This window comes from Poecilia mexicana, unplaced genomic scaffold (genome assembly GCF_051168715.1).
Source record: "Poecilia mexicana isolate PSO_F unplaced genomic scaffold, ASM5116871v1 scaffold_3, whole genome shotgun sequence".
In the NCBI taxonomy this organism is placed as follows: Eukaryota; Metazoa; Chordata; class Actinopteri; order Cyprinodontiformes; family Poeciliidae; genus Poecilia; species Poecilia mexicana.
In genome coordinates, this window is record NW_028263372.1 from 24,786,780 (window position 1) to 24,847,039 (window position 60,260).

Sequence of the window (60,260 nt, forward strand, 5' to 3'; positions counted from 1 at the left end):
ACTACTTGAATCTAGGAAATAAATTTTTGATTTTTCATACCTAATTCAATTTGTAATTTTCAATAATTTTTTTCTCGCTTTTTCTTCTTTAAAAGAAATTACAAATGGCAGAAAATATTTTTAAAAACTGGCTTTTATCTCAATCATCTCTTCTGGGAGTTGACCTGAATTCAAAGTCCAAATAAACAGAAGCTGTAAACCAAACCAGATGGTAGGCCTTGGGTTTACTCTCTCGTGTGAAAACAGATGTGCAATTACACAACCGTACATCTTGGAAAAGCAGAAGTAGAGCCTCCCACACAACCAATAAAAATGCAGAAAGAGGTTTCTAAATGGAAAGTAAACAACAAAACTGTTATCTCTTCCAGCAGCCATTGTACAGCACATACAGCGGTAAAACCAGATGCCATACATGCTGGAGCTCAGCTTGAGTTGTTAGGTAACAGGCAGGGTTTGCTGGGGTTGCTAGGTGAAGGGAAGTGCTTCTCACTGACCATCAACAAAAAACATTGACGTATTGCCAACAAACAGCTGGGTGTGTTTTTCAAGCACTTGGGTTATTTTTAGAAACAGAAGAGCCCAAAATGAAAGTACAAGTTCGTAACAGGTCCCCTGTAAAACTAAACAAAGTGTACAAAAATATATTTTTGTTGCCTGATATGTGAGAAATAAGATGATGAAAACAGAGCTGAGCCTATATGATCACCTTCAGACTCTGATGAGCTTCACTGGACGGGAGTGGCAGCGAGAAAGTTTTGTCGTCCGCTAATAAATCTCAAAATTAGCTCAAACTTCATCATCTGTTTCTTCATTCTCTCCCTGCTTCTCATTACTTTATTCCTTTCAAATCATTGCCTCTGTCAGTGTGTGTGTGTCCAACTCCACTGACCACACGGCATTAGGGCAGCAGCGTGTAGTGTGTTTGAACTGGTTACTGGCTCACACACACTCTCTCTCTGTGTTGGCCTCAGCTAAAGAAAGCAGTTTGTATTTATAGACTTTTGTAAATACACGCGGGTTATATTCGTTCACCATGGCTCTGTGTATTTCTGGATGCCTGTGTCCCTCTGGTGCGTGCCTTTGTGAAATCGACAACAACAAAATAACAGTCATTTCTGCCCCCGGGATTCTTTTGTGTGTGAAGTATGAGGGCACAGATGCTTTGGGACAAACCAGCAATTCAGGATGAAGTCTTAAAAGTATCTGGGGGTAAAATGGCAGCACTGCTGGGGGATCACAAGGAAAGTTAAATTATCAGCACCAAATATGAGTAACTACAGCCCCAATAACATCGCATTGAGCTTTTTATTAGTCTAGTAACTAGGAATATTAACTTTTTGGTAATTTTAAGGATTTTTAATTGTAAAATTTAAGCAATAATCAAGTCAATGATTGTTTTCACTGCATATTAGATTGATTAAGCTGAGTTTCACTACGCTGCATGCCATGATAGGTGATTGTTTTGGTAGTGTATTGTTTCACCTGCTAGTAGGTGACTGCAGAAGTAGAGGAAGTTAAATCCTGGACTTGGTACCTAGAGTAACATGTTTTTCCTGGTACAGTTGGATCAAGCTTCTTGTGGCTTCTCCTTTATGCCATTTAAAACAAATTTATGGGAAGGAGTGAAGTTATGCGTTTTTCTCTTTTTTTACAAATAAAAATCTGACAATTCAGAATTTGTGGCAAAACTTAAAAATAGCTGGTCACAGTGATCTGACTTAGCCTAAGCTGTGATGCAAAGAAAAAATGGGCAAAAAAGTAAACATTTATGTCTTTAAAATGGTAGCTTAGGGCTAGATAATTAATCAATAACAATATGTATTGCGATAGACGTGTGATCAGTACCAGCAGATAATATGTCTGTAAATTTAAAAAATTCACTGAACTCAGAACTAACTCACTCTCTGGTTACCTAGCAACAACTAGCTCACTCATTCTTTGGTTACTTAGCAACCATCTGCTGAGTAACTGATGCAGCAGCAGTTTAAAGTTTTCCCTCTGTGCCTCATAACTGCTTAAAAATAAAAACACTATGGCGTGGAGTAAAAACTGTGGATAAAAGAGGAACCGTCACTCCGCCAGTTTGAAAAAAAAAAACTAATCAATAATTATCAATGTCGACTTGTATTTTGATATGTTTTTCAGCCATATCGTCCAGGCTGAATATTAATAACAGTAAACTTTTAGGAGGAAGTGGCTGTGTTTGGAAAAAATAAAATACAATCATGTATCCTTTTTTTCCACACAACGCCCCCCCTCCCCCCCAAAAAATATTTCCTCTTTCAGTTTTTTAACCACCTCATAATGATTTTTCAAATAAAATCTCAATTAAATTTGTGGTTGTGACAAAAGGTGGGAAACGTTCCATAAACAGTCGGCCTTCAGAGTGTTTTCAATGACCTCAGCTGGAGAAAAGTCTGAGCGCGGTTCGATAAGACTGCCATCACAAAGGAAGGAGGTCTGAGGCGGTCCCAGGGAGGAGGCCTCTGGAGAAAGTGTGCCTGTCTGTGTCGTTGCTACTGGAGGGACCACGCCCAGACCTCCACCACACACACAGGAAGCTGATCTGTCAGACTGCCAATTGGGTTTCCTCTGGCTGACGGCAGACTCCCTGCAGCTCATCTTCCTTTCTCCTGATCCAGAACGCTGCTGCTTGCATTCTCACTAAAACCAGGAAGATGGAGCACATCGACCCAGTTCTAAAGTCCCTACACTGGCTCCTTGTAGCTAAGAGAATAGACTTTAAAATTCTGTTAGTTTATGAATCACTGACTGACTCAGCACCACAATACATTAAAGATCTGCTGCTGTAGTATCAACCTTCCAGGTCTTCTGGTTTTATTCTGCTCTTATTCCCCAGAACTAGAACCAGAATCCATCATGGAGAAGCAGCATTCAGCTTCTATGCATCACAAATCTGGAACAAACTTCCAGAAAACTGTAAAACAGCCGAAACACTGAGTTCCTTTAAATTTAGACTGGTTAGAGCTGCTTTTGAAACCTAATAAATGAAACACTGACCAACATTTGATGTATGATTTCACCTGGCAAAATGTAATGCCTCAATTATTTGTGTTTTTATCATGTAAAGCACTTTGAACAGCCTTGTTGCTGAAATGTGACCCTTTGTAGGTGACGTCACAATCTTCAGAACACCGCCATGATGGACGTTAAAACAACCAATTCACTCCTGTAAGCCCGTCAGAAAACGGATATCTGGTAGCAAAATATCGCTTTTATTTAGTTGATTTCACTTTAAAGATGGTCATAGGATGCTACACAGACAAGGGTGAAAACCAAACTTGTCGTTTTATTGTATAACTTTTCATGAGGAAATACGGCGGTGACGGACAGCAGAAGTCAATCATAATGACCGTCAGCCCTCGGTGTAACCTCGGATCCGCAATGAACACTTTTTACAAGGTAAGATTAACGTTCATATTCTTTATGAGTATGATTAGAAAGATATTAAATATCGCATTATGGAGAAGGTACGTGTACATTGGTAACCATGGAAACTACGCCGCACTGTCATGTAGCCTAGCATGTACGGAAAAAAAACTGGTTAGCCTCTCGTGTTTTGTACGCTTTGAATGTTGCTCTGGTGTGAAGGGAAATGATATAAATCACGTGGTGTGAATTCAGGCAAAATCTGTAATTTGATCAAAACGTCAGGAGGGAGGAGGTTCGGATTCCGTCTATGAGCCTCAACCAGGCGTGTTACGTTCAGACAAATTAGCTCGACTTGAACAAGTAGAAGCCATGAATAAACTGGCAAAAACATATTCAGTTGATCTGTTCAATACAACTGATCCTCATTTCCGACGTCCATCATGGCGCCTCCAAGCTGACGGTTGCAAAGGGTACATTGACTTCCTCTCTTCTCTCCCACCTTACGTCATCACACATTAACCCGTCTCCTCCAGTTTTTAAAATCAATCATTTTCCTCCTCCAATTCGCCTTTTATTTCACCCTCCATCCTTTCGCCACAGAAATCTTCCTTCCTGCTGTTATTATCTAGAAGGGGTTGTGTGCGTGCAGAGCGCCCCACCCAGGTGCCTCCTTCTCTCGCTCACAAACACACACACACACCCACGCACACACACACACACACACCCACTGCACTCACCGCAGTTACAAACCCCACAACACCCACACGCTCTGTTGATTCTTCTGCTGCCACTGGCCCGGGAAGAAAGACAGGGAGTGGAGTGTGTGGTTACATCCCATTAAAAAAGGTTTTATGAGTAAATCAGTCACTTTCTGTCGAGGTTCAGACAACTGCCCTGCATCCTTTTATAACTCAAGCAAACACAGTAAATACGCAGACTTTTTACTGCTTCTTTAAAACCATATTTGATTTCGCAGATCGCCAACAAAGCTGGGAAAACAGCAAAAGCACAAAGTATTTTTGGTCTAGTTTTGAGTGCAAATATCTTAGGACAGTTGAAATAACACAAAACCAACTTTTCAGGAAGAAATCCTTCATATTGATGAAAACATAATTCCAGTAGCAGATTATTTCACTTGTATTACTTCTTCAATATTAAGGAGTTATTTACTTAAAACAAGCTCTTATTTCTGTTTGAAAAGTTTCTTGTAAGTTGGCTTTGTCCTATTTCAAGTTTACTAAGATATTTGCACTGGAAACTGGACCAAAAATACTTAGTAAGATTTTGTAAAACTATAACCCTGATTATAATTTGTTTCTGATTGTTTTGGTATCACTGTGTCTTATTTGAGACACAATCAGGCAAATGGAAATTTTCCTTTTGAGCCACACAAAGATCACAAAATTAGTTAAGTTAATTTCCCTTTGGAATCAATAAAGTATCTTTGAATATCCTCAAAAGGAGAATATTCTGTCTGTTGTGGCAGGATGTATTTATAAAGCTACCGATTGACTGTTAAAAATAATAAATACTTGTCACTGGATTCGATGAGAACGTCTTGAAATTAAATAATATACATTTTTTTCCACATTGTATAAATAAAAACTGCTTTGATTTGATCAATAAAGTAATATTTAAGAACACGACTTTTATAGTGAAAGTTTTATTTATGTGGAGGCCCACATAAGTACTTACTGCGGGCCGGATTTGGCCCCGGGGCCTTTAGTTTGACTACTGAGACTCATTCAAATTGTTATCAAATTTAGAAATACATTGTAATTTAAAACACTCCTGGATAAAATTTGGCATGTTGTCATTTATTTTCAGAGTATGTACAAGTAATTTGTTTCTGTTGGCATTAAAGACACTTTTGTTTGGCCAAATATCAGCTGTGGTGGATTTGATATCTGACACCAGCATTATGTTTCCTCTAAACCCCATTACTGTAGGAAGGATTATTTCCCTGAATACACAGATTTTCCTTTTGTAAAAGATAAGAGACAGAGCCAAACTCTGAGTAAAACCGTAGACCTGTGTGCTAAAGCTTTATTTTTATTAGTTCTTTGTCTTGTTTAAATGTTTTTGTCCTTAAATGTAAAAGGTTTTGCTGGTATAAAGTAGATTTCTTTTAAACATACCATGGCACCATCACCATTGTGTTTCCTGTTTAGGCTCCGTTTCTCTTCCTGCTCCATCCTTTAGACAAACATTCCCAACGGATCATCCTCTAATCAGTTTGTTCAGAGGAATTTGATCCACTCCTCCTTTTCATCACATCTTTTTTTTATCAAGTCCTTCTCTTTAATCCTTAGTTCCTCTCTCTTCGAGCTTCAGTAATATTCAGGGAGCAGGAGGGTGTTGCCATCTGAGACGAGACGAAAGAAGAAATCGTTTTTTAAAAAGGACAATCTGTTGGTATTTCTGAGCTGGACGGTTCCTACCTGGGAGCCAGCTGGTATCTCCCTCTGTTGTGATGCAGCCGACCTCGGTTCTGTTTCGGAGGCCGGTTCCGGTTCAGGGGTCGACCTTCGTAGGAGTTAGAGAGATGTGAATGGAAACTTTGACCTCCCCCTCTGTGATCTGCTCTCCACTGCTGCGTTTCTGGGTTTTCATAGCCGCTTTGTTCTCCACACGCCGCCTCTCTTTGCCTCCATGTTTGTCCATGTTGAAGGTCTCTTCTGGTCTCTCCTGTCCAGCCCTGATCAGCTGCTGAAGGGAAACCTGAGAGTGAGAGGAAGACAGATGGTGAAAACAACAACAAAACTTTAGAAAAACAGAGGAAATGGAAGATTTGACGCTGTGAAATGAGGGATTGCTGAATCTGCAGCTGCATTTCCATTATGCTGCGTTCACACCGAAAACGTTTCAACTTCCTCGCTGATCCTCTAAGTCAGGTCCTTTCTATTCCTGTCTCTGTAGTCGTAGCTCGATTGGTTGTAGATTACAGGACGAGAGCAAACACTGAAATAAGTTTATCCTCCACAGCTTTATTTCTGAGATCACGTCGGAAAATGCACCTCTACGTCCCGGTTGACGCTTCGCGTCGAGCGGTGAAAGTTCAGATATTCTAAGTCCAGCGTTGGACGTGTCAAATGCTCCAAACGGTTCAAACTGCGAAACGCGCTGCACATCGCCTTCACATAGACTTAGAATGTAAACCAGACGCCCTATTAAAAAAAAAGACAATTTCTAAACTTTTGGGATCATTAGTTGACTTCTATTTTGTTGGCCAAATGTTTTCCCGTCTTGACTTGTGTATCTGAACTTTTGCTGCTCAGAATGCATTTGGTGTGAACGCAGCATAAGAAATGTGCACAAAACTGTGTTGGTATTCAGCTAATGTCAAAAAATACACAATTTCACAGTTGTACTGTTTCCATTGTATAAAAGAAAATGCAGATAAAATCACACATGAATAAGTTTGTTCACGCGATAAGTCATTAAAAACAAAACTGACTCAAAAAATTTTACTTTAAAGACGAGAAAAAGGTTCTTCACTGCAAAAACACAAAATCTTACCAAGTATTGTTGGTTTAGTTTCTAGTGCAAATATCTTAGTGCCTTAAAATAAGACAAAACTAACTTACAGGAACTTTTCAGTAAGACACAGGAGCTTCCTTTAAGTCCAGGGTGTCCAAACTGTGGTCCGGGGGCCATCTGTGGCCCTTGAAATGATTGTAATCAGCTCCTGACCACAAGTCAAGACGGGAAAACATTTGGCCAACAAAACAGAAATCAACTAATGATCCCAAAAGTTTAGAAATTTAGAAATTGACCATATAAAGTCACTAAAGACAATTTGTCTCAATTTCTTTAGTTGATATCTGCCATAATAATGAGAAAGTTGCACATTTTCCTTCTTTCTCACTAAAGTAGAGGATTGGGTACATTTCCTAGAAATAAAGACGCAGCCTGCTGACGTCCAGATAAGATAATTCAATTAACATGTGAATCCAACACTGTTATTAAATCTATCAGCCTGGCTTCGTTAAATATTTCAATCCAGGTTTGAGACTTAATTTGTCCTTTAAGTTCTTATTTACTCATTGTTTTGTGTAGTCTGTCATAAAGTATGAATAATTTTGCAAGGCATGTTTGGAAAGTACTAAAATATGAAGCTAATGTAACAAAGAAATTATATTTTCTCCTTAGCTTGTTATTGAAATCATAACCTGACTCCTATGCATATCTGCCTTGCATTTAAAGTTAAACTGGGTGGAAGAAAAAGGCTGCAGGGTTTGTTTTTTAACAAAGGCAAATCAGGCAGCTGTGTGTGATTTTATTACAAACTACAGAAAATAGAAAACATCCAAGTCCAGGTTTAGACTTTATCAAAAGAGATGTGGTCTACTAAACTGAATGGGGCCACAATATAAAGTCTGAGTGTGAAGTGAGTAAAAAAAGCACAAGTACAGATGCCAAGTGCTGGTGAAAGGCATGTTAGGCCACAACCACACAAGATTTTTTTGGCTCTGCTTTGTTGACTATTTTATCTTCTAAAACCTGTCGAGGAGATTGGATCTGGGAGGATTAAGATTATTGTCATTAGAGGAAGATGGCAGCTCTCCGGTCATATTTTATGTTCTGCAAATTTAGCGTCTGTTTCCCTTTAGGACGTGGGAGAGCAGCTATTCTGGACTCAATGTCGGAGCGTGATTGCGAGGGCAGACAGGCAGAGGAGATATTCGCTGAGGAGACTAAACATCAGGCCCGATTCCAAACAAAAACCAAGCCGGGCTTCTCAATGATACCACATAGCGCCACCACTACTCTCTCACACACACACTTCATCTCCCCACAGTTCTGTAGTAATGATTGGTGTCTGTGTCCAACAGAAATGAAACTCAGAGACATGAGGAGTGTATATCATTCATCTATGAAACCAGAAACATCCTCGTGAGACCCACAACGGGTTGCCGTGGGCAAAAAGCCCACGGTCCGGTGCAAATCCGAGAGTCGGCGCCAACATGGCACCCAAAGGTGAAGGTTGGAAATGTTACGGTTCGGAGCTGCAGCTGCATTGTGATGCTAAAAATCAGCATGCAACCTGAAGGCGAGGAGGTGAATTAGGATTTAAAGAAAAAAGAAAAGCATGAAACTGGAAGGACAAAGAGCGAAGGAGTGAAGGAGAGGGGAGCCGCGGAGGGGAAGGGGAGAGACAGACGTGAGGAGTCTGTAATCAGTTCGTCTTGTTGTGTGTCTTAAAATAGAGCTCTCCCAGCCTATAAACAGAAACCTGCTATTACTGCTGCCCTGACAAAGCAAGCCACCACCAAGCCGCGCACAGCACCGAGTGTGTGTGTGTGTGTGTGTCCACACACAAACAGAAATATGCATTACGACCACAGGACACATGGACTTCATTACAGCACGGCCCTCTGGGTAATGTGGTTCTGTTAAGAGAACTACAACTATAGATCAATTGTCAGATCAGTTAGAGCGTAAAACATAAAGCTTATGATTTTAAAAAAATGAAGTGAGGAAGAAAACAACTCTTAAATTTTGACTTTTCTTTAAATAAATTCTGTATTCTTCTAGATTTCATCATGTAGGCATAATAAACTGTCAGTCTAGACAAAACGCTGCATCTTTTCTCGAAATATTAAAACATTAAGTTGATGTTTTTCTGACTCTCCATGCTGCTGTATTGTTGTTTATATAAAACCTTTTACATTAAACTTCCAAATGAGAAAAATAACAGATAATAAAATATGATGTGTCTATAGGTCAAAACTACTTTTGAGAAAATAAAAAAATACAATCTACTTTCAAGCTTGAAAGAAAACAACTTAATTGGGGCACAGTGGAGAAACTTTAAACTGCTGCTGCAGCAGTTACTCAGCATGTTGTTGCTAGGTAACCAAAGAGTGAGTGAGTTGCTAGGTAACCAGAGAGTGAGAGAGTGAGTTGATTCCACCAACTTTGCTCAGCTCACCGAGGTATCAATGAGTGCTGTGTTATTACAAAGATAATGTTTTTCTTTATTATCTTTATTTGTAAAGTTAATAAACAGGCATTTTGCCTTTTTTCAGTTTAAAAAGAACTTAATGGTTGATCAACCCTCCATCAACCTGTGGATGGTTGATGCTTCGTTATTTGTGGTTCAGTAGATTGATTGATATTTGGGAGAAGAGGTAGACAATATTTAATATAAAATATAAGATTTTCTTTTACAAAAGACTTTTGTTTGTGTTAACATGTGACATTTATTTTAAACTGTAAATTAATTAAATAAACACACAAAAAAAGACTGAAATAAAAAGGATTGCATATAAATGTAAATATATAAATGGAAACACGCTCTGAATCCAGACGTTAATGTAAATGCTTGCAGATTCGTTACAAAATTACCTTTTGGTCATAAAACTCAAAAATAAAACTTCTTCTGAACTTCATTTTTTTTTAAATCATAAGCTTTATGTTTTACGCTCTAACTGATCTGACAATTGATCTATAGTTGTAGTTCTCTTTTAATCCCCTTAATACAGCTCTGGAAGCAATTAAGAGATCACTTAAAATAATCAGTTTCTCTGATTTTACTCCATATGCTGGAGTAAAATGAACTTTGTTCTTTTATTCCATGAACTACTGACAACATGTCTCTGAAATTCAAAGCAAAAATTGTGTACTTATTTGCAGAAAATGAGAAACGGCCAAAATAACAAAAAGATGCAGTGCTTTCAGAGCTAAAATAATGCAAAGAAAAGAAGTTCATCTTCATTTAGAAACAACAACACTAATGTTTTAACTCAGGAAGAGTTCAGGAATCTGTATTTGGTGGAATAACCAGGAGGTTTTCAGCGCAGTGGGCTCTTAATTTTCCAGAGCTTAATTTTAAGAGAAAGAAACTCCATCCTTACTTTCACTCAGCAAAAAGACCTTATATTGTTATTTAAATCTCTTTTAAATATTATTATAATTGCCTTGCTTCAATTTATTGGGCTTAAGTGTTATTGTATGTTTTTGTTTTAGCTTATTACTTTAATGAGTTGAGATTTGTCCGTATAACCTGCGAATAAAATGTTACATTTTCTGTTTATTCTTGAAAAATATCTGAAAGCATCTAGATGAATACACTTAGAAATCTTCTTTTAATTGTAGTTTTAAAAAGAGAAGCTTAAAACTCCAACTTCAGCCTCTGAACTGAATATGAACAGCTTTCACAGCGATTCTTCTGTTCAGTATCTGAGCTTGTTTATCCTGCTGCAGTAGAAAGTTACTAAACAAGAAACAGACTGGAAAAGCAGGTTTGACGACGAGGGTCCCGTGGCTCAACGAGGACACTGAGGTTTTCTGGAATGCATTTGAGCCACAGGATCCTAAAAACAGCAGAACGATTCTTAGGTTTTGTCCTTTCTGACCCTCGAGGAAGGTTTCAAGATCAAACATCTCTTCCAAAGAGTTCAGGCTCAGATGCCGGCATAATTACACCAAACAAAAGGCAATAGAGAAAAAACATCCACAGCAAGAATGAAAAATAAAAAGTATTTCTTTATTCTAAAGGGACGTGAGCAAAATTAGAGGTGATCATTAAAAAACATATTCAGAACTTCTGATATTTCTATTTTCATTTAATCAGCTCTGGATTTGTAAGTCTTATAGATTCAGACACATTTCAAGTAGTTTTATTTATAAATGTCTTTTTTGTGTTGATAAAATGAATTTCTTTAAGACAGAAACATGTAGCTGCATATTTAATACCTTCTTACAACACGTTTATAGAAAAACAATCAAAACATCATTTTTACAGAATATACAGGAGTATCCAAATGAAATAAAAAAGTTATTTTGATTGTTATAGTGTACATATAGTGATATTATAAAAATAATCTACTCTGGTTTCTTCAGACACATTATTCTGCACATTTACTCCATATTTAGAAATACAACAATAAGTTTTTTTTGTTGTTCTTTTTTAGACTTTTTAAAAATCTCTTATACGTTATAAAACTATGAATGCAATATTTTTCATAAATCTTTTGTGCAAATTTACCGGTCATATATTTTGTATTTTAAACATAACTTGTGCATTACTTGTGAAATTTCATCAATTTTAAGTTTAGGAACAATGGATTTGTTGGATCTTTGTATCATTTCTGATTATGATGCTATTAGCTTTCTGTCAAAATGAAAATATGAATAAACGCTTTACAAGCATTTCCCCCAAACGTCTACATAATTGGCCCAACAAGGAACAATCAGTGATTCGTATAAAATCACCGACGCTTCGTCATTCAGAGTCTTCCACTTTATATAATAACCCAGTTGTCTCTGATATGTTTGTCTTTAAATTACTGATGTGTGGTTTCCAGTTTATGTTTTCATCAGGAGTAAAACACAGGAATGTAATCTCACTCCAAAAATTCTGGGGTCTTTTTCCTGATTTGGAAAACAAAAACTTAATTGAGGACCAAAACGCTGATTTATGCATCGTGCTGAATCAACATCTCTTTTATCAAAAGTTGTGTATTAACAGGAAATAAATGGTGAGTCTGCAGCCTCACCTGAAGCTTTTGAGCGTCGAAGGTTTTTCTGTGTTTCTCTGGGTCTCGACTGCAGGACTCTCCCTCTCTGCCTGCAGGTTTCCAGAAGTTTCTCCTTCAGCTGAACAAACTGAGAAAGGCAGAACATCTAGAAAGAAACAGATTTATTTAGAATTTATACCAACATAAGGCCACACCTAATTCACAGGGTTTATACACTTTTCCCACAATGAAATTCAAGTATTTTTCAAGCATTTTGAAAGTAAGTAAACATGGGATTGCAATTTAATAAAAATGTGTGCTGCCTGAATATCAAGCACCTTCAAGGACTTCATATTAAAATAAACCACTTTCCAAACCTTGAAAAAGCTTAATTAAAATGCAAGCATTTTCAAGGATCTCACTGAACTCAACATCTAAAACGTCACGTTTCACACATTTCAAACAGTCAGCATGTTAAATGTGGATGAATCCTGACCGAATCAGGCTCTCTCATGTCTGCACTCACATCTCCGTCCAGCAACTCAGACTTCTCCGCGCCGCCGTGTGCCAGCAGGTACTTGGAGTGGAACAGCCGACCGTCAAAGCCCTGCCAAGGCATCAGAGCGGCGCTGGGCAGCGCACAGCCGCTGGCATTGTTGGCTCCCAGCAGGTGGCTCAGTCCTCGGACGTAGAGCGATCCCAGCTGCACGGCTCGACTCGAAAGAACAGGCAGCTGAGAACAGAGAAAGTTCTCTGGTTTTCATTTCGCATTGCCTCCACCACAACATTTCTTTTTTTTTTTATATTTGATTTACTAACAGATGCAAGAGTTAGGAAGCATAAAAATATGAAACAGAACATTGGTGATCAAAGTCGTGCTTGCATGCTCTGAAGGCATTCTGTTTTCAAGTAATTTATTTTTTTAGCACCAATATATGGGACTCATTTGGTATCCAAGAAGTGAAAACTCTTCAAGAATGTATGTTGGGCCCCTTAATAACAATTAGGACTATAGTGCCTTTCACAGACATATAGATCACATCACAAGTCAATTCAACAAAAGCAAATACACAAATTTATTAACAAATAGATAATAGATCTGATAGAATATTTAATACTAAATATGTAGAATATTCACTGAACCACAGCATTCTGGTAGATATAGAGACTTTATATGCTTAACCCTCCTTGGTGAGCTAAGCAAAGTTGGCGGAATAAACTAACTCACTGCACTCTTTGGTTGCCTAGCAACTCACTCACTCACTCATTCACTCACCCTTTGGTTACCTAGCAACCACATGTTGAGTAACTGCCGCAGCAGCAGTTTAAAGTTTCTCCTTCGAGCCTCTTAACTACTTAAAGACAAAAACACAACAGCATAAATTGAAAACTGGATAAAACGGTAAAAGTCACGTCAACTAGTTTGACAGTATTTCAGATATTTAAAACAACAAAACTAATCAATAATCATCAAAATGAAATGCTTATTTTTTTATACATTTTTAGCTATATCGTCTAGCTTTATCTTAGCTTGACTTTATTAGAATTATTTACTCCTAAATTTCACCTTCTGTTATCATAATTTTAGCGCTGCAACTAAAGATTATTTTAGTAACTGATTATTCTGATGTTTAATCAGATTAAGAAATTGGCACATTCTAAAGATTTTTCATCGAAACACTTAACATTTTTGCCTCATAAATGCTTCAAAATAAAAATAAAAAACAACAATTTGGAGTGAAAACTGTGGCAAAACAAAGAAGGTCATGTTACCAGTTTGGCATTATTTCAGATATTTAAAACAAAAGACTAATCAATAATTACCAATGTCAACAAGTATCGATATTGACTGATACGAAATGCTGATATTGTGATATGTTTTTCAGATATATCGTCCATCTCTAATAACAATAAAATATAAACTATAAATAAATAAATAAATATTCTAATCAATAAATAACATTTTAGGAGGAAGTTTTTCTAACAAGCTGATGTAACAGACTGCAAAGCAACTTGTTTCAAGAAATCACAAAACTGCTCTTACTATCGGAGCTAAATATCGCTGAATGCAATGGAACAACTGCCTCATTGCAAAAACGATCCATTTCCTCTGAACATGTTGAATAATGAACCACTGCAGAGACTACAGGAACTAAACAATGGGTAATCTTCTCTGGCAATTTATCCTTCACGCCTTTTTTGTGTTCAAGACAAATTAATGAACAAGAGACCACCTAGGAAGCCTTTGAACGTGATTGTATAACCCAAACTGTGTGGAAAGAAGGTGGTTTTCTGGTTGTGTGGTCAGGTATTTAATGTGTTTCGCTTCATACTGCATTATCACTTCATGGATGAGTTAGTTCAGAGTATTTGAAAGTTTGTTTATCAGCTGTGCTCTGGTGGTGGAGCCATTTTTCCAGGACAGTAATTTACTCTGAGTCAGTCTACATCTCCCTGTTTTTAAAAAGATGGTTAAGTTTTGTTACTTTGATTGAGGATAACCTATGAGTAGTCAAATTTCTGCTATCTAAACAATGTGAGACACGGTTAGTTCATGTTTATTATTTCCTCCTTCTGTTTATTTATTCTTTACTCCATTAGCGTTATGTTTTGCCTGCCTGTTTTCTGCTCCCTGTGTTTCCCTTCTTGTGTCGTAAGTTCTTGTTTAATTATTCTTTCATTAAAACTTCAACATCAACTCACCGCATCTGTTTGTCTGCTTGTGAGGCATGTGGTTGTGTTTTGCTACAAAATACTAGATTTTCCTTTTACTTTGGGGGTTCTCACAACAGTGTTAGCACCAGTAATGAGTTGTTTTCATCCATGTTTTTATTTTTTGTTAGGAGTCAAAGTTTGCAGAAAAAACTTAACCCGCATGGTGGCAGAGCTAATCAGTACAAAGGTGTATTCAATCGTGTAGATATAAAAAAAGGATTAAAGGAGTAAATTTCTGCCAAAAGAACTGACATTTTCTAGAAAAAAAAACCTTCAAAATTTCTGAGCTCCAAATCAGGAATTTGCTAGTAAAAAACTCAGAAAGTTTTTGTTTAATTTATGGAGGTTTCTAAAAAAAAACTTGTAAATTCTGAATTTGAAAAGTCCAAAATTTGCAAGAAAACAACTTGGAAATTTTTAGGTTAATTTCAGGAATTTTCTAGAATAAACAAACTCAGAAATGTCCATGTTTTTTCTAGAAAATTTCTGAGATTTATCTCAAAATTTTTGCTTTTTTTTGGCACAAATGCACTTCTTTTTTTTCCTGTCTACAATTGCCCTAATACGCCACAATAAATCGGCTTTGGCAACATCAACTGTACAACCTTATCTGCTTCCCTGACATAAAGTAGCCAATTACGTCCAGCTCAAGCCGCCCTCTTCACTGCTGCGCTGCTCTGTTAGCCGTCAGATAGCAAGGACAAATCCGTCCAGTTATCTGTCTACCTACTTCCTGAAGAGTTGGGATTATCAAGCAAAGATAAGTCAAGATAACAAGACGGTCCAAGAATGTGAGCGCCCTGACCAAATTTTACTTTTATCCAGAAGTACAACCATGACGGCAAATAGCATGTTAAGCTACGTCAAAGAGAAACACATCAGTATCAAAACTGAGTGATTTTAATACTATATCTTAAAAACTCCAGGCACTGTGGTGGTCTAAGAATGAGTCAAGGAATCTGTACTCTCAACAGGAGAACATGTGATGCTACATTTGTGTATACAGACAACACACAAGACGCTCAGGGATTTCCAGCTGTGAAAAAATTCAACATCCACATTAAAACACCTTTCAAATCTACAATCTTTTACCACAACATTGCAGTTTTTGATAAAACTAACTTTCATCCGACCAGATATTTTTTTTCTGATGGCTTCTGTTTAGAGTTTGTAGCTCACGCACTAAATGAAAACACTGAATGAAGACCTCTGCTCAGAGTACCTATGACTGGAACAAACTTCCAGAAAACTGCAAAACAGCTGAAACTGAGTTCCTTTAAATCAAGACTAAGACCTCACATGTTTAGAACTGCTTTTGAACTATAATAAATGAAACACTGACCAAAATATTTGATATTTGGTGATGGCACACATCAAAATCAGTTGTTAACTGTATGGTAATTTTGTGATTTTATTATGTAAAGCACCTTGAACCGCTGTGCTGCTCAAATGCGCTTCACAAATAAACCTGACTGACTGATTGAATGTCTTAGAATAGTAACTTCTCCCAAATTCTCCAATTTGGACAGCTGTCTACTGCATCTAACACACTGACTGCTCATTAGTACTCCACAGAACCCCTCATAAATAAAAAAACACACTTATATGTACTGTGGAAAAAGAAAAAGTGAAACTGGAGGAGACAATAAAGGCTAAGAGCTGAAAACACGCAGACGGTAAAGATAGTGGTCGGTAACAGCAGGCAGATGTTCCTCCAGTGTGTGTGTGTGCGTGTGTGTGTATGTGTCTGCCCTCACCTGTCCTCTGGCAAACAGCCCTGATAACAGTGATTACATGTACACACACACACAGCCCTGCCTGCCACCTGCTTCCAGTCAAACACAGCTTCATCTTCTGAAAACAATGGATCACTGAGCTGAGACACAAAGGGCCCAAAGGGGAACACAAACACACTGACACCAACACAGAGGGGGAAAAAAGAGACGCAGAGAAACATGAAGAGAAACAGAAAAAGGAGAAAGTGGTCGGATGCTTAGAGTAGGAGAACATGAGAACACACAAAGGCCAGAGACAAAGACTGAAATGTGTCTGTCTGTCTGTGTGTGTGTGTGTGTGTGTGTGTGTGTGTGTGTGTGTGTGTGTGTGTGTGTGTGTGTGTGTGTGTGTGTGTGTGTGTGTGTGTGTGTGTGTCCAGTGGGGCGGAGTGTGTATGGTGTAAATAGCTCCATGTGGTGAGCGTCAGCCAGGACAGGCGGCCTACTGTCGCCAGCGTAGCCTCCCTGTCACACACACCAAAATCACAGTCCCAAGGGGAGGAATGCAACGAAAACCTACCTACACTGAAAACCTACCTCCTTCTCACACACACACCCACACACACACACACACACACGCAGTAAGTTAATAAACCACCAGTTTGTTAGAAACTGTCTTTTGTGTCAGACTGCAGTGTGGTGCATTTAGTTAAAAATCAGTGAGTTAAAGCCCCTCTTCAGTTCCTCCTCACCGTCGCATTCAAATCAACACCCAGCCCTAATTATTGTGTGGAGAACAGACGAGCTGCAAAAAATACAAATTACTTGACGTGAGTACAGTAATTAAGCTGTAAAAATAAATGGGGCTACAAAAAAAAAGGAAAAAAGGGAGGAAACGCTGCGGCTGTTTTCCCAGAGAGTGAAAACGCTCATCTGCAGGAAACTGATGGATCTCACCGTCAGATTAACTAAACTACCTGAAAACTGAAATTAATTATAAAGTTATAGAGTATTATCACACCTGACAGATAAAAAAGCTTCTTTACTTTCATATGAAATATATTCGATACTACAAGATTATCAATGGATATGTTTAAACAGCTTTAAACACATTTAGATTAACCAGTCAATTTTTAACCGGACTGTTGAAAGTTTAAGACATTAACCAAATAATTGTTTTCTATAGATTGGAGAATTAGTTTACTTACCAAAACTTCAAATTCTAAAATTGAAGAACAGAAGAAAAAAAAAAACTGAATTTAGGAAAAGTAAAATCATTTCTTACGGTAGAGTTGGACGTTATGGCTGAAAAAAGTATCACGATAAGTGTTTTATATCAATAATTATTGATTAGTTTTTTTGTTTTAACTATCTGAAACACTCCCAAACTGCAACCCGTCATGTTTGATCCAGTTTTATTTCTAAGCAGTTATGAGGCTCAGTGGCGAAACCTTAAACTGCTGCAACAGAACTTACTTAGCAGGATGTTGCTAGGTAACCAAAGAAGAGTGAGTGAGTTGCTAGGTAACCAAAGAAGAGTGAGTGAGTTGCTAGGTAACCAAAGAGTGAGTTAGTTGGTCATAGAACTTTACTGTGAAAAATAAAAACAGCTCACAAACACACAGCTGTAGGAATAAAGATCCATTTTTGTTATTTTATTTATCCTTGGTTGTTCTGGACTTTTCAACATGAGGTCTGACAACCGCCAGCCAAGATTGTTATCCAAAAGAAATTGTGAAAAAAGAAATTAAAGCATACAAGAGAAAATCTGAAAATGCATAACATAATTATAATCTGTTAAGACAAAACAAACTTACAAGTAGCTTTTCAGCAATATATATTAGCCTGTTTTAAGTCAATAATTCCTTAATATTCATGAAAAAGTACTTGCTCTACTGGAAGATTATTTCCCTTAAAATACAGAAAATGTATGAATAATAATCTACCAATGGAGCTAGCACTTTTTCATCAATATTAAGGAATTATTGACTTAAACTATGCTTCTATATTTGGCTGAAAATGTATTTGCAAGTTAGTTTTGTCTTATTTCAAGTGTACAAAGATATTTGCACTGGGAACTAGACCAAAGTTGTTTGTAAGATTTTGTGTTTTTGCAGTGTGGTGCCCATCTCCAGCCCTCTTAAAACTTTCCCATAATTCAAAATACTACCAGAGCAGTTTATTTACGCATTTTCCTCCTGCTTTTTTTAAAAGTTGTTCCACGATTTCTAGGAAAGTCAGCACTTTTCTTGCCGTCTTCTCTCCTTTTTTCCTAAACTTTCTAATAATGGAAGCGCTTTCCAAGTTGTGTTTACCACAAGTCGACTTGTTTACTGTAAATTCAAGCATGCATTGTCTTTTTGGCCGCATAAAGCCCAACAGAGTTTATCACAACAAACGAGAGAGGAAAAATCAGGATCTTTTTTTTAAGTGATGTTGATGATAATCCGTGTGTGACTGACCTGGATCTGCCGAAGCTCCAGGGGCGACTTCAGCCTCAGACACACGGCCTGACTCAGGTACGCATCCACGTCCTCCTCAGACAAAGCCTCTACCTGACACGCAAACAAAAAAATAAACACAAAAATAAAACAACACACCACACACAGAGAGAGAGGAAAATATATGGTTTGCAAATTCAATCACATCCAAGTGTGGGTGCGTTTGTTTGGTCTGCTCGCTGCGCAACAATTCAACAGAGAAAGAAACAATGCTGACAGCAGAAACAAAGCTGCCCGGTTGTGTGAGCAAAACAAACAAACCCCGAAGTTATTTAAATAGAGCAGTGAGAGGGGAATGTGAATGCAGCACAGATCAGACAACGGCCACTATTGTGTGTCAGGCCGTCGGCTCATCTCTGATTATCTACTCGTCTAATGGTCTGTTTGACAAGCTGCTCTCATGTCTGTCTGTTGCTCCTTCATCCATTTAAATCAGCGGCTGCCAGTCACCGTCTGGCTGTGGGACTGAAATCAGCGTGTCTGGAAAATGGCCCGTCGGTCGCTCAGCTGTCCATTCAACACGCCAACCTCAAGTATTTAATGTTAATACGACTCCATAAACTGCAATTCAACCTCCATAAAAGAGAAGGATTGATGTTTAAATTACTTGAAATGTGATTTTGGTGTAAAGAAGCTTAAAAAGGACATTAATTCAGTTAACGGGAAACCGAATTAAAACTTTGATTTTATCAAACCTCTCAGTCTAAAGTGACATTTAAATTTGCTTGAGTTACCTGTAGCTTATTATTAAGTTACACATTTAAAAGTTTGGCTCATGATATGCATGCTGACAAGAAAATCCGACTTTAATCTGCCGATAAAGCTCTAAATTTTCTCTTTTGACACAGACGTTGCAAAAGCAAAGGACATGGATTAGCATTCAGGATATGTTACCGTGGAATATTGTCTCTGCTGCCTGGATACCGAGTTTCTGATAGGCTTGTCATGATAACAAATACTGAAGGACAACAAATTGCCCCAGAGGTTATAGCAAAAAACAATTATATTCTTGTTTTGAGACTCTTTCCAAGTAATATAATAGTAATAGCATAAATATGAAAGTACGGCCTCTCAAATATCAATAAGCTCTAATTTCTAACAAACATTTAACACCTGAAATGGAAGACGATTAAAATATCCAAAATAAATTAACAAAACAACAGAATCAATGAAAGAATGAATACTTAAGTCTCTGTAAATAAAACTGCTAGTTGAGGCCAAAACTCCAGACCGAAGACTTTTGTCACCCAGTTTTTGGTAGACAAAGAAAAACCAATCATACAAATGGAAATTACTGACCTCATTTTAATTTATGTCATTAGTTGATTTATTGCTTATTGAGACTTGACTGTTATAGGCCAACAGTTTTCAGTCAGAGGCCTCATCAGATTCACTGCAACACTGACTGCTACTGGAGATCCTTCCTGTCTGCAGCATCACCAAATACAGCTCTGGAAACTAAGAGCCCACCGCATCTGAGCCCCACTGAAAACCTCCTGGTTATTCCACCAAATACTGACCTCTGACCTGTTCCTGAGGTAAAACATTCATATTGTTGTTTCTAAATCAACTTGTTTTATTTGCATAATCTGAGGTCTGAAAGCTCTGCATCTTTTTTATTTTGACCTTTTCTTATTTTCTGCAAATAAAAGCTACATTTTTGCTTGGCGTTTCAGAGACATGTTGTCAGAAGTTCACAGAATAAAAGAACAAAGTTCATTTAACCAAACACAAACCTATAAAGAGAAACTGATCATTTTAAATGGTCTCTTCATTTTTTCCAGAGCTGTGTGTCTGAATATGAGTTATGATGACATATAATTTCCTTTTGGGATAAATAGTTTTAAACTGAATTTAATTGAACACATAAACTAAACTCAATATTAAATGGTATATATGTTAACTGATAAACTACAGTGGTTTATTTAAAACCTCATACATGAGAGACATAACTATGTCCCTCATCCCTCATATTTTTGGACTAACAAAGCATCAAACTGCTTTCTAATTTTTGTTTTGCTTCTTTGTCATGATGCACGCACGTTAATCTAGGTGGTTTGATCCCTCAGATAACCAGATGACGTCGTTGCAGGCTCAAAAAACATAAAGTCTTCAACTTTCACATATTCTGAATTTGTTTAAAACTTACGGCCATTTTGATATTAGATATTCAAAGCCTTCTGATGCTCTGAAAACTTGCTGTTGACGCAAGAGCAGAAGTTACAAAGACCAGTGTCTGCAGCTTAACTCCGGACTCTGTGGGTGATAAAAGCGGCGCTCAGCCAATAGCAGCACAACACAACCCTTCATGTCAACAAGCAGTGTTTAATTTCACATCACATGCTGACAAAAGAGCAGAATAATTGTTGTGTATGTCAGTGATGTGAATCCCAAATCCAAAGCCAACTTGTCTGTTTACATGTCACCAAATAAATTTGGTCTTTCATTTACTGTTTACATAAATCAGCAGGTGTAGCCTTACCACCCATTCATTACCAGCAGAATGTATTCTTTGGAGGCTACGCCAAACATGCAAACCTGACCACGGAAACCCACAACAGACGTATTAATCAAGGTGGAGACGTAAGCACTTAGAAGTGCCGTTCAATCACAATGTCTCTGTGTTTTATGTAAGTGAACAAATCATGAATTATGATGGGAGTGCAAGACAACTTACCTGAGCTGCTATTGGTATTTTACGTGACAGAACAACACATGGCGGCACAGGATTGAGAAGAAAATGATACACGGGTCTCAACTTTTTCCAATTAAAAATCTTAAAAGTGTGGCAGAGATTTGTGTCCAACCCCTCCCTGGACGGTAGTTTGGTATATTTGCTGGACTCTTCCCATTTCCAGCTGCTACATTGAGCAGTTCTCTGTGAAACGTTCAAAGAATATTGTTTTCATAACTGAACAAGACATTTAAACTTCTCCACTTTATTTCTGACTGTTCTTTTGTGTTCCTCGGTCTGAATGACAGTTTATTCTCTAATGTTCTCTAACTTACCTCTTTGCTGCGTTTCTACTGAGATCAACAGGTGAACTGTATTCACTACCCTGGAGAATTGAGAGTACTCAGTTGAACTGGACTTTATTTAGAGGTACCAGAGTAAAGTGGGTTGAATGACTCAATACTTCTCTGTGTTTTGTTTGAAAAACCTTTTTAAATCATGTATCCGTTCCCTTACACTTAGTTGTGCTCTATTATGTGTTGGTCTGCCTCATGAAATCCCAATAAAGTACAAAAAATGTGAAAAGGTTATGAATATTCTTACAAAGCAGCTTAATGAAAGTATTGTAGTTGCCATTGATTAATGATTAATGTGACTTAGACAAAGAATCAGAGAATACATCTGACAAGCTTCACTGATTTTCTCTACTATTAAAAAAAGTTACAGGGGACCTATTATGTAAAATTAACATTTTGGATGTTTTTATATTTCCATTTTGGTTTCTACTTGCTTCTAAAAACAGACCAAGTGCTTAAAAAAACACCCAGCTGTTTATTGGCAATAAGTTAATGTTTTTTAGTGTCTGATGAACCTCCAGACTGTTTCGTTATATTCGACAGGAACTGCACCGTTACCTAGAAACCTCAGCCGAACCCAGCCCGTCAACTAACAACCCAAGATGAGCTCCAGCGCATTTGGTCAGCTGGTTTTACCGCTATATGCGCTGCATAACGGCTACTGGAAAAGACAAGTGTTTTGCTGTTGACTTAGCATCCAGAAAACACTTGCTGCATTCTTGCTGGTTGTGCAGGAGGCTCCACTTCTGCTTTTCAAATATGTACGGTTGTATAATTGTGCATGTGTTTGCAGTAATTTTCACATGTCAGTGTAAACATTGAGCTGGGGCGGAGGGTCGCCATCAGTGACTTTTTTGGATTTAAAGTGACAAGAGACCCTAAAACAACTCAAATTAGGCAGAACCGAGCAGACTCAAATATCATTATCTCAGAATAATTTTGTGCACAAAATGTAACAAACATGTTCTGTGTCACCCACTGACTGAAGCTAACCTACTCAGGGAAGCGAAATAAGTCCTCTTTAAGATAAACAGAACAAAATCATCGGTGAAGCAAGACGGCGGTACCTGAAGGACGATGTATGTGACGAGACAAAGAGCCGCCAGGAGAGAGTCTCCAATCTCTCCATGCAAGTCAGAATAGTGAAGGCAGTCAAAGACAGTAAGGAAGGCTGCAAGGCGAAGAGCAGAAACCTCAGGACCAGAGCTAAACCATAACAGGTCCAGACTGGGTTGACCACCTACAAATTAAGACAGAAGAGAACACAAGATGAGATAGACGCAACACACCATTTAAAAGATAACAGATGTTTTTGTTTTTAGGCCGTTTTCAGACAGTCGTTCCCAGTAAATTAGCAGGAGCGAAGCGTACATGGGATGTTAATGGGGACGGGATGGACCGTGTCAGCTTCTTTCAGAGGGTTTCCAGGGAAGACGAACCATTCCCTGATGGCTGGAGCATCCACAGAGCTGCCTAAGAACACGCAGAAAATTACACATCTCACCCAAATTTACTGTTTGGTGACATCAAACCATTTTTCTCCAGAAGCAGCTTCAGTGTCTTCGGCGTATTTTTTATGCGTTTTTGCTTTCGTACCATCTTTTCCAAGCAGCAGCAGCAAACCATAGACGCGCTGTCTGCACGGCTTGTAGACGAGGGCCTGAGGCAGCAAATCCTCGTCCTCTTCGTCCTCCAGAGAGTTACTGCATTCGGTGACTCCAGCGCACACAACACTGTAAACCATGAAACCCTCCGCCGCTACATGTTTCTCTCTACATGCCTGCGGAAAACCACACAGCAAAAATATTTAGCTCTTCTGGTATTCAGTATGTTACAAGCTGCAGGGAGATTTACAGCTAAGACGCACATTATGAATCATAACATACCTTTAAAATCTCAGGACTAACGTATTTCTCAAAGGCAGAGGGTGGAACAGAAATGTCAACCAGTTCATAATCTTTGTGTCCAGGAAGTAAGTAGGAGCAGATTCCCTTCTTTAGCAGCTCCCTTTGGGAAGATGCTACGTTCAGGGAATGTGGGACAAGTCCAGTTTCCTCCTCTGGAGAAGCAGACAAAGAGCTCACAAACTGGGCTACAGCCAGGACTACCTCACCCTGAGGAGGACCACAATACGGCGCTGGATTTGTTCTCCTGGGAACGACAAAGATCTTAGCATCTTTTTCAAACATCACCAACAAACTGAGAACCAGTTATCACTCAGTTATCAGTTGAGTGATAACTGGAAACTGTTATCACTCAACTGTTTCCAGAAAATCAAAGTGAATGCAAAGCTTCCTACGTTTGTTAAGTGTAAATTACCAGAGGTATCTAGTAAGTGGTTACATTTACTTGAGTAATTTTTTTGGAAAAAAAATACTTTTAGAAGTATTTTTACTAGACAGTATGAATAAAAATAACTTTAAACCACACTGTACTGGAGTTATTTGGGTTGAAATTGAATACAGACATTTTTTCACAGTACATTACAGGTTTGCGACTGATACCTGTATGCTGCCACAGCACTGCTCCTGATGTGCTGCATGAGCTCCTCTGAAACCACATCATTACCCAGCAGACAGGCCAGCAGAGGCAGCTGGGTCACGCTCAGCCCAATGTTTCTGCAGAGCCTCTGCCGGTCATACATGACCGTTGTTAGGCCATTTATTCGCAGCTTTGCCACGGACAAGTAGGGGGCACTTAAGAGATGAGATAAAACTACGTGTTCAGATCAGTTTGTCCACGTTCTCCATCACTTATTATCATCTTCATGTAAGATCAACATGTAGTCCAACACAGCAATTTAGGCTGCACCTGCCATTTTGCAGCCATTACAAGGCACTTTTAAAATCCAGCTACACCAATGTAATCATTTTTTTTACAAACCTGTCATATATGATGAAGTCTGTGTCTTGTCCCAGAATCCCCATGCTGCCATGGCAGTGAGCATAGCTGGCAATTTCATAGTCCGCCTCTCTCACTGAGCAGAACACGTCCTGACCCAGTGACCTGCAGACCAAACTGCAGCTGATCAAACTTCATCCAACAAAACTCTGTATCCTCTGTCTTTAAGAATTAAATTAAAAAGCTGCATCATCTTCAGTCAGGGAAACGCTAACCTGAGAGCAAAAGGAGTGAATGTTGCCAGAGCGGATGGCAGACAGGAGAGCTGTTGACCCGGCTGTTCTCCATGTTGCTTAATGTGGTTGAATATTTTTATAATATCTTTGTTCACCCTGAGTCGCCTTTTCACCTATGAAAACACAAGCAGGACATGTTTGCTGTGCCTAATAAACAGAGCAAATAAATCTGTGTCTCTCCTCACCCACTCTGGTCTCTTCTGCTCTTCCACGACTCCATCGAAGAAAAAAATCAATTTGATGCCTGCAGAGGTAAAAGCCTCCACCCATTGCTTCAGGACCTCCATGTACTCCATCCACTGGCCTCCACACACCCAGTTCATACATGAGTACCAGTGGCAGAGGCAGGACATGCCGTCAACAACCAGTGCGGGACCTGCACAACGACGAAACAGGAAAATGAAACAACGTGCAAAACCAAAGCAAAGTCCAGCAGGAAAGAAATGTTTAGCTGGATAAGGGCATGATTTGGAAAAACATGCATTCAGTAATAATGGTTAACATTATAATAAATCGCTATCGAAACATCAGATGTCAATTTTTTCTTCTTTATTTGAAAATAAATATCAAAAATAGTGCCAGAAAAAGCCTTACCAGTGGTTAAATAATTAATTCCCATGCTTCCATGCATAAGCAGCATTTTTAATTATTTTTGTTGGAATTGTTCTTATTTGTTTCTACAAACAAGTCAAAGGATGGTGGATGTAAAATGGGATTTTTGACAAAATAATGTTACTCTCAGTGACTGATTAATTTAAAACCTGGCATATCTCACTGAGATTTGCATTACATGGAAATAAACTAAAACAAGTAACAAACAGAAGAGAAAGCGTCCATCTTAACAGTATCTAAAGGTCATGTTTTGAAGAAATATTTAAAAAGTAGACTTGACACATGTCCAGAGAGATGCATCACCCCTCACAGTTTTTATTAGTGAAAATAAGGTCAACATCGTTTCAGCATTACGGTACAAAGCCACAGAGAAACTCAGCTGGTGATGTTAGAGGAGCCGCTCTGTTGGTTTTTGGTGACATGCTGTCTGGCCATCTCTCTCAGGTTCACTGTCACACACGCCTCTGGACAGCATCGCTCCACGAAGCTCTGCAGACCTTTTACACCCATTTCTGCAGAGCGCAAACAAACACATCCATAAAGTAGATAAATAAATATGTCCTCTGAATAAGACGAAACTTTACTGAAGAGCGTTAAAATTACATTATTGTTGCTGATATGTTATTTCGATCAAGGATTTGAATACGAAGCATAAGTATCTCTGCTGCTGCTGCGGTCACAACAGACAGTAGGGCAGTTTCCTTACATAAAAATACGGATATTTTTATTTTTACCCAGTCACATAACTGTTCACAGCTGCGTGTCGCGTCTTTACAACACTTAAGAGTCTGCGAGGAATATTTAATTATCTGCTGTCGCTAACAGCTTAAACTTACTATGAAACCTCTGGGAGATTATCAGGGGTGGGGGGTTTGTCGGTGCGCTGTTTACATGACGAAAATTCAAATTACTTCCGGTGGTGTGCGCGTGACGTCATCGCGTTCCAATCCAAGGCGCAGAACGAATCTGCAGTTTCAAATCAAAACGTAGGTACGTTTCTGGAAAGGTTTAGATTTATTTCTTTGTATAATGTGTTCGAATATAAAATATTTTCTTGAAAAGTATCTGCATTCATTAAAAAAAATACTTTTTTTAATCTCAGAGGGAAAGTAAATGTTCTTGTAAGTCATATTATGCAGTTTTCTTCAAAGATTTACTGGAGATGTCGCTCCTGTAGGTAACTGTATTACAGGGATTCTGAAGAAGCCTCTCACTGAGGACAATCTGTTGTTGTCTCATAAAGAGCACATGGTTCTAATTTTTATTTTACACAATAAAGAGTTGCTAAGTTGGTGTTGTTAAGTCCCTGGGTCTCATAATGCTACCCCAACAAATAAGAGATTACATTCTCCATAAAAGACTTCCAGAAGATTTGCTGAATCTTCATCAAACACTGAAGGACTCTACTCTGTCTCTTCTTGTAGATGTCCTTACTGTTGCAGCTCTAGTCCAGCCCGTTGTCACGGTTTACGGGTATTTACAATCCTGCTCCTTTTCTCCCAAAATGGAAATAGTACTTGACCTAAACTAACAGATTTGGAACGTAAATAAAAGCACATTCTGGCATTTATATGTTCTAAATCAGGGATCTGAATCACCAGTCCTTGACTGCAAATAACTTGCAACTCTTGAAAACTACAAACAAAGGCTGAAAGTACTTCCATGTCATTTGTGCCATGTTATAAGTGAAATAATCTGCCAATGGAACTAGTTCATTTTCATCAGAATTAATGAATTAATAGCTTAAAACAAGCTCCTATTTCTGGCTGAAACATTACTTCTAAGTTTACACAAGAAGCTAGACCAAAAATACTTAGTAAGATTTTGTGTTTTTGCAGTGTAATAGTCATTTTTAATTTTGTTTATGTTTTTTTCATAGACAAAAAATGAAATCATCCTGCAGAAATTCAAGTTTAAATAACACTACAATAGATTAACATATATACAGCTCTGGAAGAAAATCAAGAGACCTCTTAAAATGATCAGTTTCTCTGATTTTACTCTTTATAGGCATATGTTTGAGTAAAATGAACATTGTTCTTTTCTATAAACTAGTGACAACATGTCTCTGAAAATCCAAGCAAAAGTTTGGTTTTTATTTGCAGAGAATGGGAAATGGTCAAAATAACAGAAAGATGCAGCACTTTCAGACCTCAAATAATGCAAAGAAAACAAGAAATATTCATTTACAGACAACAATACTAACGTTTTAACTCAGGAAGAGTTCAGAAATCAATATTTGGTGGAATAACCAGGAGTTTTTCAGTGTTGTTCAGTGCAGTGGACTCTGAAATATTTCTCTGTCGTCTCCAATGGCCCACTAAACTGTTGGGCCAAACTGGAGAATAACTCCTTTACATTAAATAAAGTCTACTGTATAAATCCTAAATGTTAGTGGAAGTTTTTAGTCATTTCTTGCACTGAATTTCAATGTTTAATGTTTAAGAGTACATATTTGTGAAATAATATGTCCAAAACAGAGGGTTAATGAATATGCAGGCTTTTAGAAAACATAACCGAGGTTGCCGGTGCTCGAGTTCTACCGTAATTACAAATACACTTTCTAAAAGTGTCATGAATGAGAATGAACCATTGTAGTTTTGTGGGTTCAGTCAGACCTCATAATACCTCTCCAGGCAAGAGTAAGTAAGGGTCTAATTGCACTCAAAGAGAATGGGAGGGGGTGGTCCTCCTCTCTGGAGTCACAAGCTATTAGGTCTACCTTCCCAACACATGGCAACCCCATCCCATCCATTCTATTGTCTGCTCCGAGCAATAATAAGGAAGGGAACATATGCTGGCAGTCAGTCCAGCTGTCAGCATCTGTTGTTTCTCAGCCAGATGCTCCATGGGCTGAGTGGACAATCCTCCCAAACAACCAGTATTCTTCTCAAACACTTTATCCAAGGAAGGAGGAGCAGCGTTGTAAATTTTAGTCACAAACGAGAGAGAGAGGAAGCAGCAAGACTCCTCCTCCTCTCAGTTTTAAGATTGGAAGTTTGGGTGAAACTGAATTGAAACGTTTTATTCATTTATAAGGCAAGAAGACAAATAAATTTGCATTACATTTTTTATTGAAATAATATAACATTAGAGAACAAATGCATTCTTAATTTTGTTTAAAAAAGTAGACCAGAGCTAGGCAGACATTTCTATTTAAAATATGAGAGCAAGTCTATTTTTCAGTTTAATATCGTAAAATGTGATAAATCTGCAGTATGTAACTTTTATAATTTTTTTTTAACGTTTGTTGTAACCGCCAATTTGTCGCGACATGTTGGTATGAAACAGATAATCTGTGAAAATAGGTTTTCCTGTAACTGTAACCTGTTTCTCCACTTCCAGCACATTTAGCAGCCAATACATGAGGATGATTGACAGCAGTAAGACCCTCCTTCCTGCTGTGTTTGGTTGGGATCAGTGCATTTCATCAGACGGCAACAGCAGCTCAGGGAGAGATTGATCTTTTCACAGGTTATCCGTCTCAAACTGTCACAACATGCTGACAGTTTTACAAATATGTAAAAACCACATTCTTTATAAAAGTTACTGCAGCTTTAATGTTGAGTCTTATCAAAACTCCGGCCTATAAATAAACACCTGCTTGTAAAACACGTGCTTGCTCCAGTAAACTGAACACCTGCTTTTGCACACATCTGCATGCATACATTCATACTCAACCCCCCACAAAGTGCTACACAGTGGCCAGTCCAGCGTGGGGCTTAAACTCCATAATCCTGCATCTCATTCTCATTTCTCATAGTTTGGGTCTGCTGCCTATTCACGTTAGATCTTTTCAGCTTCCTCCTCCTCCTACACTTGCTCTTCTTTCTCCTCTTCGATGGCATCCCCTTTGATTCCCGTCTCCCTGCAGCCCCCCCACCCCCACTCCTCTCCCGTCCTGACCAAAGCTTGACTCGGGGGTAACAGAGGCAGATGTTCTAGGAGCACACGACTGCCCTCAGCCCCGCTGAAGGCCCCCACCCACCCCCAGCACCTCCCATTTGTACTGGATCAGCAGTTAACCCCCGGAAAGAATTGGCCATACAAGCACGCACACACTCGCACAAAGAGCGCTGCTGCCCAAATCTGTAAGAGCTCAACAGTTGTCCGATTGAATGAGCAGCACACACAGATACGCAGTCACACACACCAAGCCCTGTCCAGATCCCCTCAGGTCTCCTGATAGCAGGAACACTGGGGGTCGGGCCTGGTGTCAGCGTCCAGGGTCCAGCGTCTCTGCGGGCAGCTGGCCCGGCTAATCCAGCTGCTGGAGACCGCTGCTTCTCAAGCTAAAGGCCAAGGACTCCTGGAGAGCGGCGGGTCAGGCATCTCCAGGGGCAGCTTCTCTGTGATTTGTTCATAATCCAGGGAACACAGATTTGTCTGGTTGTTTCTAGTTCATACCAAGTATCAAACTTCACAGTGCAACTGATCCGTTAGATCAGTGGCGTCTGATTGAAAAGGGCCATTTGTGGCAAAATGTGTTGCTAAAACTTCCTATTAAACTGTTAAAATATTACAAAATTCGTACACTTTAAATAAAAACTAATTTACAAAAAACTTTTCAGCAAGAAATATGAGTTTGTTTTAAGTCAGTAATTCCTTAATCTTGATGAAAAAGTACTAGTTATGACTGAAATAATCTACCAGTGGAACAAACCATCTTAACTTATAATATGTTTGTTACTGGTTTCTCGATTGGTGACTAAATAATGTTTTTATGACTTTATTTTTGTGTTTTAATGACGTGAAGCATTTTGAACTTCCTTGTTGCTGAGATGCTATACAAACAAACTTGATGGATTAATATAAGTTATAGTCTGATGCCAGTGTTAAATAATTGTCCTCTATCTCTCCATCTATCTCTGTGCAGCATCCAGTCAATTTTGAAAAGGCCGGAACTGATGGTTAAATGAAGATTTATTAAGGCCATCAACCACTGTAAGAGCTAGACAAGAACAAATAAAAATTGTTACATCTGTACAATTTATTCATTAATGCAAGCAATAACTTAATTTTCATAAACATTTGAAATTACTCAAATAAACTTAAATATTCCCAATATTCCCTTATTGACTGAAGCTAAAATTTGAAGTTGCTTTTTATTCGTTTTTTCTGTTTTAATTTATTGCAGTTACAAGGTGTGTTCTGTTACCATAGCTACCTTAACAAGGAAGTTACCAAAATAAAAGCATTGACCCTGTGTATCTACGTCACTTAATCAATCGAGGCGCCATGATGGACATCGGAAGTGAGGGACAAGAATATTGAACAGAGCGACTTTAGTTGTTTTCCAAAGTTGTTTTTGTCAGTTTATTCATGGTTTCTACTTGTTCGACTCGAGCTAATTTGTCTGTGAACGTAACACACCTGGTTGAGGTTCAAAGACGGCGGTATTTACAAAACGGCTAGCTTGGAAACCAACCCACTCCCTCCTGACATGTTGATCAAATTACAGACTTTGCATGAATTCACACCACATGATTTATGTCACTATGTCATAAACAGCGTTTCTCCCTTACACAGGAGCAACCTAAAAACGTACAAAAGACGCTATGCTAATTTCCGTATGCTAGGCTACATGACGGTGCGGCATTATGGTTCCTAATGGCTACATCGTACCTTCTCCATAACACCATGTTTGATATCTTTATAATTATACTTGCATATAAAGTATATTAACGTTAATCTTCTTACCTAGTAAAAAGTGTTTGCTGTAAATCCGCGGTTACGTCCAGGGCTGACAGTCATTATGTTTGACGGCTGCTATCCGCCGCCGTATCTTTGCTCATTAAAAGTTATAAAATAAAAACAAGTTTTGGTTTGCATCCTTGTCTGTTTGTGCAGCCGACAAAAATACCCTGTCACCATCTTTAAAGTGAAATCAACTAAATCAAAGCAATATTTTGCCACCAGATGTTTGTTGACAGGACTTAAAGGAGCGCATTGGTTGCTCTGACGTCCATCATGGCGGAGCAGGCACAGTTCTGAAGAGCGTGACGTCATGTGCAAAGGGCCAGTATAACCAATAAACAAAAGTAACTACACTCAGTTGGCCTTTACAATCTATCAATGTTCTCTAACAGCTAGACTTCTGCATGACTGAATATCCATCTCAGTTGAGCTTTATCTCACTTAGCAGTGATGCTAATCTAAATTCTTTCATGTAAACCAGAACCAGAACTTTGCTGAACCATGCAGTCCAGAGTCCTTTTGAACTTTGATTTCTACAGCTGACTGAAGCAAAGGCCATCACGCTATGTGCAACAATGTGCATGTATGTGTGTAGCTGGTGTGATGGTGATGATGTGGAGGTTCCCACGATGGCCATCCATCCATTTCTTGGCACGCACATACACACACTCACAGGCCATATGGCCACCTCACAGCCCCTGCATGCCACCACTGTGATTTGGCTCTGGAGGCCCGCATCTTCACCCACAGCGCGGCGTGGCTTCTTCTTCTGCTGCTGCTGCAGATTAGGCAGAGAAATAAAAACGATGGCACAGAAAATTATGACTTATAAGAGCCAGTAGGCAGTCAGTGATGAGAGAGGACATTTGGTGGCGGCTCGGTCGGTGTTGTGGTGTTTGGTGAGCAGATGGCCGGGGCTCGAGGAGGGGCGTGTCCTGTCCTCGCGACCCTTCACAAATCACAAGTTCTCCCCTGAGGGGCTCACGACTCGCCGTTCAATAGGAATCAATGGGAATTACTCCACCAGAGAAAGAGATGAATGGGCGGCGGGGCGCGAGACCTCTCCCTTTGTTGTTCCCGCTGAGCGAGCGCGCGCGTGCACCGACAAACACGCGCTCACATGCAGCTATTCTGTCTCACACGCGCGCACACACAGATAGACAACAGGAAAGCACTTCAATTAAACAATCAGACCTCCACTTAAACAATTTTTTACCCCGCCCCCACTCCCACTCACGCGCGTCCACGCATCTACATGCACGCACGCAAAAGAAGAGGGATCAGAGGGGAGGAGTTTCTGCTGTTTCCTTAAGACACACAATCTCCTGACATAAATTATGTTTTGGGGGGAGAAGTGTCGTCTTGATGTTGTTGAGCAGAGGGGGCTCATCTCACATGCCTTTCAGTCACGCTTTGCTGCCATAATCAGGAAATGTGCGCCACGTCATGGCGATGAGTGACTGATAGGAGATACAGAGGGAGTGCAGAGGACCTCTGAAAGTCGGGATGAGTTTGAATAAAAGCCTTCAAGACACGGATTTTACGGCATGCCAAACGAGCACCGGTGGCAGCAACACTGTGGGCTGAAATCAGAAATCAGCAGCGTCCCGCAGCTCAGGGGGTAACTGTGGAAAAAATGAGGCAGGCAGGAATATAATGGCGTAAGCTCTTAAGGTTAAAGGCCTTTCAGTCAGGGGATCCACAGACACTAAAACAAGCTTTTGCTGCAGCAGAACTGCACAGTACCCAAACATTATACTCAAGGAAGCAGGGTCGGTCCAAACCTTTTTGAGGCCCTAAGCAGATTTTTATTTGGGCCCCCTAAGCCAACATTGTCAACAGCAGATGCTTTATCGTTGCTAAGCTACTGCGTGTGTGAAACACACAAACTATTATTATTAGCGTTGTTTGTCATTAGCTTACATCACTCCAGTGTTATTTTAACCTTACACAATTAGCAAACAAACCAAAACAAAAATTTGGGTTTTGAAAAGCAGAGTGGAATTTAAGTGTGCCATATTATTTTATCTATCAGAAAGTTACGTCAGCGGATAAACACCAAATTTACAGTCAACAAGTCTGATATTTCCCCAAGAGTGGCAGCAGCAAAAAGAGAGCAACCTTTTACCATAAAAGTGATGGAAATTGTATTTCCATGTGTGACAGCATTCAGTTTGTATTACTCAATGTTATTTTAAATAATGCTATACAGTGGAGCATTAGGACTTAGCTCAGGCTGCACAATGTTTCTACACTTTTCATTGAACTCACTGTCCCAGACATGGTGGAGGCAGCATCATGCTGTGGGAACACTCTTTCTTCTTATAAACCTTGAACATAGAAACACATCAGCCTGTATGTGTTGACATGGCTGAAAGCTGGCCATATGTTAGCTGTAGATTGTGAATTAGCTTCTTGTTTGTGGACCAAAACACTGATGCTATGCAGCGCAGCTTCAACTGGAGATGTTCATTAAGGCCCTTCCTCCTCCTCCTCCTGCTCCTCCTCCTCACCAACCTGTGTGCATGTTGATAGACATAACAAGTGGCATGGCGCTCTGGTGCAGCGCCTGTTCCTCAGTGGGCGCTGCTGCTGTGCCAACACAGTAATAAATAAATAATTCAGAGCAGAGGCCCTCTCACCGGTCTCTGCTGCAAAGCCTTAAGCCTGAGGTGATTGACAAATGTGGCACCAAACACCAATTAACTGCTCTGGCCAATCAGCAACTCTCTTTAAAGCCTTTCATTTACTTTTTGTGAACATAGCCCACGTATTCACGTCTTAGCTGTAAGCAATGAGAAAGCCTTAAGATATTTTACAAATATGACACAGCAGAAGAAGAGTAGCATGCTGAGGGATTTACTTAAAGTTTGATCAAAGAACCATTAGCATCTAAAGCTGCTTTAGGGCCAGAGGCCAGCTCATAATAACTTCATGGCAACAAGTGCGCATTCTTCCCCGCATTTTTCTGCGGATAAAAAACACACATATGCAAATACGTTTGTGAGTTCATGTGAGCTGATGTCATCCGGCTGTGAGACAAACAGGCCTGCACGTCACTTTTTTAGCAACCGATTGTTAAAAAACCAGCTCATGTTCGTGTCTCTACATGATAGAATATTTATTTATATGTATATAAACACACGTTCAGATTACCGTTTATAAAACTCTCCGTGTCTGTGTGCGTGTGTGTGTGTCTCTGGTGTTGTATTATTGTGAGAGAGCAGGTGCTGCCGGCCCAATTAACATACAGCTGAAAGCACAAAGAGAAAAAAGTTTACTCCCTCTGTGAGTGCCCTCCTCCTCATCCTCCCTCCGCCCTCTCCTCACAAAGTCCCTTAATGACAGCCACGCGAGTGACACACCACCATGTACTTTTTTTTCTTTTGCTGCCTTATACCAAAGAGCATGTAAGGAAAATACAGGCATGAAGAGAAATTAACGTTTGAGGTGCGCTGATCTGTGATCCTTGTGCGTAATTTGGGGGAATATTTGCGCACCGATGTGATGTTTATGTTTGAAGAGCGTAAAATTGATGTTTACAGCCTTACACGACTCAAGATAAACACAAACACACTGTAAATATTTATAGAAAACTCTGATTTAACTAGAAGATAAGCTCTTTGTAATATGTTTTTTTCTAGATACTTAGGGAACTATTTATTAATTAACCAAAACAGTTCATCTGCCAGCAAACATATAATTAATTTAACGATTATGGACGCGCATTTTAGTTTAGTTAGCCTGCACGGAGAAGATCTACGCGTCAATAAATTACTTCAACAGGAACAGATTGACTGGTTTTGGGTGGGAACGTTAAAAAAAACGGGGTAACACCATAGGAATGCGATGGAGCAGATGGTCGTTAGCGGCTGGCTGCGCGGCCAGCCAGCCAGCATCAGGCCAGCCAAGACTTCACCATAGTCAGCTCAGAAATGAGAACCCACCGTCTAACTGGCTGCTGCTGCTGCCGCTGCGCAAATAATAAATCTCCCGGTAGAGTTGAGGATTTCGTGTGGAGGTAAAAGAATTTGTCGGAATGTAAATAGGCTCCGCGCGGTGGAGGAGGGAGCCATCAGGGGAAGCGAGAGGTTGTTGTACATTTAACAGCTCAGTAGCCATTTGGTCTGTCCCCTTGAGAGAAAAAGAGAGAGGGGGGGCTTCAATTTTTTTCTTTTTTTTTGGATGGGGGACTCCTACCCTCCTCCTCCTCCTCCTCCTGTTTCTTTGTAATGGCCCCGGGGCGGACTTGTGGTGGTGGTGGAAGGAGGGGAAGAAGAGAGGCAGAGGGCCTCATTTGCATCTTATTACCCTTCGCTTGCTGGCCCTGTATAAAACCCTGCGCAGGGCAGAAAACCTATCAGACTTACTCACTGATACATGTCATCAAAGGAGAGGGAGCGGAGGTTATTTTCTGTGTTTAGGATAAAAACATCCTGAAAACAAAGAAATAAACTGGAACAAATAAAGAAGATCATCTTTTCTACAACCTAGTTGGAATTAACTCCGATATTTCCGCTCTGGATTTCTCTAAGGGGGACTATTCCGCTGGATCTTACTTGAATCTGTGAAAGTCCGACTCGTTTTGAGAAAAGAAAAGAAAAAAAAACAAATCCGACACTTTTGAGGGAGTGAGCAGATGGACAGGTGACCGACGCGCTCCAGGAAAAGTGTCTCCTAATTTTCAGCCTCGTGCGTAAAAACGTCGCCTTGACCGTGAGCGCAGCTTTGAAAACTTTCTCCATGAGTGTTTGAGTGGTGCCACACGGACCCGCGGAGCTTTCACTGCTTGTTGAGGAGGCTGTCAACACAATGGGACGCCTGTGTCTGCTCCTCATTGTCAGTCTGTCCTCTCTCACCTGCCAGGTACGTCCCAACATCCAGGGCTCCTAAGATCTCATTCTAATTTACTCACTCTTAAGAGTCTTTTCTCAGATCTTTCCCATACGAGTGTTTACCCCCCTCTGTGTTGTAGGTTTTGTGCTCAGGCGTGTTCGAGCTCAAGCTGCAGGAGTTTCTCAACAAGAAGGGGATTGCTGGGAACGCCAACTGTTGCCCGGGAGGCGCCGCGCACCCGCAGGGCCACCAGCAGTGCGAGTGCAAGACTTTTTTTCGGGTCTGCCTGAAGCACTACCAGGCCAGCGTCTCTCCGGAGCCTCCCTGCACATACGGCGGCGCGGTGACTCCCGTTCTCGGCTCCAACTCCTTCCAGGTGCCGGAGACCAACGCGGACAGCTTCACCAACCCGATCCGCTTCTCCTTCGGCTTCACATGGCCGGTGAGTAACCGGAGATGACAGTTGTTATCCCCCACATCACTTATCATCACTTATCGTTTTATGTTACTGGCGTAGGAATTGGACTTTTGTGATGGATTTTATGAAGGGGGAAGAAAAAGCCCTAACAGATGCTCCCAGACTCAACACTTGTGAGGGTCTTTGTCAGCAGCGTGTGAGAGGGGCTATTGTAGTAACTCTGCGCCCTTTGGTGGGATAAAACAGGGAGGGGATGCGGGCGAGAGAGAGGGAGAGAGGGGAGGTGTCACCAAAAAGTTTTCCCCCTCCGATCAGCCGTGGTGGGAAATCTAACATCCTCTGAGTTGGCACATCATTTGCAGCGCAGCGTGAAATTCCGCCTCATTTTGGGTTTTACAGCGGTGTCAGAGTGTGATAGTAGCAGGGGTGTGAAAAACAGAAGAAGGAGCAGGTAGCCCGGCCTTATTAGGCCTCTAATCAGTATTAGAATTAGACTGTGAAGTTTATGAGAGCTCCTAATGGCCCTGTGGCTCTGGAGGCTAAAGGTAAGGGGGAGGTTTATCTGCAAGCAGAGCAGCTGTTGACTGTCTGTCTGTCTGTCCTCAGGGGACGTTTTCACTGATCATTGAAGCTCTGCACACGGACTCCCTGGACGACCTGACAACAGGTGGGTGACAGGACAGGTGTGTGTGTGTGTGTGCGCGCGCGCGCGCGCATGTGTGTGAAACGATGGTCTTGCAGAGGCATGTTTTCCCACTCAGATCTCAACAAGATACACTCATGCTTTTTACATTTCAACATTTCACCTAAAATAAGGTCATTTGTGTGTAACTCAAACATGCTTTCGACTCTTATTGTGGGTTTTATTTTAAAGTTAGTGTGACATCTTTTCCCATCTCTGAAGTCTCAGTCAGTGACAGCAGAGATTGTTGTTTGTATTCCAGACGCTGGAAGTAAGTTTTGCATCTTGACCTTCAGAGTGACAACAAATGACCTTGTTCAAACTGTGATCCACTTCTTCTGCAGAGAACCTGGAGCGGCTGATCAGCAGGTTCACCACACAGCGGCACCTGACCGTAGGAGAGGAATGGTCCAAGGACATGCAGACGGCCAGCAGGACAGAGCTGCGCTTCTCCTACCGCTTCCTGTGTGATGAGCACTACTACGGCGACGGTTGCTCCGTCTTCTGCCGGCCCCGGGACGATGCCTTTGGACACTTTACCTGCGGCGAGCGAGGCGAAATCATATGCAATTCTGGCTGGAAGGGCCAGTACTGCACTGAACGTGAGTGGGTTTGCTCATTGATCAAACTCTTTCATTACGCCGGTGCAGGGAAGCTAAATGAAAGAGCAGGAAGGAGGGATGAAAAATAAAGGGAGGCTTTTCCAACTCAGTGGTGAAGCAGTGGCTAATATTTGGATCTGATGCTAAGCAGAGGATGATGATGTGTGCACCAAGCTCACAGAATCCTGTAGTCCGAATATTATTGACCAACACAACAATAGTACATACGTTAGACGCAGAGGTGAGTAAAGTACCCAAAAAGTTGTACTTAAGTAAGAGTAGCAATACTTCAACATGTTTTACTCAAGTAAAAGTAAAAAGCAGCCAAGAAATTATTCAAAAAAGTATTTGGTGAAAGTCTACTCAAGTGCTGAGTACCTGATCATTTAATATTTAAAAATACATAATCAGACGGACCAAAATATAAAGTTATGTACATTTTGTTATGAAAATTATCCATATAACAAAATCACAAATTTTCAAAATCAATTTCTTTCTTTAGAAAACTTTAACAGAAACTCCAAGTGTTTGTATCTGGTGAATGTTTGGTTAAAACATGTTTGTTTTTCACTCAGTGGATAAAAGATCCAGAGATTTTACCCGAGTAAGAGCAGGGACACTTAATAATACAATTGCTGAATTAAAAGCATAGCAGAAATACTTATAAAAGTAAAACTTTTTCCAAAAACCTACTGAAGTAAATGTAAGTAGTTACCACCAAACTCTGATTAGTAGCTACCCAATCACTTCCATTTTAAAGGAATTGTCTTTCAGTCGTCATCAAGATTTTGGGGTTTTTCTTTTTCCTGCACAGTTTAAAAAACAGTTTTTCAATCCAAAGTTTATTTCTCCAGCAGTCGTTTGCCTCTCTTTATTGTCGGATACTTTTTCCAGCTCATAAAGGAGGGCCCGTGTGCAACAGGCGTCAGTCAGTTATCCCATTGCACCAGAGGCCTCCGTTCTAATGAGCCGCGGTGGCTCCTCAGTAATTCACACGCCGCGTGCCTTCCATTAGACCGCTGGGGCCTCCTCGCCCCCAAACCTCCTCCCCGATTGGCCAAGTGGGGGTCCTATATTGTTGCGGCCGGGGCCGGTGATTGGCCGAGCCGGGTCGTGTATTGTTGTGGAGGGGGCAGCTGCTCAGTGAGAGGAGACAATGGAGCAGCTGTCTGGTGGTTAGCTCCTCACAGACCAGCTGGCCCTGGGGGGAAAAGGTGGAGGAGGAGGGGGATGAGGAGAGAGGGAAAGAAGGGGAGAGGAGGAGGAAGAGGAGATAAGGAGCAGGGGAGGGGATGGAGGATGGAGGATGAAGGAAATAAAAAGGAGGAGGACAGAGGCAAGGGGTGAGAAAAGGGGACTTCTGACCCACAGTCAAGGGGAGAAAGGGGGCTTTGTGTGGGGGGCTTTTTGTTGTAGAGCTAGCCTGTTAAAAGAGGGGCTTCTTGGCTGGTTCTCCTTCTTTGAGACCCAAACTGTGATAGCTTCCAGCTTGGCTGAAAGGTAGTATTTCATCAAAACACCTAAAACCTAAGGGTGGTCACACATGACCCGATGACAATGATTCCCTTCAACATGCTAAAATGTGAACCAGAGAGACTGAAAGAGTAGTCAGATGAGTAAACACACAATCCAGAAGGCAGACAAGCAAGAAGCAATGTAAATGTTGGGGGTTTTTTCAGGGTTGCAGTTTGAAAATCTTGTCTTTCCTGGTTTGGCTGATCTGTTTGTTTTCTTTTTACAGCTATCTGTCTTCCTGGATGTGATGAAGAACATGGATTCTGTGACAAACCAGGAGAATGCAAGTAAGTTCAAAACAAGCTGCTTTTACCTGTCTCTAAACTAGGGCTGCATAGTAAATCAATAACAATATATACTGCAATAGACTCGTGATCAACTTTAAATAGATAATACGCCTAATAGAATTTTCACTGAACTCCAGAACCGCACAGCATTCTGGGAGACGTAAGCAGATTAAAGGCTTTAGCCACTCAGCCTCTCAAGGTTACCTAAGTAATTTCTCTTTGGGATCAATAATGTATTTTTGAATTGAATTGGTGGCCTCAACTAACTCGCTCACTCTTTGGTTACATAGCAACAACTTGCTGAGGAACTTTTGGTTACCTAGCAACAATCCGTTGAGTAACTTGCCCAGCAGGAGTTTAAGGTTTCGCCATTGTGCCTCATAATTACTTAAAAATAAAAAACTACAGCCTGGAGTAAAAGCTGTGAATAAAAGAGTAAATGTCTTATCACTCGTCTGGTAGTATTTCAGATATTTAAAACAATGAACTAATCAATAATTACTGATATCGACTGATATGATATGCTTATATCATGATACGTTTTTCAGCCATCTTGTCCAGCCCTTCTCTAACCTAAGCTACCCTGACCTTCGTCTCCTTCAGTTTGATATTAACTGGTTGGTGTTCTCCCAGGTGTCGTGTGGGATTCAGTGGGCGTTACTGTGATGACTGCATTCGTTACCCAGGTTGCCTCCACGGCACCTGCCAACAACCCTGGCAGTGCAACTGTCAGGAGGGATGGGGTGGGCTCTTCTGCAACCAGGGTGAGTTTGTAGACAAGTTCACTAAAATGCTGCGCTGCTGTTTGAATTCCTTCTGTCCTTGCTTGTCTTGTATTTAATCTGTGTGGTTCATAAGTGCAACTGTTTGTATTTCCAGACCTGAATTACTGCACACACCATAAGCCTTGTCTTAACGGAGCCACCTGCACCAACACGGGTCAGGGCAGCTACACATGCTCCTGTCCTCCTGGATACACCGGTGCTAACTGTGAGATCCAAGTCAATGAATGCTCAGAAAATCCCTGTCGAAATGGAGGCAGCTGCATTGTGAGTACCACTTTAAAGACATGAGAATGTCTTTTGGTACAGCAACAGTCTTAAACTTGTGCCTAACCAAGAATTGTTGTCAACAGGACGATGACAACGGCTACAAGTGCACATGTCCACCTGGTTTTTATGGAAACAACTGTGAGCTAAGCGCCAATACGTGTGCAGACGGGCCGTGTTTCAACGGTGGACGTTGTGTGGACAACCCTGAAGGTGGCTACTTCTGTCAGTGCCTAATGGGATATGCTGGGTTCACTTGTGAGAAGAAAATTGACCATTGCTCCTCCAACCCTTGTCTAAGTGGTAGGTTGTTGTGTTTTATCAGTATACCCTACTCCACATTTACTTCTAAATCAAGTGGTGGGGAACTGGGAGACTAATCATAATGATACTTCACTTTACAGGTGCAGAATGTGTGGATCTGGTTAACTCCTACTTGTGTGAGTGTCCAGAGGGCTTTTCAGGGCCCAACTGTGAGGTTAGCAGTGGCATTTCTGTACTGTGCCAGTCCTTTCCTTGTCAGAATGGTGGAACTTGCCAGGACACAGTGGATGGCTACACATGCAATTGCCCACCAGGTATGACCGTTTTTAATCTACTTTCTTGCTAAATGTTGTTTGGACCAATTTTTGAGACTCTGAACTTTTCTTTGCAGGATATACAGGCAAAAACTGCAGCTCTCCAATATCTCGGTGCATTCACAACCCGTGTCATAATGGAGCCACTTGCCATGAACGTGGTGGACGCTACGTGTGTGCCTGTGTGCCGGGCTATGGTGGGAATAACTGTCAGTTCCTCCTACCAGAGGTTCCCAAGAGTTCCCAGCCCGTCATTGATGGACCAGATCGGCGATATTCATCTTCAGAAAGTGGGAATACTGAGACTGAGGAGGATGACGACAGCGGATTCCCGTGGACAGCTGTCTGTGCCGGCGTTTTCCTCGTTCTTGTGATCCTGATCAGTTGTTCTGTGCTGGTGGTCTACGTTCGCGTCAAACTACAAACCCGACACAGTCACCATAGCGACAGTGTTCACAGTGATAGCCAGGAGACCATGAATAACCTCACAACCAATAACTGTCTTCGAAGTGACAAGGAGCTTGGTGGCATGATGACGACATCAATTAAAAACACCAATAAGAAAGCAGATTATCATTCGGACCTTGCTGGATCAATTGGGGGTCTGAGTGGAATCAGCAGCCTCAATGGATCTGAGAAAAATGGTTTTAAGCCTCGTTACCCAAGTGTGGAGTACAACCTGGTCCATGAACTCCGGCAAGACGATCTGTCGCCATGTACAGAGGAGGACTGCAAACAACCAGAGCCCAAATGTGAGCCACTAGATGAGCCCAGCAGAGGGGAAGGATTCAGGAAAAGACTAAACAGGTACTCAAGAATCACCCTAAACACATTACAACCCCATGTAGAATGAAGGACAGTATTTCTAATCTCTTTTTTGTTCATCCCACAGTGATGCTTCGGAAAAGAAAGCATCGGCAGAGTCACCAGGATGCAGCGAAGCAAAAGATCAGCCATCCTCTGATTTAAACTGTCACACAGCGAGGGACCCTCAGTACCAGTCAACCTGCGACCTCAAATTCCAGCCAGCCAATGAGGCTGTGTACCCTACTCCCAGTGACAGCCGGTACCCCTGTTCCAGCGATACCAAATACCAGTCTGTCTACGTCATATCAGACCAGAAAGATGAATGTATCATTGCTACAGAGGTGAGAACACAGCCTGTTTTATCTGTTTGAGCTACCACACCAGAAAAATAACCTTCCACCTGTACTGGTGCCCCAGCACTAACTTTGTTTTCTTTGTTTTACAGGTATAATTATGGTACCAGTTTCCTGTGGTTGATGTTAGTCCACACACACCAACCCTGAGCAGTATAGCTCAGCTTGTTTCTGGGAGGTTTTACTCCTGCTGTTTGCTGCTGTTCCCTGGGATTTCCTAGAGGACTTTGAGCCAAGGTGATGATGTGCAAGTGCAGACGCATCACCCGCTTGGCCTTGACTGAGAACTACAGTGATACTACGGGTCAATTTACAATATCCTTGGCCTTTGATGGACGCAGGTCTTTTGGTGACTCTATGCTATGGATGAAGCGCCAGAACAAAGTGCTGGCACTTGTACAGACGTTGTACAGACAAAAGGCTGACTCAGACAGTCAAAAACTGCTGGAGAACTCACAAAGAGCTTGCTTGATGTCTCCTTGCAGCACTGGAAGATTTACAGCTCATCAGTGGATGAACTGTTCTCTCCTGATGAGCAGCGGAGCATTGACTTGGATATTGACCGATGATATTGTACGGTGATGTACCGACTGAATGAACAATGTAGTACCTTTAGTGTACTGAAAATCTTTAAAGTACTGCTGTAGTACTGTTACGTGCTGTGGTTTTACATTGCTGTGTAAAATCTGTCCTGGATTTCCAGTAGTTTATGTTCTGCACAGTGCTGCAGAGTAGAGTGTGGAGCTGTTGCAACAGTAGGAGTCCCTGTAATTTTAGGCTGACCATTTTTATAAATTCATTCAAGGTATCACAAGCAGAACTTTCCATATCAGATTATCTATAGAGTTTAGGACCACTTGTAGGACAGCCGAACACCTTCAACTCTACAGCACTGGCAGATGTAGCTGAGCTGGTTCTCAGCAGGAAACAGAGAACTGAAAACTCCAGTAGTGACTGCAGATCGATCCACCATGGATACTGTTGGGCCATACTGGCCTCTGAGCCCTGAAAAGCCTGATACGCAGGGCGATGCTTGGGGCAAGGGATACAAGACTAAACAAATCAGACCAGTACATGCATCATATTTAATTATCAAATCATCTGTTCGACTTAAACCTGACTGTTTGGCTTCTTTTTATCCTGACTTCGTAATGATGTTTTTCCAGGAGAACAAGGCCACGCTATAAAGTCTTAACTGCCAAGACCTCATTGCACTATAGAGGTATGTGTGCATATGTGTGTGTGGAAGTGTGTGTGTACAGAAGAAGTAAATGGCCGCTTTTGGTGTCGATGTATGCACTGCCCTCTCCCGCCCCAGTCTTCCACTATCAGCCAATTCAAGGACACCATGACTCCTCCTGCCGCTGGTTAGGATCTTTTGTTTTGTTTTTTAAAATTTATTTGTTATCTAAAGAAAGATGTATGCGTTTAATTTAATTATGTAATTATTTTTGCTTCAGTTTGTTGTGTTGTTTTTGTTAATCTTGTTATAATTTAAGTTGTGTTGTTTTTATTTGGCAGATGATGTATGTATGTAAGTATATATGTATGCATGTGTTAGGCACTTGAGACCACTGTGACTGTGTTGTATTTAAGAGAAAAGTCGTATGTACAGAGCCTGTCATTTTTATAACTGGAAAATGCGATATTTTTCCAAAATAAAAGAGAAATGAAATCTACTCTGGTGCTGGAAAATATTTTCATGCTAAGGCAGTACTGCTTGGATTAACTCAGAAGACGGCAACGAAAGCACAAGCACGTTAAAAAGTTGTCGAACAAATTTAGGCAGAGGGATTTGCCGTCACTAAGTGATTGTGTAAGTAGTGTTTGCATGATGTGTGTGTGTGTCGGGGGGGGGGGTGCCTGTGTGTGTGTGTATCTGTCTGACACAGCAGAAGACTGTCTCCTTCTGGAACCACTAAATGAGACAAAGACACACCCCATAATCATAGACCGCTTAGCAAGCCTCCTCTGAGGCCAAAGTCATTTCTCTGTGCGGATCCGAATGTTAGTCCAAATGTGTGTGTTTCATTTCCTTAATGTGTTTGTGACTGGATCTCTTTTTGTCTATGAGCCTCTTTATTTGAGTACAACTTCATGTGTGTGATCTTGTTTAAGAAGAGGGGTATTTATAGCTGGAGATAGAAACCACCAGTCTGGATTTAGTCCCAGTTGCCCCTGCCTGACTACACTCTGTATATAAATGTGTGTGTAAGTGTGTGTGTGTCCCATTTAGCGACCACTGAGAGAGTAGAGGCAGCCATCAAAGAAACTCATATGGTTTGCATTCTTTTATAAACACACACCAGATAGGCTTTAAAACTGGATGACGGATGATCAGAACTTTTACCAAAAAGATGAACCGGATTAAGTGTTGACATTCGTCACATTAACACAGAGGTCACAATATGGCTGACTGATCTCAAAATAAGGAATAGAAAAAATTAAGGACAACTCTTTTACATTGCTTTGAATTATTTTTACCAGCAGCAACATAAAAAAATAAGTCAACCTTGTGTTGCTCGCAAATATTTTTACATTTTAATGCACTGTACACATTGATGTGGCATTTAGTTTACATTTATTCTTTCCTCATTTCATGACCTAAATATCATATTTTATATTACAGTTTGTGTTTCAATCATATAATCAGTGACAATGATTTACTGCATTTTCACTTATTAAGATCCTGCTCACATTTTTCGGTCATTAACTACTTCTACTAACTTCAACTAATTGTGCTAAATCATATATCAAAACGTTCTGCTTCTTCTGGAGATTTATGCTATGTCTTTTGCTAAAATTTACTATTATACTTTTTGAAATAATTGCCCTTTTGTGCAAATTTTTTGTCCCATTGAAATACATGGTGGAATTCTCTAACTGTTGTCAGTTACTAGAGTGTGCACTCTACTGACTATTTTTTAACTTTCCATCCTTTTTGACAAACAAAATTATGCTGTTCATACATATTTAACTGTACAGGAATAATTTATGCATTAAACTGTAGCCACGCATGTCTACTTTAAGGAGCTATTACTATCATTGTTGCAGGTCTTTCTGTTTTCTGTCAAACTCTTCTGGAGTACAAACATGTCACACCTTCTCCTATTCTTTCCATGTATTTCTCTCTTGTGCTCTGTTTCTATCTGTGTCAGCATTCTGCTCGTCTACCTTTCTGTATGTCTTCTGCTTTTACTGGTTTTACTGTCTGCAAAGGTCTCCTGCAAATTTTAATCAATTTTAGCAATTCATATATCAAAATATTCTGCTTTTTGTGGTAATTTGTGCTTTTTTGTTGTGTTTTCTTTTCAAATATATCAGGTTGTATACTAATTCCTGCTTCTGCTAATTTATGCTATTGTTGCTATATTTTACTTTTTTAACTCTTTCAAGTATTTCATGTTTTATACAAATTTCTGCTTCTGCTAATTTATGCTTTTTGCTATGTTTCACTATTCACCTGTTTCAGTTTGCATACTAATTTATGCTTCTGCTAATCTATGCCATTTCTTTTGCTATGTTTTACTTTTAAAATTTTCAAATATTTCAGGTTGAATTCAAAATAATGCTTCTGCTAATTCATGCTATGTCTTTGGCTAAATTTCACTCTTTAGCAAAAGACTTTCTACCATGTATGACTGTAGCTTTATCCTGCTTTCCCCCCTTATTTCTTATGCTTTGTTCTGCTGTGTTTTGCGTTTTCTGCAGCAATCATTCTGCAACTATGCATTCTCACGGCTGTTTCGCTAGGAACAGCAATTTTTCTAGTTCCTCATAGTTTTCAAACTGAATCAGTGTAAATCACATTAAAATTAACAAAAGATTTAAAGGTCTGGCTCAAGATTTTTGAAGTGAGGTTTCAAGCACCTAATATTTTATCCTCTGCAGATAACTTTGAGAACCTGGATGATGTAGCTAACTGCTAGTCTGTAGGGTCCAAAGACCAAAGACCGAACCTACCAACCCCCCAAAAATGATTTTTAAAACAATTATAACACACTTCAATAAGTAAAGTTGGCTAATTTGCGACTGGACCACATTTTGCTTTCACCATGCCTTAAATCCTCATCTTATAGGCTCAACAAGGAGCTGAAAAGGGGACAAATTATGCAAAATTCACATTTTGCAGGTTTTTTTTAACTTCCATTTGGTTCTGCTTCTAAAATCAACCAAAGTATTTTGTAAAAAAGAAAAAAACATAAAACCATTGTTGGCCAATAAGTAACATTTTTTGGTGTGTTAGTAAGTATTTGTTTCAAAAGTCTCCTCATTATTAAGTCACATTTAACAGACAACTCCAGCAGAGTCTAGCTCGCCACCTAGAAATCCAGTACCTTTGGTCAGCCGGTTCCACCAGAAACCACTTGCTGCATTCTTGTTGGTTGTGTAGGACGCTCCACTTCTGCTTTTCAAAAATGTACAGTTGTACAATAGTGCATCTGTTTGCATGGAAATGTAGACATAAAGTTAGCGGGCGTGGCCAACTGCAGCTTATTTGGATTTAAAGTGGCAAGAGATCCTAAAAGAGCTCAGTATGAGGAGCTCAAAAAAGGTAGAACTGAGCAGACTGATTTTGTGCAAAAGATTTAATGAATATGTTTTGTACAGCTCAACCTGTTCTAAGAAGCGTCACCATTAAATATATGTTCTCAGAGGCGACCTGAGATATTTTTCCAGTGTTGATTGGTACCTTGGTATGGCCGTAATTTACTCTTCTCCTAACTGAAGGGTCATATGTTCAGCATATTTTGATCCTGGAAACTATGGGTGTAGCTGAGGGATGGAAATGAGAAAACCTAACTATGACTAAAATGATAGGAGTGTGATGGGTGATAGGCGCGTTCATTGGAGTTACTGTAGTTCATGGTGTCAGTTCAAGAAGACCAAATATGTCATGTAAATAATAAAGTTTCACAGCAAAGTATTGGTTCAATAGTGAACACACTTATGCAAGTAAGTTATTTCAGGTCTTTAATTCCTATTTTCCCCTTTGTTTCCAGCTTTGTTTGTTTTGTAGCTGAATTCTACTGGACATGTGTCACAACTTATATAAAAAAAGTTTGGAAATGTTTCTCATCAAGTCTCAAAAAGCTGTAATTTTGACAGGGGCTTGTAGCTTTTTCAGTGCCTCCTTAACCGAACCATCCATGCAGCCCATCAGGCTCTGGAGACCAGAACGTTGAACCGGTGACCTGCACACCGGCTGCAGACACGGTGATGGTTGCCCTTCCAAAGACTGCCACTGTGGCTGCTCAGAAGGTATTTGCTTGTATTACATGAGCAGCAGGCAGTTGTTAGCACATACCATGCTAAGCTTTTTAACTTAACTTTTTTTCAGTGCCACAATAGCTTTTCGCTGAGTTGGAAAATCACAGGAGACAGGCTTAAAGCTGGCCCTTTGTTGTTGTCAGGCTGTCCTCCAGCCCCTGAAACAGTCGCAAACACTCGTGTCCTCCCTCGCAGCATCTATCTGGTGTCAGTAATCAGACAAAGCCCTGGTCACTGGCTGCCATATGCTGCCCTGCTGCACATAAAGAGCAGCACTCTTTGAACTTCTGAGGGGGAAATCGAAACTTCTCCATGGTAAAATATATAGAGAAGTGCTCATTCATTCAACGGAGCTTGCTTCTAATTTTCATCTGCTGCTAATATTTAGCAAGAGCCGAGCTTTTCCCAATGTCCAGACTGTGGCTTTATTTAAGTTGTAGGACATGAAACAAAAACAAAACTAAAACATGGGTAATACTTCAAATAAATCAGACATGTTTAAAAGTTTTAATATGTATTTTGCGTGATAGTCTGATCTCTCCTCTTACACTTTTCATTGTGGTGAAGTGTAGGCAGGACCGTGGCTAATCCAGAGAACAGCCTGTTTAAGTGTGTCACTGCTATAATCTGATTAATCTGTCCATTCATGCACCCCTCTCCACTCTCCTCTCCTGTTGCAGATCTTTTAGAAAATCTAAGTGTGTGTATATGTGTGTGTTTGCTGCTGCAATCTGAAATCCCATGTGTAAAAATCCATGTTAATGCCTGCTGGTGTGTTTGACAGGTGACCAGACAAAAGGACAGTCACTGGCCAAGTGGGAACTGTTTTCCTCCTCTCTTGTTACACTCCCAAACAATCTCTTTGTGTCTCTCCCTCACACACAAGCATGCAAAAATACCATGATAAAAGTTTTATTGAAACTGGATTATGGTTCTGTAATGGCTGAAGATTTCTGTGTTGTATACTGTCAAGCAGCATTTGTAGTGACCATGAACCCCAGTTAAATCTGACCTTTCACACACATTTAACTGATTGCTTCTAGCATCTTGAAAACACATTCTTGCAAGATTCTTATTAGTCAAAACAACCTGTAATACCAAGTAACCAGTATCTGTAAAATATATTAAAAGAAGTCAAAATGCATTTCAAACTACAATTTCTTGAAGAGATGATCTTTAACATGTTATTTTAGGCCTACATGCTAGAGAAAGCATGTTTATTACAGTTTTTCACAAAATAATTCCTATATAGTGAGATTTGGTCTGCTCAGTTTTGCCTATTTTGAGCTCCTTTAAGAATGACCTGTCACTTTAAATCCAAATAAGCGGCTGCTGGCCACGCCCCCCAACTCACTGTTTACACTGGCGCATAGAAATGGCTTCAAACAGATGCGCAATTATGCAGCTGTACATGTGCAGCGATTGGTTTCTGAATGGTAAGTCAACAACAAAACGCTTGTCTTTTCCATCAGCCACTGTACAGCTAATACAGCGGTAAAACCAGTCGACCAAACGCTCTGGAGCTCAGCTTGGCTAGGGTTGCTAGGTGATGGGCTGGATTTCGCTGGGGTTGCTAGGTAACGGCGCGGTGACCGTTGAACGTGACTTAACACTCAGAGGCTTTTCGAAATGTCTCATTTCTTACACAAAACATTAACTTAGGCTGCTTTCACACTGCAGAATAAAGCTACCCAAATCCGATTTTCTGTTCAATCAGATTTATTTTGCCGTGGCCGATCACGCTTCCAAATATACGAAGCTTGTGTGTGATCTTCAATGTGCACCGCAGACGACCTGAAAATGTCGTATTTGACTGTTAAATGTATTTGACATTTGATTCCATATTTTAGGGGACAAGTAGCAACACCATGCCCTCATGCTAACATTAGCCATGAAAATACATGGCATTTCACATGATTTTATATGTATTAGCTATGTTTATAAATTATAATTATATAATTTATAATTCTGAATGGATAAGTCAACATGCTGACTTAATCCATGTTACAGACAGCATTTAAGCTAACCTTAGCATTTTTGGATAATTTTAATTTATATACTAATATTAGCATACTGAATGATGTCAGTAGCATGTGTGATGTCACCAGCATGATAGATCCACTTAAATAATTTTGACTCAAGGTGTCTAGCTCCAGCAGTCATTCGGCCAACCTGGACAGGTCGCCAGTCCGTCACAGGACAACATAGAGACACACACAGACTGTAGGAGGAGGCCAGCGAACCTGGAGAGAACCCAGGTGCCCAACTCTACAAAACAGACCACATCGTGAGGAAAGAATATTATGTGGAAATGTTGAAGTAACAATTCAAGCTAGGAAGATAAGATGGGCAGAAATTGGTTTCCAAGTTGATAAATGGAACCCAATATATCAGAATATAAGTTATACAGATTACACAAGGTGCTAAAGTCACTGTTTTGGAGTGGCCGTCATAAAGCTGTGGTCTCAGTTCAGCAGAAAACGTGTAGAAAGAGCTGAAAAAGTATGCGTTTACACTGACTAAAATTAGAGAAAACTATTATGAGAAGCTTGAGGAAGCATATCCTAAATGTTTGACTCAAGCCATAAAGACTAAAAGGAAACAATAAAGGTTTTGTTTTGGTGATCCCACCTGAACTAATGGTTTAGTCAGAAATGGTTTAGTCTGATTTAATGAAGAAAACGAACTTTGTTTGCATGAACATATCTGGTATCACCAGCTTACCGTCTAAATATGTTTGATTTAGCATGTCTTTCATGCAAAACATCACAACTGCCTCAGTCCAGAGCTCCGTGGAGGGACGCAGGCCTCCATGTTATACATCAATTAACAGTCATATCCCATTCAGGTATGATAAAGTAGTTTAAAAAAAGAGCCTTATCCACACTAGGAGCAAAATAATTGGAGAAATTAAGATTTTTTAATTATTATTTGTATTCTATCATTCTTCTAGTCCAGGTCACAACTTACATGTAATCTGATCCTGAATATCTCAATGCATCTTACCCAGGAATCACTGCTGTCTTCCAGATCAGGGATGTCCAAACTTTTTGTCATGGGGACCAAAACTGGAAAGCTACTGTCGGGCCAGAAAATGTATTAAATTAAAAATGAAAAAATGTCTTTATTATGATTTCTAATTTTATTTATTTTTTGCTTAACAAAAATTTTTTTTTTATAAAATCTATTTATCATTAAAAATCCAAAACACAAAAAGGGCTTCTACCTGTTGCCTTTTTAAGAACTGTGCCCAGTTCATAAAGCAGAACAACTTTTCCTGTGAGCAAGGCAGCTAATGTTAGCATTGCATTGGTGGAGAAAGTACTCAAAAAATTTACTTAAGTAAAAGTACAAATACACAGAGAAAGATTTTCACCAACTCAGCATGAGACTCTGTCGTCTTTCAGCTCCCGCTCCAGTGTTTCTTAAGGGTTAAAACATCTGTTTCATATTTCTTGCTCATTTCCAGGTTTGCCTCTTAGACTTGGTCCAGCTCGCCCTGGGGACATGTCTCCGTCTCTCTGGTGGCGTTTTGCAGGCATGACAGTTCGTGACGAAGAGCCTCATTCTTAGCTTCCAGACTTGCATAAAGTGTCTGGTTCATCTTCAACACTTCAACGAGCTTCCTCGTTGTCTCCTAGCTTCTTCTTTAACGACTCTGCTTGTTGTACCAGGACCTTGACAGAAGTTTGATAATTGCTGTTAAGTTCCTGGGAGGACTCTTTCATCTTCTTCAGCTCTTCCTGTAGATGTCTCTCCTTCTCTGCAGATGTCTTTCTCAGCAGTGCCATTTCCTTCTTCAGCTCTGTACTCTGAGCTGTTTTTTCACCTCTTATGAACTTAAAAAACGTCTTGGTATTTGTTTGAGAGTTAGCTGCTCTTTCTATTTCCAGCTCTTCCTGCAAAATTGCCACCTGTTCTGACATATTGATAATATAATTTTGAAGCTTAGCCAGAACTTTTTGATATAGGGTCATACTTTCCTGGGTCTCTCTGTAAAAATGCCTCTTTCTCTTGAGAAGATCTGAGCTGATTTTGGAGGGCTTTATTTTCCAAGAGGATCTCAGAGGATAGGATGTCCTCACTGGCATTCAATCCTTTTTTTGCCTCACTGCATACGCCAACGCCGTTTTTGTTAAACTCACGTTTATCTAGCTTGACTTTCACGTCGTGCAGTTCTTCTTCCAAGTCGTTTGCTCTTTGGTGTTCCTCGTTGAATCTGGCTTGTTCTGCGTCCAAAAGAGTCTTTAGCCTGTTAATTTCCTCCTCAAAAGAATTACCGCTTTGGGTATCTTTGCCTTGAATCCAGGCATCTTGATTTTGCTCGTTCTTCCGTCCATCTTCCTGGCAATGGGTCTCCTATTTGAAGAATTCCTTCGTGAGTCTCCATTTTTCTCAAAAACAGTTTTGAAAATATGCCGCAAATTATCCAGTGTTTGCTGTAGAACCAGTCTCCACTTGACTTTGTGCTTTCTGACAAGCTAAAGAACTGATGGACTGGATATTCAACTGAAGTTCTGTGGTGACATCATAACATGTCTTGTGACATCATAGGATTGTCCATGCTATGGTAACCTGTGACAGCTGTTCTAAAACCTCTGCTGGCTTGTGCTGGGAACAAAAAAGCACCGTCTCCTGGCAACCTCTCAGCCAATAGAATGCAAGTGGACACATTCGTTTCCCCCACCCACCCGATAGCATCAGAATTTGAAGTATCAAGGGTTGCTGTGGTGACTGGAGAGCATTGATCGACAGCATTAAGCCCAGTTCACACTAAACGATTTTAGAATTGTCAGCGGATGGTCTGCCGATTTTCAAAACCTGAGAGACCACAAACTAGCCGACCAAAATTGTAGGTATAACGAGTTCGATCAGGCCGATCGTGCAGTCAGAGGCGCCACCAGGGATCTTGGGCCCCCTTTTTCTTAGCAGCATAGTAGCTGCCACAGTCGTTCTCATCTTCTACTGACTGTTGCTGAACACCGTCAAGCGCTCCAAGCAGGAACGAACCATTTTATGCAGATCCAGGGAGGGTTTAGGACAAATATGGATGTGTGTTTTTTGGTCTGGGAGGGGTAGCATTAAATTTTTACTGCTAAAAACAATCTTCGAAAACACAATATGACTAATTTTGTAACTGACAGGGCCCCATTTATTTTTTATTTCTATGAACAAAAATAAATAAATAAATTGGGAGAGGGCCCTCTGTCGGTCAGGGGCCCTTAGAATTGTGGGACCACCACTGGATATAGGAGCTTGCTTTAAGTAATACTGATTTTAAAAAGCACTTGTTCCACTGGTAGATTATTTTACTTACAATATATTTTCCCCATGTTGTAAATAAAATAATCTGCCAGTGGAACTAAGGCTGCGTTCACACTGAAGGATGAAGTGACCCAATTCCGATTTTAAGTACTTGTACTTCGTTACTTCCCACCACTGAGCATTTGTCACCTATTGAAAACTGCTGCATCTAAACATTACGAGCATAATGTGACTTTATGAAAGACTGTATGTTATGAATGTCAGATGTATAATTTATACATATTTTAGGTTGTTAGATCATTATATTAGGTTTTTCTCTATGTTGGAGCAGCACATTAAAAAAATAAATGTTGGAAAAATGGGAGTTCTGTAGCATCTGAATGTCATTGTATTTATTTAGGGTTTATATTATATAAAATGAACGTGCCACAGACTTTACTAACTTTAATGAACCATCAGGCTGTGACTTGGCTGATGCTTATTCCTAAATTACTTGTATGATGAGGGAAATGGGGTGTTGGTTTTTAGAACCAACACCCCATTGGTTGTTAAAGGGGTGTTGTTAACATGTTTTTAATGGTACTACATTAAAAACATGTTTTTACATTTGAATCTGGAAGTTGAATGCCATCCAAGGTCAAATAAAATTTTGGAGGCCATCCCAGTTGGAGGTTTTATCACCAGAGTAATGATCACGAAAGTTAGACTTTCAGAATAAAGAACCTTCACAGTTTGACTTTTAACAGAGACTGCAGCCATCAACACATACAACAACCCTGAAGAGTTTCTAACTAGAATGAGCGACAGCAACAGTTAATTTCCCTTTGGGATAAATAAAATATTTTTGAATTTGAATTGAATTTTCATTTTATTACAACAATATATTCACTGCAATAGAATAGAATAGAACATACTTTATTGATCCCCAAGGGGAAATTGCTTTTGTTTGCAATCTACTCCATCTAAGGTGTTAAATATTAATAATACAAATATCACCATAAGAGAAAATTAGATTTCAGTTATTCAATGAGATATTAGCATTAAATATGTTTAATTAATAGGATGTAGATGTAACCCTATCCGTGCGAGATGAGACCTCGCTGTTCCTTGGACTCTGCGTTGTGTGTTCTTAAGGGTTTTTGTCGGAAGGAAACGAGACAGGAATCTGACACACACGGCGGTTGAAATCGTGGTTGGGACCGTTTATTCGGACCTCCCGACAGCGCAGCGGCTTCGCCTTTAGAATTCAGAGCAAATACTCCATGTCAACATGTTTCATTAATGCAGTTATTTTTGATTTACAGATACAGGATATATTAAAAAAGAAGAAAAAGACAAAATGATACAAAACTAACTACTTGAACATTAAAAGTAACATTTGGCTACATTGAGGAGCTGGCGGTCACTACCTTTAGACTTCAGAGCAAATACTGACCGTTGTACTGCCAGCACACAGTAACGAACGCCAAGTACGGCGCTCTTCAAAGGACACACTTTACAAAGTTCCACAACCCAAAGAGCAGATCCAACACCTTGGTAACATGTGCCGACACATTCAAGCACTGTCCTACATAAAATATGTTCGTTTTAGTTTATCTGCTCTGTCATCACCAAAATACAATGAATGTTTGTTCATTTATCTTTAAGATATTAATTACAGAATCACTGTAAGAACCAAAACAAACCAATCCACTTCAATCAACTATAAGCACAGAACAACTGCATTGAAGAGATTTATGGGTTGTTTTTTATGAACTGCTTCAGCCTCAAAAGTTGGGTTTCCATTACAAATCTGCTTGTTAATATTCTGCAAATGCCAAAAAAAAACCACAATTTTACAAATACAATTGAAATCACATCTGAGAAATAAAATAACCCTAACCCTAATCACATCCTCCAAACTGCTTCCTGTCATTTTCTTCTTTGTGGTTTGTGACAGTGGCAACATCCGGTTGTTGATCATGTGATGCGAAAAAAAGTGTTTCCATTGCATTGCAAAACTGTATGTCGAAATTTTCAAAATTGGCGTGTTTCCATTAAGCAAATTCATTTTCGTAACTATGTGGTCAATGTAAATGTATCTAGTGACTTCATACTTCTCACCACTCTTGTCTATTATTAGCATTTCAATTTGCTATCGGAACAAATCCCTACACACACCCAGCATCCCTGACTACAGATTTTCTAGGCTAAATCTTGTGGGAAAACAGAGGTTTCTCTCTCAGCCATCCTCCATTGTTGAGTCTGAACAAACGAAGTGACCACAGCAGTCCAAGTCACACAATGACAGACAGCTTATTCAGCTACTTCATCTGTCGCTGCTCCCCAGGGACGAGGCTCTGATCTTTTCCCAGAGCTCCATCTCCTTCACAATTGTCTCTCTGTTAATTTTCACACAATATAATATTCCACTCCCACTGCTCTTACAGTCAGGCGTTTTCTTTTTAAATTACAGGTCGGGGTGTGGTTAATTAGCAATTAGAGCCTTCCTCGTTCCTCTGCTGCCATTGGGAGAATTGTTTTTGTTTACGTTTTGGTTTTTTGTCTCCTCTCCCTTGGGGGCTAAATTGCTTTGCAAAGGACACAGTCATTCCTTCAGAGACACCAGCTCCCATCAGCACCTTCTGGTCATTACTGGTGCATCGTGGGAACAGCTTGGGGAGGACAATGATTGGCTAGAACAATGAAGCTTGGGGGGCAACACAAAGGACACGCCCACTGCATGATGGGAAAGAGCAGCGGAGGAAGCAGATGTTGCTACCGAGGACACAGAGGAGGGGACAGAGAGATAGAGGGACAGCAGATGTCTCTCTATCTCTCCCTGATGAGTTTGAATTGTATTCAGCTCCGCTCTTTAGCAGCAGGTGAGCAGAGACAGAAGCCTTACCTGCCTTTCACTGGTCCACAGCACAGCAGGCTACTGGTCAGTCGCTTTCTTTTTGCTGCTTGGGGATCAAATTTCTTTTTAACGGTCCAATCTCCAGAGGTCTCTTTCACAGGTCCTGTCAGACATCAAGCTTGTGACAAATAAAATAGGCTTAACTGATAAATTATTAAACAAGAAAAGGCTGGGATACATGAGGACAGAGACAGGGATATTATTCTGTACCCTTAAAAGAGTTGAAATCAGATATTTACATACAGCGAATGAAAAGGAAAAGACTCATTATTTTAGGGTGCATTCACACCAGCCCTGTTTAATCCAGTTTAATTGAACTTTAGTTCGTTTGCCTACAAAGTCCGGTTCGTTTGTGGAGGTGTGAATGTGTAACCAAACTTCTATGCAGACCATATTTTACGTATCAAAACATCAGCATTTTCCTCAGTTTAAGCCATATTTATAGAAATCAGGTAAGAAATGAGGACGCTACGATCATTTTTGTGACAGATTCCTGCTTATCCCGCATTGGAACAGCCTGGTTTAGTGGACAGAGTCACCGTGTAGTAACGGCGCCTGCAGGAGCGTCGCTAGCGTTAGCGGCTAACAAGCGATGTTCAAACCAGTAAATCAATGAAGAAATCCTACAACCGCTAAAATATGACACCGCTCCATTTTTGTTTATGTTTTGTGAAGAAGGAAATTGCGCTCTCTGATTTCTTCAGAGGTTTTGTGTGGATTCCTTCAGTAGTTCTTGGTGCAGCGCCCCCACAGGCAACGGAGGGAACAGGTTTATCAGTTAGTTTGAGTCGTTTGACATATAGCAGTGTGAATGGGAACCACAGCAGCTGAAAATGTTATAAATGTGGCAGTTTTGACCCCCAATCAAACAGAGTCTATCAGTTATGAAAACACCGTTAGTGTGACAGTTTGAAGTCAAATCAGACTAAACTTTTCTTGTTTTAGTTCAGTTACAATTACCAAAATTATTCATATTTGCTAAATGCCAGAAGACTTGAGGAGAACATTTTCTCCATCCGCATTATTTACTAACAGTTATTTTTGGCAGCTGTTTACATCATTTCACCCTCATCTGTCAACCGATGCCTGTGATGTCATCAGTTCTGTTGTTGCTAGGATACAGTCACAACAACTCAGTGCATTTGTGGTAATATCTGGCAATACACTGCTAGCCTTTCACCAGTTTGTCAGCTGCTCCACTTGAGAAAACAAGACTTCACATTCATATTTTAATTTCATTTCCCTTTGGAATTAAATTTGACATAATTAAAAAAAAAAATATATATATATATATTATTCTCAAATTCAAAAGTTTACACACATTTGGTATGTAATGACTAGCACCAATCTGCACATTTTGGACCAAAACAGATTCATCTCTGGGACACAGAACCCATCTCCATGGGGAGCGCTCTGATGGTTGGACGTTCCCATCACGTCTATACTTGATATATTTGTACAGATGAACGCGGCTCCTTCAAGCACTGGTAAATTATTCCCAAGGATGAACCAGACTTGTGCAGCTCCACGATTCTCTTCTTGAAATTTTGGCTGATTTTTTTTGCTTTCCCATTGTGTCAAAAAAGATAGCAGTGTGTTTTAGATGTAGACTTACAATAAATTCACAGGTGTGGCTCCGATTAACTCAACTGTGTCAATCAACCAATCAAACGTCATACAGATTAAAAGACAGTTATCCCTGATACTGACCAAATGTATGTCAACTTTTGAATTTGATGAAAGTTACAAAGAAAAAGACATTTTTAAAAAATGCTTCCACTATTTTTTCTGGCATTTAGCAAACAGAAATAATTTTGGTGATTCTAAGAAACATAAAATATAAAGAATTTGATCATATTTAACTCCAGACTTGAGAAAAAAAGAGTGCTGTCTTTTTATTCAGTGTAGGTCACAGCCTACACGTCTGCATTATTTACAGTGGTCTCTGCTGAAAACGTGCTAACCCTAACCGTATTGTGCTTTGAGCTGCAAATGTCACAAAACATTTTGAAAAAAGACAACTTAGAATTTTAGATAAATAAATAGTCTTGGGAATTATTTCTTAAGATTCAACATTTCATCTCTATTTTTTTTAATAAAGATGAAACATAAAATTGAGCGAAAAGAAGATGGATCCTTTTTTCCATGCGATGTAAAAAAGGAAGAAATCAGTACGAGGCAAATATGTTTTCACAGGACTTCAGATGTTTTTGTATTTCTATTTAATTTTGTTTCTGGTTGTACTTTGTATTGCCGTGTTTTGTAGGTTTATGTGGATGTGTTTTGTGAAAGTTTACATCCTTTGATGGACATGACTGAGCCTAAAACAACATTGGTGAAAAACCAAATGATTTTGTTTTGCTCACTTGTTCCATCTTTTTCTCCTTTTTAAAGTTTTATTTCATAAATCACAGAGCCTAGAACACAAACTGTAAATGTATTTATTTTTAAAGCAGCACAATTCGAGTGATTTCTGTCTGTGACTCTGTTACCTCGCCTGTCTGTCTTTAAGCGCCGCTCTCTCTCCTGCTGTTAGTTCATGGGAATCGTTCTTCTCATCAATGTGGCCATTCATGATCGCCCAGACAAATTAGACAGCAAATTCCCACAATAATACTTGCCAATTCAACCTATGAAGACAAAGGAGAAAACAGCTGATGGGAACAAATCTTCCTGTGTTCGCTCAGAGTGCCACGAGGGAGCAGTCATCACTGGACGGAAAGAGGCGATTGAGACATCACAGGAACGGCAGATTTGATGGACAAAAATTCGGGTTGCCAGGTCTGATCCGCTGAGACGAGAGGAGTGGTCGAGATCAAGCAAAGTGTGCTCTGGGATATGTGTGTGATTAAGGGCTGGGTGTGTGTGAGCACTGGCTTTTGTCTTGGTGTGTGTGGTGTGTATGTGTGGGAATGGACCCTGGTCTGACTTGTTGATTAATGGCCAGTGTGTGTATGTGTGAAAATGCTCCTGGTCCTGTTTCCATGCTAATGAGCAGCGGCAGATGGGAGAGAGGAGTTTTGGAGCAACAATGAACAAACACACCAGCAGACATGTACAATTAAATTAGGAAGGAAAAAAAACACAACAAACAGAAGCTCCAGTATGGTGAGCTTCCTTTCAGACAATATACTCCGATATTATGTCCTTTCTTCCTGTCTGTGGCAGCATGTAAACATCGTACTATTTCACATAGACTATGGTGATGACTAGCTGGTCATCAGTGCTACATGGAGAAAACGCTTTAAATTAACACAGTTAGAAACAGATATTTGTGTGCACCACCTGAAAGAAAAAAATACATTTTTTCTCACTCTGAAGCTAAATCAGACTAAACTATTGATGTTTTAAGTCAATAGGATTTTTTTGCCAAATAGTAATTTGTAATTAATGGGGAAAATGCTTATTTTCTTTATTTCAATTTTTTGTACACATTTGTATTTGGTAAATTTAACTTTTATTCTGTTTGACTTTAGATGTTTTGGTTTTCGTATGCTTCATGTTTATTGAAATTTTGTCCTGTTCCTCCTGACAGATAAGATGAAACAGAGTCAGGTTTGCGCACCTTTTCAGTTCTGCTCACAAGTTTTCTATTTGGCTTTGTACAGTGACGGCCACTCCAAATCATTAATTTTGTTCCCAGTTCATAACTAATTTGGTTGCTGTGTATTTGGCAGATCTTTTTTGCTTATTATCTATGAAGGTGTAACCCGTCTATGTTCATCTCAAGTCCAACAGGTTGACTTCACGACAAAGACTTTCAGGTTTAGTGTATTTATTCTAACAAAAGAGGAAATCAAGTTGGTGATTAACATTAGTCCAGCAGTTTCTGCCCCTATACATTAAATAAAATATAATAAACAACCATAAACAAACTACAGAGCAATAGCTCCCAATGAGTAGTTATCAGTTGTAAAATTAAACATTGCTAAAAAGCATAATAGCACTTAAAAAATATACAACATGTAGAAAAATTACTCATGAAACACTGTATATTATTAAATTTGTCTAAAAATGTTTAAATGTAATACCTGTAAAGAAAACACGAAGCTGATCCTAAGTTGCTAACAGCAACAGAAAAAGGGGGAGGAGCCATCAGTTACCGGTTGCTATGGTAACCACCAACTGCCAAGAGCAACGCAACAGAAGTTAAAACGCCAATAAATGTCTGGAGAAACATCTTGACTAAACAAAATACTTTCAAAGGATAAATAAGCAAATCCAGACAAACTTCACATCTATAATATTGTTAAAATAAAACCCTGTTACATACGTAGTTAAAGGTACAGAAGGTGAGAGCTGTTGTACTGGCATGTCTTGACGAAATACGACAAAGTGATTTTACGCTTCAGTTTCACATTTCGTTTAATTTTATTCTTCATTTCATTCACTCAATAATAAATATGGATAGCTTATGTAACAACTAAAATAAA

General features: G+C 39.9%; 2 protein-coding genes across 5 annotated transcripts; one reads left to right on the plus strand and one right to left on the minus strand.

The window, feature by feature from the left end:
- Positions 1 to 5,194: 5,194 nt before the first annotated feature.
- On the minus strand, positions 5,195 to 26,482 carry fam120b (family with sequence similarity 120 member B). 4 transcript variants are annotated; one of them, XM_014973264.2, is made up of 15 exons: positions 26,405 to 26,482; positions 25,949 to 26,080; positions 25,142 to 25,332; positions 24,936 to 25,069; positions 24,703 to 24,825; positions 24,324 to 24,515; positions 23,706 to 23,970; positions 23,416 to 23,599; positions 23,191 to 23,292; positions 22,887 to 23,059; positions 18,751 to 18,843; positions 12,385 to 12,591; positions 11,898 to 12,024; positions 5,835 to 6,114; positions 5,195 to 5,758 (listed from the first exon to the last, which is right to left on the minus strand). In XM_014973264.2, the coding sequence occupies exons 2-15, from the start codon at positions 26,076 to 26,078 to the stop codon at positions 5,734 to 5,736; spliced, it is 2,226 nt and encodes a 741-aa protein (XP_014828750.2). In that variant the 5' UTR covers positions 26,079 to 26,080; positions 26,405 to 26,482; the 3' UTR covers positions 5,195 to 5,733. The 4 variants fall into 4 exon arrangements, with proteins under 4 accessions (XP_014828750.2, XP_014828752.2, XP_014828751.2 ...); XM_014973266.2 differs by having other exon boundaries at positions 26,303 to 26,411; XM_014973265.2 differs by lacking the exon at positions 26,405 to 26,482 and adding an exon at positions 26,316 to 26,404.
- An 8,615-nt stretch (positions 26,483 to 35,097) lies between these two features.
- On the plus strand, positions 35,098 to 44,071 carry dldh (dihydrolipoamide dehydrogenase). Its single transcript, XM_014973270.2, has 12 exons — positions 35,098 to 36,131; positions 36,241 to 36,543; positions 37,126 to 37,186; positions 37,546 to 37,803; positions 39,545 to 39,605; positions 40,239 to 40,369; positions 40,485 to 40,654; positions 40,741 to 40,957; positions 41,059 to 41,232; positions 41,310 to 42,039; positions 42,125 to 42,380; positions 42,485 to 44,071. The coding sequence occupies exons 1-12, from the start codon at positions 36,078 to 36,080 to the stop codon at positions 42,488 to 42,490; spliced, it is 2,421 nt and encodes an 806-aa protein (XP_014828756.2). The 5' UTR covers positions 35,098 to 36,077; the 3' UTR covers positions 42,491 to 44,071.
- The last annotated feature ends 16,189 nt before the right edge of the window (positions 44,072 to 60,260 follow it).

What these genes read in the sequence shown, in the direction of transcription:
- fam120b (XM_014973264.2), bottom strand. Translation starts at nt 26,078, where the DNA reads ATGGGTGTAAAAGGTCTGCAGAGCTTCGTGGAGCGATGCTGTCCAGAG. An exon ending in AGCAGAAGAGACCAGAGTGG is followed by an intron (nt 25,070 to 25,141) that starts GTGAGGAGAGAC and finishes GTGTTTTCATAG; the next exon opens with GTGAAAAGGCGACTCAGGGT. An exon ending in AGATACCAGCTGGCTCCCAG is followed by an intron (nt 5,759 to 5,834) that starts GTAGGAACCGTC and finishes GTCTCGTCTCAG; the next exon opens with ATGGCAACACCCTCCTGCTC.
- dldh (XM_014973270.2), top strand. Translation starts at nt 36,078, where the DNA reads ATGGGACGCCTGTGTCTGCTCCTCATTGTCAGTCTGTCCTCTCTCACC. An exon ending in GGGCCAGTACTGCACTGAAC is followed by an intron (nt 37,804 to 39,544) that starts GTGAGTGGGTTT and finishes TTCTTTTTACAG; the next exon opens with CTATCTGTCTTCCTGGATGT. An exon ending in GAAATGGAGGCAGCTGCATT is followed by an intron (nt 40,655 to 40,740) that starts GTGAGTACCACT and finishes TGTTGTCAACAG; the next exon opens with GACGATGACAACGGCTACAA.